The sequence below is a fragment of the Impatiens glandulifera genome, chromosome 1 (genome assembly GCF_907164915.1).
Source record: "Impatiens glandulifera chromosome 1, dImpGla2.1, whole genome shotgun sequence".
NCBI classification, from domain to species: Eukaryota; Viridiplantae; Streptophyta; class Magnoliopsida; order Ericales; family Balsaminaceae; genus Impatiens; species Impatiens glandulifera.
Genome location: NC_061862.1, coordinates 154785090 through 154857178, shown reverse-complemented (window position 1 = coordinate 154857178; position 72089 = coordinate 154785090). Strand labels below are relative to the sequence as shown.

The 72089-nt window shown below is 28.9% G+C and overlaps 5 protein-coding genes across 5 annotated transcripts; 1 reads left to right on the top strand and 4 right to left on the bottom strand.

Annotated features, from left to right (window-relative positions):
• Nucleotides 1-29810: 29810 nt before the first annotated feature.
• Nucleotides 29811-30635, bottom strand: LOC124912068. The gene has a single exon (XM_047452628.1). It carries the CDS (start codon nt 30633-30635, stop codon nt 29811-29813), a length of 825 nt encoding a protein of 274 aa, XP_047308584.1.
• A 22167-nt stretch (nt 30636-52802) lies between these two features.
• Nucleotides 52803-56003, top strand: LOC124920284 (hydroxymethylglutaryl-CoA lyase, mitochondrial-like). Its single transcript, XM_047460738.1, has 9 exons — nt 52803-52966; nt 53249-53441; nt 53560-53713; nt 53819-53998; nt 54342-54422; nt 54510-54673; nt 54776-54912; nt 55064-55179; nt 55521-56003. Exons 2-9 carry the CDS (start codon nt 53275-53277, stop codon nt 55761-55763), a joined length of 1242 nt encoding a protein of 413 aa, XP_047316694.1. The 5' UTR covers nt 52803-52966; nt 53249-53274; the 3' UTR covers nt 55764-56003.
• LOC124920286 lies at nt 55965-58004 on the bottom strand. The gene is made up of 6 exons (XM_047460739.1): nt 57792-58004; nt 57473-57523; nt 57310-57385; nt 56684-56724; nt 56295-56354; nt 55965-56183 (listed from the first exon to the last, which is right to left on the bottom strand). The coding sequence occupies exons 1-6, from the start codon at nt 57855-57857 to the stop codon at nt 56115-56117; spliced, it is 363 nt and encodes a 120-aa protein (XP_047316695.1). The 5' UTR covers nt 57858-58004; the 3' UTR covers nt 55965-56114.
• On the bottom strand, nt 57865-64303 carry LOC124912047. Its single transcript, XM_047452606.1, has 11 exons — nt 64217-64303; nt 61999-63894; nt 61733-61913; nt 61552-61640; nt 61128-61354; nt 60879-60965; nt 60676-60775; nt 60158-60371; nt 60027-60068; nt 59727-59909; nt 57865-57998 (listed from the first exon to the last, which is right to left on the bottom strand). The coding sequence occupies exons 1-11, from the start codon at nt 64301-64303 to the stop codon at nt 57865-57867; spliced, it is 3240 nt and encodes a 1079-aa protein (XP_047308562.1).
• A 2490-nt stretch (nt 64304-66793) lies between these two features.
• Nucleotides 66794-70426, bottom strand: LOC124912036 (blue copper protein-like). The gene is made up of 3 exons (XM_047452595.1): nt 70204-70426; nt 69721-70058; nt 66794-67042 (listed from the first exon to the last, which is right to left on the bottom strand). The coding sequence occupies exons 1-3, from the start codon at nt 70424-70426 to the stop codon at nt 66794-66796; spliced, it is 810 nt and encodes a 269-aa protein (XP_047308551.1).
• Nucleotides 70427-72089: the final 1663 nt, after the last annotated feature.

Here is a 72089-nt window from a genome sequence, read left to right as displayed (position 1 = left end):
TCGAGTTACATCATTCAAATTCTAAAATTAATTGTTTTGACTATTTACTTTTTAAATGCAACAAAGAACACCAATGAAATTTTTGTAATATTTTTCAACAATATAGAATTTCATAGAACGATCATCTTATATTTTATATAACTTATTTTGTGTATATTCATTTTCAACTCAGTTTTATAGTTTATCTTTTTTAATAAATTTCAAACTTATTGTCATTCAAAATTAATATATAGATTCATTGGGCAATTATTGTGTAGCAATTGAGATTCTAATAATAATGATTGATTTATTATACTTAAAGTATATAAGATTTTTTAAATTAAAATTATATTGAATATTAAAAATATATGATTAATGTGTTTATTCCTTTAGTTTTTAATTAGTTTAGAAATTAGATTAGTTAATTAATTACATTCTTTAAAATAAAGTTATAATGATAGGGTATAAGACTTGGTCTTCTCTTTTTTAATTATTAAAATTGCTTAGTTAGGGATTTTTATAAAGTTAGTTTATTTGTTAGTTAGTTGTTATTTAGGAGTTAGTTGTTTGATTTTATAATTGATTTTTAGTCAAAAGTTTTGCATTTTTGTAGGGTTTTTGAAAAAAAAAATGAAAAGTTTAACGATGTACTTGAACAAAGTTCCAACCGAGAAATCAATAAAATTCTATTTAAGTGCAGCTTTGAATTCAATTCAAATTCAATTCAAGGTCAAGTCAAAGTTAATTAATGAATACAACATGATTGGACCTAACTTGTGACCCAGTGGATCTAACCCTAAGATGAAATGGAGCCTCCTCCTAAAAGCATTCAAATTGTGAGATATGAGAAGGAGGGAAAAACTAGCATTTTGAATTCAAAATATCAAATTAGCTAATTCGTAATGTGTAAACAAGGAAATCCGAATTATTTTAATGTAAATAATCTTTCATTTTATAATAAAATAATATTAATTAATTTAAAGATAAAATAATATTGAAACATATTCATTATATTATGTAAGTTTGAATTTTTAAGCCGATCTTGTTGAAACATATTACTTTCATGACTATATCCTCAAGTCAAGGAGAGAGATTTAGGAACTAATTTTTAGAGAGATTTAGGAACTAGTTTTTTTTGTGATTAAATAATGTTATAAGAAAATAATTGTTTATTTTATAATAATCGTTATTATTATTTAAATTGAGTTTAACATAAAGATTTTCAAATATTTTATTTGTTTTACTTAATGATCATAATTCAAACAAAATATAAATAAATAATAATTATATAAATATATTCTATTACTAAAACAAAATCTAAATCGATCATTTTTATTAAAATTCTAATTTTTTTAAATTTAAAAAAAAAAGTAAGAAAATAATCAATAAATTATATTAACTATTTAAAAATTAGTAATTTCACCTTTGTTTTCTTATTTTTATATTTTTGACATTTATCTCTATATCTATTTTCTACTTTATTATATATATATATATGTATATATATTGAGTTTAAAAGAAAATATTTTAAATTTGATGTGTTTTTTTTTTTAAATATTATAAACTAAGTACCTATATTTATTAATATTTATCCATTATTCTCTCAAAATATTTGAAAGTTATGGGATGTAAATAAAAGAAATATAATAATAATTAAACTATTTATCCATTTTTTTCTCATAATTAGTTAAAATTGGGTTATATAAATTAAAATACAATTAGTTTTTTTATTACACATTGAGAGGAGAGCAAGCTTGATGAAAGAATTTCGATTCTTGAGCTTTTATGTTATCGAGGCATGAACATAAAAACTATGTAATATGTTTTGATAATGTAAAATCTCAAGGAAGGGTGTTTTTTGATCAAGCTTAAGCTTATTATTAGTTTCTTGAAGAAATAGTCTGCCATGCCAAGTAAATTATTAATTTTGCTTCAATAACTTTCCGGTCATCCATCCACCTTATCTATTCCTTTCCTTACTGAGAGTATATATTTTCGAAATCCCATTCGAAGGAGGACCGGGGACTGACCGGTACTAGCTTCTGTTTCCAGATCCAAAGATCGCGAGGCTTGACTGGATTCCTCGGTGGGACGCGCGCGCAGCAGCTGAAGCGGAGAGAGCGTCGGAAGCCTTGAAGAAGTGTTGGAATGCAGAAGAACAAGCACCGCTACAGCTGTTCTTTGTTCTCACGGTTAGGGGTGAGCATAATATGGGTTTACCCAAACCCAACCCTAACCCAAACCCAAAATATTAATTTGGGTTGGTTAATATGGGTTGGGTTGAGTATGGGTTGGGTTGAGTATGGGTTGAGTTTAATTTGGGTTGGGTTAGGGTTACCCAAATTACCCAAATTATATAAATTTAGTTTAATTCTCTATTATTAATTCAATATAAACTAATCATATTCCAACTTTAAGTGGAACACGTTTTTGACATGTTTAACATATTTTTCATACGTTTAACACGTTTTGCACACATCTAACACGTTTTTCATACTTTTAACACGTTTCACTTATAATATATTTTTCACACGTTTAACACGTTTTTCACACGTTTAACACGTTTTTCACACGTTTAACACATTTTTCACACGTTTGATACGTTTTTCACACGTTTAACACGTTTTTCACACGTTTAACACGTTTTTCACACGTTTAACACGTTTTTCACACGTTTTCACATTTTGACACGTTTTTACGTTTTTGACAGGTTTAACACGTTTTCACGTTTTTGACACGTTTAACACGTTTTTGACATGCTTAACACATTTTCACACTAATAACACGTTTTTCACGTTTTTGTCACGTTGAACACGTTTTTGAAATGTTTAATACGTTTAACGTGTTTTTGACAAGTTTAACATGTTTTTTTACGTTTTTGGCACGTTTAATACGTTTTTAACATATATAACACGTTAATACGTTTTTGATAAGTTTAACACGATTTTCACGTTTTTGGCACGTTTAACACGTTTTAAACATATTTAACATGTTTTTTATAAGTTTAACACGATTTTCACGTTTTTGGCACGTTTAACACGTTTTTGATATGTTTAACACGTTTTCACACGTTTAACACGTTTTTAATATTTTTATCACGTTTTCACACTTAAAACATGTTTTTCACACGTTTAACACATTTTTACGTTTTTGGCACGTTTAACAAGTTTTTGGCACGTTTAACAAGTTTTTGACATGTTTAACACGTTTTCATACTAAAAACACGTTTTTGTCACGTTTAACACGTTTTTAACATGTTTAATACGTTTAACGTATTTTTGACAAATACAACACGTTTTTTTACGTTTTTGGCACGTTTAACACGTTTTTAACATAACTAACACGTTAACATGTTTTTGATAAGTTTAACACGGTTTTCATGTTTTTGGCACGTTTAACACGTTTTTAACATTTTAACACGTTTTCACACGTTTAACACGTGTTTCACACATTTAATATGTTTTTCACGTTTTTGGTATGTTAAACACGTTTTTGACTTATTTGACACGTTTTTTCACACATTAACACGTTTTTCACATTTTGGTCTATTTAATACGTTTTTGACATGTTTAACATGTTTTTCACGTTTTTCACATTCTTAACACGTTTAACATGTTTGTAACATGTTTAACACGTTTGTAACATGTTTAACACGTATTTCATGATTTTGGCACGTTTAACACGTTTTTTACATTTTAACACGTTTTACATATTTAACATATTTTTGACACGTTTAACATATTTTTTTGCACGTTAACACGTTTTTGTCACGTTTAACATGTTTTTGACATTTTTGACACGTTTAATATTTTTTCACACGTTTGACATTAAACGTGTGAAAACGTATTAAACGTGTCAAAAATGTGAAAAACATGTTAAATGTGTCAAAAACGTGTTAAACGTATCAAAATGTGCCAAAAACGAGGAAAACGTGTTAAACGTGCCAAAAACGTGGAAAATGTGTCAAACGTGTTAAAAACGTGTTAAACATGTCAAAACGTGAAAATAGTGTCCAACGTGTCAAATGTGTTAAACGTGTCGAAAATGTATTAAACGTGTCGAAAACGTGAAAAACGTGTTAAACGTCTCAAAACGTGGAAAACGTGTTAAACGTGTCAAAACGTGTTTAACGAGCCAAAAATGTGAAAAACGTGTGAAACGTGTCAATAATGTGAAAAACGTATTAAACGTGTTGAAAATGTGTTAAACGTGTCAAAACGTACCAAAAACGTGAAAACGTGTGAAACATGTCAAAAATGTGAAATTTATGTTAAACGTGTCAAAACGTGTTAAAACGTATTAAACGTGCCAAAAATGTGTCAAAATGTGTTAAACGTGTCGAAAACGTGAAAAAACGCGTCAACGTGTCAAACGTGTTAAAACGTGTCAAAAATGTGAAAAATATGTTAAATGTGTCAAAACGTGTTAAATGTTTTAAAACGTGTTAAACGTGCCAAAATGTGTCAAAATGTGTTAAACGTGTCGAAAACGTGAAAAAACGCGTCAACAACGTGTCAAACGTGTTAAAACGTGTCAAAAATGTGAAAAATATGTTAAACGTGTCAAAACGTGTTAAATGTTTTAAAACGTGTTAAACGTGCCAAAATGTGTCAAAATGTGTTAAACGTGTCGAAAACGTGAAAAAACGTGTCAAAAACGTGTCAAACGTGTCAAAAACGTGTTAAACGTGTTAAAAACGTGTTAAACATGCCAAAAACATGCCAAAAACATGAAAAACGTGTTCACCGTGTCAAAAATGTGTTAAACGTGCCAAAAACGTGTTAAATGTGTCAAAAACGTGTTAAACGTGTGAAAAACGTATTAAAAACGTAAAAAACGTGTTAAACGAATAAAAATGTGTTAAATGAGTCAAATACATGTTAAATAAAAAAATATAAATAAAATAATTTGGGTTACCCAACCCATACTCAACCCAACCCATACCCAACTCATATTAATAAATAATATGGGTTGAATTATGGGTTGGGTAAATTTAATTTGGGTTGAATATGGGTTGGGTAATACGGGTTGGGTTTACCCGTTTGCTCACCTCTACTCACGGTCGAGGGTCTACAGCTGGATTCCTCGGTGGGAGGACGCGCGCAGCAGCTGAAGGGAGAGAGCTGTTTTCAAATTTGAAATTCAATTATACATATTCATCCTTTTTTTCTTAAACAGTTATATGTTAAGTTCTATAAATTAAAAGTTTGAGCAATACGATTATAAGTTATGATTAAATCTAAAAAAAAAATATCATCACTTCTTAGATCATTAATGGATCTTGACATTTTTTAAGATTCGTTATGAAATCATGAAATCATTTCTTGACGTATTTTTGATTTCACATTATCCCAACTAAATAGAAACAAACTTTTATTAATTAAAATAAAATCCTAACCAACACCTAATTATGCTAACAAACTAACTAACTCTCTATATTGAACTAATGAACTAACTAACTTTTCTATATAAAATCTAACTAATTCTCTAATTTAGCAAATGATGAAAGACCTTATCTCTTTACCTTATCCTATTTTTTCTAACCAATTTAATCTAATTTAACAAAGCAAATTAAAATTAAACAAAAGTTAATTAAAAAATATTATATATAACATTTTTCATATATATATATATATATATATATATATTATCTAAGGTGATTTAAATAATTAAAATACTTAAATATTCTAAGTAAAATAAAAAAAATATTAAGTGTACTAACTTAGCCAAATTATCACAATTTAACTTATTAAAATCTGAAATTAATTATTTCATAAAAATTCAATTATTTCATAATAGTTTTTCATTTTCAAAATATAAATTATAAAAATTAGGAGTGTAAATTAGTGTCTATAAGTGATTAATCCCTTTCAAATTAATCAAATTATGTCACTATAAGGATAAAATAGTCTTAATAACATTTCTATATGAGTTTCACGTCTTATATCAAAACAATTAATATCAATAATTTCAAATATATATTTTTTCATTTGGTTTATTAGTCATTTAATTTTCAAAACCCTTATTCTATTATAGACAAATAATTAATAAGTAATTAATTTTGTTTGTCATCTCCAATAAACTTTAAGTAAAATTATATTAATATTTTAAGAAGTTAACCGAAAATCTTAAGAAAAAACTTTAAACAAAACCCACAATAGTTGGTATTTTTTATTGCAAAAAAGAAGCTAACCGAAATCTTAAACAAAAACTTTAGACACAACCTTATCATGGCTGGTATTTTTCTTATTACTCATTTAAAAAACATATAAATAAATAAATAAAAAGAAATAATTAGTCAAAATAAAAAATATTTATAAGTTTTATATTTAATTCTATATATCTTTAATTTAATATAGTTCTAAATTTTATTAATTTTTTTATTCTTTTCTTATTATTACTCATTTAAAAATAAATAAATCAATTAATTCACTTCATATTATTATAATATATCAATAGTAGTGTATTTACTTTGGTAGCAAATAAATTACAAATTTGCTTCATATCCATACTCTTTAATTTAAATTTATTGTTTATATAATATATTTTATTTTAGTTTAATATATATATATATATATATATATTTAAATATTTTATACAAAATACATAAATTCTCGATTTTATAGGCTAATCTCGATTTTATAGGCTAACTGTTTTTTTAACTGAAATTCAATTATACATATTCATCCTTTTTTTTCTTAATCAGTTATAAGTTAAATTCTATAAATTAAAAGTTGTAGCAATGATTAATATCAATATCAAACTCCTAAGCAATGAGATTTTCAATAAGTTTGATGAAAGAGTTTCGTTTCTTGGAGCACTATCTTGTTTAAACATATTGTATTGTTTGAATAATATAGTGTTCCATGGAACGGTTCTCTATGATCAAGCTTATTATTTTATTGTGGACGATAAATTGATCGATTATACAACTTCCTCGTTGGGTTTCTAGAAAACAAGAGTGAAAACCTTATTCCATTTTTGTAAGTCTTCTTTTTTGCTCGTATTAATTCGGCCTTGAATTTGTTTCCAAGAGGATCTTCTATAGTTCTATCTAACCTGTTTTTTCAGCCTTTAATTTAGAGTTGAAGTCTGTTTTTTTATTTAGAGTTCGAGCTCTTGTCACATTCACAATTTTCTTTCTTCTAGGCCCTAATTTTAATCCTAACCTAACCCGTGTAATTGAAAATTTATCCTTCTATTTCTCTATTGATCTCTACTGGATCAATCAGTATAGCAGACATAAAAAAAAAGATGAATGACATGTGTTTATGAAATTAATAAAGATTTGCTTGCTTGAAGTTTTGTAAGTAAACAAATCATGCATGGATAAATTGCAAAACCTAACTACCATTGACCTTTAATTTGATTTGGACTTTTAATTTTTTTTTTATTAATGAAGAAATATTCTAGTCAGTCCATATTGGGATGTTTGGTCAATTGAATTTAGTTTTAATAAATAGAGGGAAAGCTTTCCATAGGTTTAATTTACATTTGAATTTATTGAAATCCGTTTTTCCAGCCATACTTCATGCTACGAATTATTCAAGGCTTCATGCTACGAATTATTCCAGGAAAGAATAAAGGCCAATTAAATTATTTAACTGTTTTTAATAAATTATATTAAAAAGTATTATTAAGTTTTAAATCTATTTTATTAATAATTAAATTTTATTATTATTATTATAAATTATTATCAATTTAATAATTTAATTTTAAAATAATAATTGTGTATTATATTTAATACACTTTTTGTCTTTATCAGATATGTCTAAATCTACTTTCTATTCTATTATATATTTTGTAGGTTCTAAATATAACATTTCTTTTTAAATTTTATTTTAGCAAATTTTCTTATAAATTTATTTGAAAATATTTTAAACTGAAAACCTAGGTTCTATTCACTTTTTAATTTATCAATGGTTATAAATTGAGTTACATCATTCAAATTCTAAAATTAATTGTTTTGACTATTTACTTTTTAAATGCAACAAAGAATACCAATGAAATTTTTGTAATATTTTTCAACAATATGGAATTTCATAGAACGATCATCTTATATTTTATATAACTTATTTTGTGTATATTCATTTTCAACTCAATTTTATAGTTTATCTTTTTTAATAAATTTCAAACTTATTGTCATTCAAAATTAATATATAGATTCATTGGTGGGCGGAGCAATTGAGATTCTAATAATTAATAATGATTGATTTATTATACTTAAAGTATATAAGATTTTTAAAATTAAAATTATATTGAATATTAAAAAATATATGATTAATGTTTTTATTCCTTTAGTTTTTTAATTAGTTTAGAAATTAGATTAGTTAATTAATTACATTCTTTAAAATAAAGTTATAATGAAAGGGTATAAGACTTGGTCTTATCTTTTTTTAATTATTAAAAGAGCTTAGTTAGGTATTTTTATAAAGTTAGTTTAATGTAGAGATTAATTAATTAGTTTTTGTATAAGAATAGATTTGTTAGTTAATTGTTAGATTTTATTTAGGAGTTAGTTGTTTGATTTTATAATTGATTTTTAGTCAAAAGTTTTGCATTTTTGTAGGGTTTTTGAAAAAAAATGAAAAGTCTTTTACCGAAGTATTGAACAAGGGTCCACCCAAGAAATCAAGAAAATTCCATTTAAGTGCAGCTTTGAATTCAATTCAAAAGTCAAGGTCAATTAAATGTCAAGTCAAAGTTAATTCATGAATCCAACCGATGGACCTAACTAGTGACCATACCGAAGGCCCGATCAGATCCGAGTATCAGATCCGAGTGAGGATCTTACCGAAAGATGAAATGGAGCCTCTTAAAAGCATTCAAATTGTGAGATGATAAAGTATTAAATAAATAAGAGAAATTATTTATTTATCTCCTATTAATTAGGCTAAATATAATAACCAAATCCTATATTTTATCTCCTATTAATTAGGCTAAATATAATAACCAAATCCTATATTTTCTCAATTTAGTTATTTCTCTATTACTATTATAAATATATTATAAATAGATAAACTATTGTAAAGATTATTCATTTAATCAATAATATTATTTCAATCTTCCTCTTCAAGAACTCAATCAAATAGTTCTTGTTTATTTTATCAATTCAAGAAATTTAACTTGGTATCAGAGCGTATAAGGGAAAACTCCCGAAAACGATTTCAATGGAAGAACAATATCACTCCTCAGTTCTACCAATAATATCTGGAAGCGTAAAGCTTGATAAATATAATTATATCTATTGGAAATCACAAGTTACTCCAATCATGATAGGTTATGATTTTATGGATATAGTAGAAGGAAATCTTGAAACTCCTCCCAAATTTCTTCAAGAAACAGATGGTCAAAATAATGCAATTCAAATCAAGAATCCAAAGTTTAAACAATGGCGTATCCAAGATCAAAGGGTACTTGCATGGCTCTTTTCAACATTGACCGACGAGATTCGTCAACAAGTCTCAAAATCATCTTCGGCACAAGAACTTTGGAAAACCTTAGAGAAAATCTATGTTTCTCAATCAAAGAGCCGACTATTTGAGTTACGGAGTCAACTCCTAAACGCACACAAAGGTAGTGATTCTCTTCTTAACTTCATTCAACACATCAAAAACCTATCAGATGCACTTATTGCTGCCGGACAATATGTTTCTGATCAAGATCTGCAACTAACTCTACTCAACGGGCTTGGAGACGAGTTCGAGCCGATGATATGTGCTCTAACTTCCGGACAAGATCTATTGTTTAATGAGATGACAGATATACTTCTAAATTATGAACAACGACTCATATTCAAGAAAAGAAAATTCCATTATGAAAATATTTCGCGCTCAAACGTTTCGGCGAATGTTGCTTATATTTATAGGCATGGAGGCGGAAAGAATCAAAGACAGAACCGAGACAATAATCGTCCGCAATGTAATTTTTGTCATAAAATTGGTCATCGCTCCGAAAGTTGTTTTTATAATCCATCTTGTCAAATATGTAATGTACAAGGACATAGTGCTCTTGAGTGCCCTCGTTTTAATCCTTCTACAAATCCTACGACAATGTTAGTTACATCGTCTACTATTGTAGATCCCACTTGGTGTCCAGATTCAGGTGCTACCGACCATATTACTTCCGATCTTAATAATCTACATGTACATGCTCCTTATACAGGTACTCAAACTATCAAAGTCGGAAACGGTATGCCTCTGAATATTTATAATATTGGTACGACTAAAATTTTAAATCAACAAAAATCTCTCTACTTACGTAATATCTTACACGTTCCGAATATTACTAAAAATTTGATGAGTGTCGCGAGATTTTCATCAGATAATAACGTATTTTTTGAATTCCACCCAAATATTTGCCTTATTAAAGACCGAGATACGAAGATAGTGCTTCTTAAGGGATTACTCAAGGACGGACTTTATTGCGTTGAACCTACTGAAAGTTCGTTTTCAACATGTTCTAATAAACAAGCATTTATTGGTATTAGATCTCCGGCTCAAATTTGGCATTCACGACTTGGACATCCTTCTAGCGCTACTACATCTTTAGTTATATCACACTTTAAATTACCAGTTTCAGGTAGTAATACTATTTCTTTTTGTGGATCATGTCAATATGGGAAAGCACATAAACTACCTTTTTCAGCTTCAAAATCTACATCTATGGCTCCTTTAGACCTAATTCATTCAGATGTTTGGGGACCTGCTCCTGAATTTTCATCTAATGGTTGTCGTTATTTCGTACATTTTGTGGATGATTTTAGCAAATTCACGTGGATATATCCGCTAAAGAAAAAGTCGGATGTTTTGAATACGTTTATCAACTTTCTTCGACTTGTTGAAAATTTATTTAGTCGTAAAATAAAAATATTGCAAACTGATTGGGGAGGAGAATATAGAAATTTCAAATCATTAACAGATAATCATGGTATTTTACATCGTTTATCTTGCCCACATACTAGTGAGCAAAATGGCATTGCTGAACGAAAAATTCGTCATATTACGGAAACTGGTCTCACTTTATTGGCTCATGCATCTATGCCACTACATTATTGGAGTGAAGCTTTTGAAACAGCCACATATCTTATCAATCGTCTTCCTACTCCGACATTACATCAACGTTCACCATTCGAGACTATATTTCACTCTTCTCCTGATTATGGTTTTTTGAAGACATTTGGGTGTTCTTGTTATCCACTCACACGGCCGTACAATCAACACAAACTCGATTTTCATACTACTGAATGCAGTTTCCTTGGTTACAGCTCATCTCATAAAGGTTATAAGTGTCTTCACATTCCGTCTGGACGAATATTTATCTTTCGACATGTCACTTTTGACGAACTCACTTTTCCTTTCAAAAATAAGGACCTTGTGCGCTTGTCTAAACCACAAGAAGATAACGAGACATCTCTTCCAACAACTATACTTAATTTACCAATACCACCTCTATTATCTCATATCACTTCGCCGTCTTCATCATCACCCTCTTCGACCTCAACAACATCACCAAACACTATAACATCTTCTTCTACTACTATTACTGTTCCTTCAACACAACCAGTTATCACAACAGTTAATGCACCTACATCTTCTACTCATCATATGATCACACGCAATAAAGCACGGTCTATGTCCTCATCAGCTCTCATTGCTACTTCTTCCGCTACTACACCTACATGTTTTACCAAAGCTAATAAGGATCCGCAATGGCGTCTTGCCATGACAAATGAATATAATGCTCTTATTCAGAATAAAACATGGTCTCTTATTCCTCGTACACAATCTCATAATATTGTTGGATGTAAATGGGTTTTCAAACTCAAGCATAAAGTTGACGGGTCTATTGATCGACATAAAGCACGTCTCGTGGCTAAAGGATTCCATCAACAACAAGGTATTGATTATGAAGAGACATTCAGTCCTGTGGCAAAACCCACTACTATTCGTGTTATTCTTTCTTTGGCAATATCTTATCAATGGTTCATTCATCAACTTGATATTAGCAATGCATTTCTTCATGGGTCTCTACAAGAAGAAGTTTACATGGCACAACCACCCGGTTTTGTCCATCCAGATTTTCCTAATCATATATGCAAACTTCATAAAGCAATATACGGTCTTAAACAGTCTCCTCGTGCCTGGTATGCTACTCTCCGGACTGCTCTACTATCTTTTGATTTCATAGAATCAAAATCTGACACGGCTCTCTTCACGTATCATGCACCTCAAATAACAGCATACTTTTTAGTATATGTGGACGATATTATTCTCACAGGCAACTCTAAATCGTTTCTAACAAAAATTATATTTCAATTAAATAAATTATTCCCTGTTAAAGATTTAGGTCAATTACATTACTTTCTTGGAATGGAAGCCACTCGTACCAAAGATGGCTTATTTCTTTCTCAATCCAAGTATATTGACGATATTCTCACTCGGGCTGATATGATTCAAGCAAAGCCATTACACACTCCCGTCTCTGCTGGCTCATCCCTTTCTAAACATGATGGTGATCCTTTATCTGATCCGTTTCTCTATCGTAGTATAGTAGGGGCTCTACAATATCTTACACTAACTCGTCCTGAGTTAGCCTTTGCTGTCAATCGAGCTTGTCAATTCATGCAAACTCCCACATCTTCTCATTGGGGAGCGGTTAAACGTATTCTTCGATATCTTCGTCATACTCCTCGTCATGGGATCTTTCTTCGTCCAAATTCACAATTCACTCTTGCTGCCTACTCTGATGCTGACTGGGCAGGATGTCCCGATGATCGTCGTTCAACAACTGGATTTTGTATTTTTTTAGGTGACAACCTCGTTTCTTGGAATTCTAAGAAACAACAAGTAGTTGCTCGCTCTAGTACTGAATCTGAATACCGTGCTCTTGCATATACAACTGCTGATCTTTGTTGGATTCAATCTCTACTTAGTGAACTTCGAGTTTCACTTTCTTCTTCTCCGGTTCTATGGTGTGATAATATTGGTGCCGCATTCTTATCAGCAAACCCGGTATTTCATGCTCGCACAAAACATATTGAAATCGATTTTCACTTTGTTCGGGAAAAAGTTGCTCGTAAACAACTACTCATCCAATATATTCCTACTGAAGATCAAGTGGCTGATATCTTCACCAAAGGTCTTTCTTCTCATCGATTTGCTCTTTTACGTAGCAAGCTCACGGTTTGTGCCTCACCTTTTCGCTTGAAGGGGATGATAAAGTATTAAATAAATAAGAGAAATTATTTATTTATCTCCTATTAATTAGGCTAAATATAATAACCAAATCCTATATTTTATCTTCTATTAATTAGGCTAAATATAATAACCAAATCCTATATTTTCTCAATTTAGTTATTTCTCTATTACTATTATAAATAGATAAACTATTGTAAAGATTATTCATTTAATCAATAATATTATTTCAATCTTTCTCTTCAAGAACTCAATCAAATAGTTCTTGTTTATTTTATCAATTCAAGAAATTTAACTTGAGACATGAGAAGGAGATAAAAACTAGCATTTTGATTTCAAAATATCAAATTAGCTAATTCTTAAACCTGAGATCATATAAGACTTTGAGAATTAGATATGATGCAATTAAAAAATAGCAGCTAATACTTTCATTAACATAGAAAATAAATATAGACCTTAAACTATTTTAATGTAAATAATCTTTCATTTTATAATAAAATAATATTAATTAATTTAAAGATAAAATAATATTGAAACATATTCATTATGAAATAAGTTTGATTTTTCTTATAATATTGATTAAATAATGTTATAAGAAAATAATTATTTGTGATTAAATAATGTTATAAGAAAATAATTATTTATTTTATAATAATCGTTATTATTATTTAAATTGAGTTTAACATAAAAATTTTCAAATATTTTATTTGTTTTTGCACTTAATGATCACAATTCAAACAAAATCAAGATAATAATAATTAATTAATTATATTCTATTACTAAAACAAAAATATAAATAGATAATTTTTATTAAAATTCTTATTTTTTAAAATTTAAAAAAAAGTAAGAAAATAATCAATAAATTATATTAACTATTTAAAAATTAGTAATTTCATCTTTTATTTTCTTATTTTTATCTTTTTGACATTTATCTCTATAATGTATTTTCTACTTTATTATATATAGAGAGAGAGTTTGAAAGAAAATATTTTTCTTTTAAATTTGATATATATTTTTTAAAAAATATTATAAACTAAATATCTATATTTATATATTTATTGATATTTATCCATTATTCTCTCAATATATTTGAAAGTTGTGGGATGTAAATAAAAGAAATATGATAATAATTAAACTATCTATCCATCTTTTTCTCATAATTAGTTAAAATTGAGTTATATAAATTAAAATACAATTAGTTTTTTTTTTCAAACACAAATTCATTGAGAGGAGAAAAAACTTGATGAAAGAATTTCGATTCTTGAGGTTTTATGTTATCGAGGCATGAACATAAAATCTATGTAATATGTTTCGATAATGTAAAATCTCAAGAAATAGTGTTTTTTGATCAAGCTTGAGCTTATTATTAGTTTCTTGAAGAAATAGTCCGTCATGCCAAGTAAATTGTTAATTTTGCTTCAATAACTTTCCGGTCATCCATCCACCTTATCTATTCATTTCCTTCCTTTCCTTCCTGAGAGTATTTCTTTTCCAAATCCCATTCAAAGAAGAAGGAGGACCGCGGACTGACCGGTACTAGCTTCTGTTTCCAGATCCAAAGATCGCGAGGCTTGACTGGATTCCTCGGTGGGAAGCAAGCGCAGCAGCTGAAGCGGAAAGAGTGTCGGAAGCCTTGAAGAAGCGTTGGAATGCTGAAGAACAATGACCGCTACAGCTGTTCTTTGTTTTCACGGTCGAGGGTGTTTGCAGCTACAATGATATGGAAAGAAATCCTATATTTGACCGAACTTTTATCAAAATCAAAATGAAACAAGGCACAAAGTTTTTTTATTTTAAGGTTCTTTTGGATAATTCTCGTTCAATTTTTTTTATTTGTTATTAAATCTAACAAAATATTTATTAAACACTTTGAGCCTAGAAAGATTCAAATTAAAACTAGAATTTGAAGCTCTTGATCGATTTTAATTTAAAATTGGTTTTGATTTGAATATTTTCATTTTAGTTTAGTGTTTCTGATTTTGTTTTTGTTTTTTTTTCATTTATGTTATTTATAAACTCATACATATGTTACATACTTTACCTGGTTAAGACTTAAAATTAAACAAAAACAATGAAACAACTAATGCAAGACAATAATGAAATACGCAAAGGTAAATAACGCATAACTTTTGAATTATAGGCAAAGAAAACAAATTAAAGAGGTCAAGAAGCCTTACACATATTTGACGTTTTTTATTGTAAAAAGAAGAACCAAAAATCTTAAGAAAAAACTTTAGAAAAAACCCACAATAGTTGGTATTTTTTATTGCAAAAAAGAAGCTAACCGAAAATCTTAAACAAAAACTTTAGATACAAGTGTTTTTCTTGGGTTTTGTAGATGGAAGCAAATATGAGCAGCCTAGGGACACAAAGAGTGAAAATATTTTTGGATCCTTAAGTGGTGTAGCATGAGAATTTAGGTTTTTATTTATATAGGAGAGTTAGGAAGGAAACCCTAAGCCCAAAGCTCATTAATAACAAACTTTATGTCATTACTTTAATCAATTGCTTTACACTTCTTGAATTTCGAAATTCAAGCTTCCCATCATTTTTCTTCATGACATGCTTATAAGAATTTAGGAGGGTACATATGTTTCTTCATGGTTGGAACTTGGGTCGGTTGTTGAGTTGGGTCACTGAATGAGTCCCGGACTCATGCCTTGACTTGACTTTGACTTGATTTTGATCTTAACCTGGACTTGGACTTTCATTATTTCGAAATTAAGCATTTCATTTGGTGGATCTTTGGTCTTCTTCATCACTTATTGGATCGTTAATGAATCTTGGCATTCTTGAATATTTTTTATGAAATCACTTTTGACGTTAATGAATCTTGGCATTATTGAATATTTGTTATGAAATCACTTTTGACGTGTTTTTTATTTAACATTATCCCTACAAAATAGAAACAAACTCTTATTAATTAAAATAAAATCCTAACTATCACCTAATTATGGTAACAAACAAATTAAATCTCTAATTTGAATTAGTGAATTAACTAAGTTTTCTATATAAAATCTAACTAATTCTCTAATTTAGAAAATGATAAAAGATAAAAAAAAAACAAAACAATTCTTATATATCTTTATATTATCCTATTTACAAACTAATTTAATATAATTTAACAAAGTAAATTAAAATTAAACAAAATCTAATTAAAAACTATTATATATAACATTTTTCATATATATATTTATATAGGTGTATACTAATTTTTGTTTATCATAAATTTAATCTTTTATATAACTTATTAGGTATATATTAATTTTTCAATTCAATTTCATAGTTTATATTTTTAATAAATTTCGAACTTATTGTCATTCAAAATTAAAATACTAGTTCAATGGGAAATTATTTTTAGAGAAATTGAGATTTCAATAATGATTGATTTATTATATTTAAATTATTTAAGATTTTTTTAAAATTAAAATTATCTTGAATATTAATAAAAATATGATTAACGTTTTTATTCCTCTAGCTTTTTTAATTAGTTTAGAAATTAGATTAGTTAATTAATTGCATTCTTTGAAAATAAAGTTATATCCAAAGGGTGTATAAGATTGGTCTTCTTTTTTTAAATTTTAAAAAGTTCTTAGTTAGGTTTTTTAGAAAGTTAGTTTAGTGTAGAGATTAATTAATTAATTTTGTAAATGAATAGATTTGTTAGTTAGTTTGTTAGGTGCTATTTAGGTGTTAGTTGTTTGATTTTACAATTGATTTTTATTTAACAATTTTGCATTTTTGTAGGGTTCTTGAAAAAAAACCAAAAGGTGAAGAGTGACCGGAGGACCGAATAAGGATCCAACCAGAGAAATCAAAAAAATGTCATTCAAGTGCAGCTTTAAAATCAATTCAAAGTCAATTCAAGGTCAAGTCAAAGTTAATGCATGGATCCAACCTAACTATTGTCCCGACCGAAGGCACAACCGGATCCAACCGAATGATGAAATGGAGCCTCCTAAAATCATTCAAACCGTGGGACATGTGCAAGGAGGAAAAACTAGCATTTTGAATTCAAAAGGTCAAATTGGCTAATTCATAAGGTTTAAACTAAGGAAATCCGAACTTTTATCGGCCAACAAGAAAATATAAAATGTAAAGGGTAAACTATGTTTTAAAATGTCGAAATTGACTTTGTAGAGACCCAAGGGTCGTTGTGAGACATAGTTGTTTTTGCAATTTCCCACAAGTAATCAAGTGTAGAACTCGAAGTAATCTCTAATTGTGGTGTGTATACGTCTAAATTATTTTCTTAATTTTATAAAAAAAAAATGGTGGTGACTCTGTAGTGGTAAGGTTGAAAATAATCAAAATAGACATATGGCGACTTCCCATTAAACACCACAATCTCTCCCAAATTCGTCGGGGTGGTAAGTTATTAAGTCATCTATAAAGTCTCGGTTTTAAATTTAAATTTTCGATCAACTAAAAAATTACACATGGTTAAACTTCCGAAAACGATTTAAATGGAAGAACAATATCACTCCTCAGTTCTACCAATAATATCTGGAAGCGTAAAGTTTGATAAATATAATTATATCTATTGGAAATCACAAGTTACTCCAATCATGATAGGTTATGATTTTATGGATATAGTAGAAGGAAATCTTGAAACTCCTCCCAAATTTCTTCAAGAAACAGATGGTCAAAATAATACAATTCAAATCAAGAATCCAAAGTTTAAACAATGGCGTATCCAAGATCAAAGGGTACTTGCATGGCTCTTTTCAACATTGACCGACGAGATTTGTCAACAAGTCTCAAAATCATCTTCGGCACAAGAATTTTGGAAAACCTTAGAGAAAATCTATGTTTCACAATCAAAGAGCCGACGATTTGAGTTACGGAGTCAACTCCTAAACGCACACAAAGGTAGTGGTTCTCTTCTTAACTTCATTCAACACATCAAAAACCTATCAGATGCACTTATCGCTGCCGGACAATATATTTCTGATCAAGATCTGCAACTAACTCTACTCAACGGGCTTGGAGACGAGTTCGAGCCGATGATATGTGCTCTAACTTCCGGACAAGATCTATTGTTTAATGAGATGACAGACATCCTTCTAAATTATGAACAACGACTCATATTCAAGAAAAGAAAATTTCATTATGAAAATATTTCGCGCTCAAATGTTTCGGAGAATGTTGCTTATATTTATAGGCATGGAGGCGGAAGGAACCAAAGATAGAACCGAGACAATAATCGTTCGCAATGTAATTTTTGTCATAAAATTGGTCATCGCTCCGAAAGTTGTTTTATAATCCATCTTGTCAAATATGTAATGTACAAGGACATAGTGCTCTCGAGTGCCCTCGTTTTAATCCTTCTCCAAATCCTACAACAATGTTAGTTATATCGTCTACTATTGTAGATCCCACTTAGTGTCCAGATTCAGGTGCTATCGACCATATTACTTCCGATCTTAATAATCTACATGTACATGCTCCTTATACAGGTACTCAAACTATCAAAGTCGGGAACGGTATGCCTCTGTATATTTATAATATTGGTACGACTAAAATTTTAAATAAAAAAAAAATTCTCTCTACTTACGTAATATCTTACACGTTACGAATATTACTAAAAATCTGATGAGTGTCGCGAGATTTTCATCAGATAATAACGTATTTTTTGAATTCCACCCAAATATTTGTTTTATGAAAGACCGAGATACGAAGATAGTGCTTCTTAAGGGATTACTCAATGACGGACTTTATTGCGTTGAACCTACTGAAAGTTCGTTTTCAACATGTTCTAATAAACAAGCATTTATTGGTATTAGATCTTCGGCTCAAATTTGGCATTCACGACTTGGACATCCTTCTAGCGCTACTACATCTTTAGTTATATTACACTTTAAATGACCTGTTTCAGGTAGTAATACTATTTCTTTTTGTGGATCATGTCAATATGGGAAAGCACATAAACTACCTTTTTTAGCTTCAAAATCTACATATATGGCTCCTTTAGACCTAATTCATTCAGATGTTTGGGGACCTGCTCCTGAATTTTCATCTAATGGTTGTCGTTATTTCGTACATTTTGTGGATGATTTTAGCAAATTCACGTGGATATATCCGCTAAAGAAAAATTCGGATGTCTTGAATACGTTTATCAACTTTCTTCGACTTGTTGAAAATTTATTTAGGCGTAAAATCAAAATATTGCAAACTTATTGAGGAGGAGAATATAGAAATTTCAAATCATTAACAGATAATCATGGTATTTTACATCGTTTATCTTTCCCACATACTAGTGAGCAAAATGGCATTGCTGAACGAAAAATTTGTCATATTACGGAAACTGGTCTCACTTTATTGGCTCATGCATCTATGCCACTACAATATTGGAGTGAAGCTTTTGTAACAGGCACATATCTTATCAATTGTCTTCCTACTCCGACATTACATCAACGTTTACCATTCGAGACTATATTTAACTCTTCTCCTTATTATGGTTTTTTGAAGACATTTGGGTGTTCTTGTTATCCACTCACACGGCCGTACAATCAACACAAACTCGATTTTCATACTACTGAATTCAGTTTCCTTGGTTACAGCTCATCTCATAAAGGTTATAAGTGTCTTCACATTCCGTCTGGACGAATATTTATCTCTCGGCATGTCACTTTTGACGAACTCACTTTTCCTTTCAAAAGTAAGGACCTTGTGCGCTTGTCTAAACCACAAGAAGATAATGAGACATCTCTTCCAACAACTATACTTAATTTATCAATACCACCTCTATTATCTCATATCACTTCACCGTCTTCATCATCACCCTCTTCGACCTCAACAACATCACCAAACACTATAACACCTTCTTCTACTACTATTATTGTTCCTTCAACACAACCAGTTATCACAACAATCAATGCACCTACATCTTCTACTCATCAGATGATGACACGCAATAAAGCACGGTCTATGTCCTCATCAGCTCTCATTGCTGATTCTTCAGCTATTACACCTACATGTTTTACCAAAGCTAATAAGGATCCGCAATGGCGTCTTGCCATGACAAATGAATATAATGCTCTTATTCAGAATAAAACATGGTCTCTTATTCCTCGTACACAATCTCATAATATTGTTGGATGTAAATGGGTTTTCAAACTCAAACATAAAGTTGATGGATTTATTGATCGACATAAAGCACGTCTCGTGGCTAAAGGATTACATCAACAACAAGGTATTGATTATGAAGAGACATTCAGTCCTGTGGAAAAACCCACTACTATTCGTGTTATTCTTTCTTTGGCAATATCTTATCAATGGTTCATTCATCAACTTAATATTAACAATGCATTTCTTCATGGGTCTCTACAAGAAGAAGTTTACATGGCACAACCACCCGGTTTTGTCCATCCAGATTTTCCTAATCATAAATGCAAACTTCATAAAGCAATATACGATCTTAAACAGTCTCCTCGTGCCTGGTATGCTACTCTCCGGACTGCTCTACTATCTTTTGATTTCATAGAATCAAAATCTGACACGTCTCTCTTCACGTATCATGCACCTCAAATAACAACATACTTTTTAGTATATGTGGACGATATAATTCTCACAGGCAACTCTAAATCGTTTCTAACAAAAAATATATTTCAATTAAATAAATTATTCCCTGTTAAAGATTTAGGTCAGTTACATTACTTTCTTGGAATGGAAGCCACTCGTACCAAAGATGGCTTGTTTCTTTCTCAATTTAAGTATATTGACGATATTCTCACTCGGGCTGATATGATTCAAACAAAGCCATTACACACTCCCGTCTCTGCCGGCTCATCCCTTTCTAAACATGATGGTGATCCTTTATCTGATCCGTTTCTCTCTCGTAGTATAGTAGGGGCTCTACAATATCTTACACTAACTCGTCCTGAGTTAGCCTTTGCTGTCAATCGAGCTTGTCAATTCATGTAAACTCCCACATCTTCTCATTGGGGAGCGGTTAAACGTATTCTTCGATATCTTCGTCATACTCCTCGTCATGGGATCTTTCTTCCTCCAAATTCACAATTCACTCTTGCTGCCTACTCTGATGCTGATTGGGCAGGATGTCCAGATGATCGTCGTTCAACAAATGGATTTTTTATTTTTTTTAGGTGACAACCTCGTTTCTTGGAATTCTAAGAAACAACAAGTAGTTGCTCGCTCTAGTACTGAATCTAAATACCGTGCTCTTGCATATACAACTGCTGATCTTTGTTGGATTCAATCTCTACTTAATGAACTTCGATTTTCACTTTCTTCTTCCCCGGTTTTATGGTGTGATAATATTGGTGCCGCATTCTTATCAGCAAACCCGGTATTTCATGCTCGCACAAAACATATTGAAATCGATTTTCACTTTGTTCGGGAAAAAGTTGCTCGTAAACAACTACTCATTCAGTATATTCCTACTGAAGATCAAGTACTGATATCTTCACCAAAGGACTTTCTTCTCATCGATTTGCTCTTTTACGTAGCAAGCTCACGGTTTGTGCCTCACCTTTTCTCTTGAAGGGAATGGATAAAGTATTAAATAAATAAGAGAAATTATTTATTTATCTCATATTAATTAGGCTAAATATAATAACCAATTCCTATATTTTCTCAATTTATTTATTTCTCTATTACTATTATATAATATTATATAATAGATAAACTATGAATCAATAATATTATTTCTTGTTTATTTTATAATTAAAAAAATCTAACTTCTTATTACTCATTTAAAAAACATATAAATAAATAAAAAGAAATAATTAGTCAAAATATAAATATTAATAAGTTTTATATTTAATTCTATATATCTTTAATTTAATATACTTCTAAATTTTATTAATTTTTTTTATTCTTTTCCTATTATTACTCATTTAAAAAATATATAAATAAATCAATTAATTCATTTTTAATTGTGGACGATAAATTGATCGATTATACAACTTACTCGTTGGGTTTCTAGAAAGCAAGAGTGAAAACCTTATTCCATTTTTGTAAGTCTTCTTTTTTGCTCGTATTAATTCGCCTTGAATTTGTTTCCAAGAGGATCTTCTATAGTTCTATCTAATCCATTTTTTCAGCCTTTAATTTAGAGTTCGAGCTCCTTTCACATTCACAATTTTCTTTCTTCTAGGCCCTAATTCTAACCCTAACCCGTGTAATTGAAAATTGATCCTTCTATTTCTCTATTGATCTCTACTGGATCAATCATTATAGAAGACATAAAAAAGATGAATGACATGCGTTTATGAAATTAACAAAGATTTGCTTGCTTCTTGAAGTTTTGTAAGTAAACAAATCATGCATGGATAAATTGCAAAACCTAATTACCATTGACCTTTAATTTGAATTGTACTTTTAATTTTTTTTATTCATGAAGAATTATCTAGTCAGTCAATGTTTTAATGAATAGAGAGAAAGCTTTCCACAAGTTTAATTTACATTTGAATTTACTGAAATCCGTTTTTCCGGTCATATTTCATGCTACAAATTATTCAAGTAAAGAATAAGGCCAATTATATTATTTAACTGTTTTTAATAAATTATATTAAAAAATATTATTAAGTTTTAAATCTATTTTATTAATAATTAAATTTTATTATTATTATTATTATAAAATATTATAAAATTAATAATTTAATTTTAAAATAATAATTGTGTATTATATTTCAAGTACACTTTTTAATCTATCAATAGTTATAAATCGAGTTACATCATTCAAATTCTAAAATTAATTGTTTTGACTATTTACTTTTTAAATGCAACAAAGAACACCAATGAAATTTTTGTAATATTTTTCAACAATATAGAATTTCATAGAACGATCATCTTATATTTTATATAACTTATTTTGTGTATATTCATTTTCAACTCAGTTTTATAGTTTATCTTTTTTAATAAATTTCAAACTTATTGTCATTCAAAATTAATATATAGATTCATTGGGCAATTATTGTGTAGCAATTGAGATTCTAATAATAATGATTGATTTATTATACTTAAAGTATATAAGATTTTTTAAATTAAAATTATATTGAATATTAAAAATATATGATTAATGTGTTTATTCCTTTAGTTTTTTAATTAGTTTAGAAATTAGATTAGTTAATTAATTACATTCTTTAAAATAAAGTTATAATGATAGGGTATAAGACTTGGTCTTCTCTTTTTTAATTATTAAAATTGCTTAGTTAGGGATTTTTATAAAGTTAGTTTATTTGTTAGTTAGTTGTTATTTAGGAGTTAGTTGTTTGATTTTATAATTGATTTTTAGTCAAAAGTTTTGCATTTTTGTAGGGTTTTTGAAAAAAAAAAATGAAAAGTTTAACGATGTACTTGAACAAAGTTCCAACCGAGAAATCAATAAAATTCTATTTAAGTGCAGCTTTGAATTCAATTCAAATTCAATTCAAGGTCAAGTCAAAGTTAATTAATGAATACAACATGATTGGACCTAACTTGTGACCCAGTGGATCTAACCCTAAGATGAAATGGAGCCTCCTCCTAAAAGCATTCAAATTGTGAGATATGAGAAGGAGGGAAAAAACTAGCATTTTGAATTCAAAATATCAAATTAGCTAATTCGTAATGTGTAAACAAGGAAATCCGAATTATTTTAATGTAAATAATCTTTCATTTTATAATAAAATAATATTAATTAATTTAAAGATAAAATAATATTGAAACATATTCATTATATTATGTAAGTTTGAATTTTTAAGCCGATCTTGTTGAAACATATTACTTTCATGACTATATCCTCAAGTCAAGGAGAGAGATTTAGGAACTAATTTTTAGAGAGATTTAGGAACTAATTTTTTTGTGATTAAATAATGTTATAAGAAAATAATTGTTTATTTTATAATAATCGTTATTATTATTTAAATTGAGTTTAACATAAAGATTTTCAAATATTTTATTTGTTTTACTTAATGATCATAATTCAAACAAAATATAAATAAATAATAATTATATAAATATATTCTATTACTAAAACAAAATCTAAATCGATCATTTTTATTAAAATTCTAATTTTTTTAAATTTAAAAAAAAAAAAAGTAAGAAAATAATCAATAAATTATATTAACTATTTAAAAATTAGTAATTTCACCTTTGTTTTCTTATTTTTATATTTTTGACATTTATCTCTATATCTATTTTCTACTTTATTATATATATATATGTATATATATTGAGTTTAAAAGAAAATATTTTAAAATTGATGTGTTTTTTTTTAAAATATTATAAACTAAGTACCTATATTTATTAATATTTATCCATTATTCTCTCAAAATATTTGAAAGTTATGGGATGTAAATAAAAGAAATATAATAATAATTAAACTATTTATCCATTTTTTTCACATAATTAGTTAAAATTGGGTTATATAAATTAAAATACAATTAGTTTTTTTATTAAACATTGAGAGATTGAGAAGAGAGCAAGCTTGATGAAAGAATTTCGATTCTTAAGGTTTTATGTTATCGAGGCATAAACATAAAATCTATGTAATATGTTTCGATAATGTAAAAACTCAAGGAAGGGTGTTTTTTGATCGGCTTAAGCTTATTATTAGTTTCATGAAGAAATAGTCCGCCATGCCAAGTAGATTATTAATTTTGCTTCAATAACTTTCCGGTCATCCATCCGCCTCATCTATTCCTTTCCTTCCTGAGAGTATTTCTTTTTCAAATCCCATTCGAAGAAGGAGGACCGGGGACTGACCGGTACTAGCTTCTGTTTCCAGTGTTGATTTTTGATTAGGTATATGTGCGGAAATTTTAGATCTAATCTAAAATACCTAATCATTGATATAAAAGCATAACTGATAGAATAAACATACAGCTTGAAATGGTATACCTTTGATGCGTGAATTTGACAGATCTGGTTGATTGGATCAGGATCAGAGCCCCACTTGTTGCTCCTCTATTTGGTCCACACGAGTTCCAATAGATCCGGTTACCGTCGATTGCTAGATCGTAGGATAACCAAAGGAAACAATCTGATTGCTTGCTTTCAGAATCAAGAGCACCCTTTGTTCTAAAGAACTTCTCTCCAGCTATAGAAAAAGGGGGATGGGGAAGTTTTTGTGTGTTTCTTTGATTATCGAATAATCATCCTTTTAAATGTCCTTCTCACCTAGGAAAATTTATTTCCCTTTTAATTGTCATGTAAGAAACCTTCCACCTTCCTTTTTGATAAACCGTAACATATTTATGACAATAAAATATGTTATAATTTTATCTTTCATAAATATATCCTCAATATATATATTTATTTCTTTCTTGCTTAAACGTCTTTAACAATATCTAATATATTGTTTATCCACAAAGTTACTCTTTTATTTCAAAATAAAAGGAATAATATATATTACTAATATCTAATATATTAGTAATATAATCATTCTCATTTCATCTATTGGTAAACCCTATATGTGTGACCTCGTAGGACCCAATTATAATAGCTGTAGGTATTACCCTATTAATCATAGTTGGCTTCTAGCAAAGCACTACGACTCCTAAAATAATTGGATTAAATTAATTTTCTTAATTGTCCTATTCACATTTAGTCATTGCACATTGAATTAAAGGACATAATTCCTTCAATCTCCCACTTGTCCTTAAACAAGTGTGCAAGATAAGATACCTTGTCTCTTAGTGTCTTATTCGATGATATGATGACATCCATATCCTTTATCAAATATGTTTCTTGAACTCTGAGTTCGAACTGTAAATAAAACGGATGATTCAAATAATCCATCCGAGCATGGCCATGCATTTTCAGTTCTCACTCTTCAAGTGGCCGAGACACCATTCCCTTTTCAATGTATCGGAGTATACACGAAATAGGAGGACTATTCCAGTCTTGTATGACTATGGCTCCCACTCAACTTTTAGCAATCCTAACAATTGCCTTTATAACTCCCTTTTACGGAAAGCGTTTAACAATGTCAAAGAAATACTAATTATCCAGTGAGACCATAACATACTCATGTCTGAGGAATCTACTAAATATGGTTTAATTTTAAAACTCTATAATATTGAAGAGTATTAAAGCAGGTCAGTCTTATATGTATCATCTATACACATATATGTATATGACTAGACATCTCTATGTCCCTATAGCTCATGAAACCTGACGCTATCAGTCAGCATACAATATAGTAACATATAAAATCATCTATGTCCATTTGATGATTTCGAACTATAGACTTTTAATAATTCAAAACTTCATTTCACTTAATGGGGTTTCATTCACCAGAACACTTAAGGTGATCCCATTTGTTAATAATGAATTATTTGGACATATTATTTAATATTTGTTAAGAACAATGTATAAATAAATATGAAATATCATATATCTTAAAATCATCAAGTCAAACTTAAACAAGTGTTTAATACTCATAAACAAAAAAAATTTAAAGCCATTCTCCAATATGTTTGAGGCCCTTAGCCCTAGTGTGACTCTCATGCTTGGGCCGAGGCATAGGTTTGGTCAATGGATCAGCAATGTTGTCATTTGTATGCACTTTACACATCCTAATATCACCCATATTAATGATGTGTCGAATAAGGTGATACTTCCTCATAACATGTCTGGATTTTGAGCTCGAACTTGGTTCCTTAGCCTGGGCTATGGCACCATTGTTGTCACAATAGATATCAATAGGCATTGAAATGCTAGGAACAACACCGAGTTCATCCAAAAATTTCCTTATCCAAACAGCTTCTTTTGCTGCTTCACTAGCAGCAATATACTCAGCTTCTGTTGTAGAATCTGCTACTGTATCCTGTTTGGAGCTTCTCCAGCTCACAGCTCCTCCATTAAGGATGAAGACATAACCCGATTGTGACTCAAAGCCATCTCGGTCAGTCTGAAAACTTGCATCAGTATAGCCATATACGATTAATTTTTCATCTCCCCCATATATTAAGAAATCATCCTTGGTCCTTCTCAAGTACTTCAGGATATTCTTAGCTGCACTCCAATGTGCTTCTCCAGGACTTGATTGGTATCTGCTACACATGCTCAATGCATATGCAACATCTGGACGTGTACATACCATGGCATACATGATAGATCCTATGGCAGAGGCATAAGGGATCTTGCTCATTTTCTCAAGTTCATCAGATGTTTTAGGACACTGCGTCTTGCTGAGATATACACCATGTTGAACGGGTAAAAATCCCTTTTTAGAATCTTGCATCTTGAATCTTTTAAGAATCTTATCAATATAAATTCCTTGACTCAGTCCAAGTAGCCTTTTAGATCTATCTCTATAGATCTTGATTCCAAGAATGTACTCAGCATTTCCTAAGTCTTTCATTGAGAAGCATTTCATCAGCCATTCTTTGACGGACTCTAGCATCGGAATGTCATTCCCAATAAGTAGTATGTCATCCACATATAATACTAGGAAATTTATCTTACTCCCACTAAACCTTTTGTAAACACAAGGATCCTCTTCGCATCTAATGAATTCAAACTCTTTGATCTTTTCATCAAATCGAAAGTTCCAACTCCTGGATGCTTGCTTAAGTCCATAAATTGACTTCTTGAGCTTACATACTTTCCCAGCATAATTCGGATCTACAAAACCTTCAGGTTGTCTCATGTACACATCCTCTTCCAAAAAACCATTTAGAAAGGCTGTTTTGACATCCATTTGCCATATCTCATAGTCATAATATGCAGCAATAGCTAGGATTATCCTAATGGATCTAATCATAACAACTGGTGAAAATGTCTCATCATAGTCTATACCATGAATTTGTCTATAACCTTTGGCAACTAATCTTGCCTTGTGAATAGATTTATTTCCATCTTTGTCATTTTTGAGTTTGAAGATCCATTTGCACCCTATGGGTTTGACCCCATTTGGCAAATCTATCAAGTCCCATACTTGATTTTCAAACATCGAATCCATTTCGGACCTCATGGCTTCAAGCCATTTATTGGAGTCTGGACCCATCATTGCTTGATTATAGGTGGAAGGCTCATTATGTTCTAACATAAGAACATCAAGGCTTGCATTTAAGATGAAATTATTATAACGTCTTGGCATAACCCTTGGCCTTTCCGATCTACGAGTGGGTTCAACTTGTTCAACGACTGAATCCGGAATATGATCCACAACAGTTTGTAGATCCTCTTGTTCAGGTTCTTGGATGATCTGAGTCCTTATCCCTTCATAAGTATTTATCTCATCATTGACATCATCCATGACATCATCCATGTCATCTTGTTGTTGAGTTTGTTGCTCATCATCATTTTGACATGATTCAAGATGAATATTTCTCCCACTTGACTTGTTGGAAAGAAACTCTCTTTCCAAAAAGACACTATCCCTTGCAACGAATATCTTTTGCTGTGTTGGATTGTAGAAATAATATCCAAAACTTCCTTTTGGATACCCTATAAAGAAACATTTATCTGACTTGGGGGCAAGTTTATATGTCTGTAAACGTTTTACATAAGCTTCACATCCCCATATTTTCAGAAAAGACAACTTTGGAACTTTTCCAGTCCATATCTCATATGGAGTTTTGTCTATAGTTTTTGACGGAGTCCTATTTAGTGTTAGTACAGCGGTAGTAAGGGCATATCCCCAGAAGGAAATCGGAAGATTGACAAAACTCATCATTGATCGGACCATGTCTAACAAGGTCCTGTTTCTCCTTTCAGATACACCATTTAGCTGTGGTGTTCCTGGGGTTGACAATTGTGTTACTATACCACAATTTTTCAAATGATGATCAAAATCATGGCTCATGTATTCACCACCACGATCAGATCGAAGTGCTTTGATTTTCTTGCCACATTGAGTCTCTACTTCATATTGAAATTCTTTGAACTTTTCAAAGGATTCTGATTTATGTGACATAAGGTAAACATACCCATATCTACTCATGTCATCAGTAAATGTGATGAAGTACTTATAACCACCTTTAGCTTCTGTACTCATTGGCCCACATACATCAGTATGTATTATATTCAATAGTTCAGTAGCCCTTTCAAAATTTCTTTTGAAAGGTGACCTTGTCATTTTACCCATCAGACACGATTCACATGTTATAATGGATTCATAATCCATATCTTTTAAAATTCCATCTCTATGGAGCTTCTTCATGCGATTCATACTAATGTGACCTAATCGACAATGCCATAGATAAGTTTCACTCAAATTATTTGGTTTTTGTCTTTTGTTATTTATGTTATATAATTCTAATTTAAGATCTATTTCAAAAATCCCATTATTCATATGAGCAGTTGCATAGAAAATATTATTCTTAGAAACAGAAATACACCCATTCTTAAGGCTAAAATCAAAACCATCATAATGCAATGCACCAACCGAAACAAGGTTCTTGGTAATACACGGAACATGATAACAATTATTAAGTTCAAATGTTAAACCGGAAGGTAGAGACAGACAAAAAACTCCTACAGTAAGTGCAGCAACACTTGCTCCATTTGCAACGCGCAAGTCTATCTCCCCTTTCTTCACCCGCCTTCTATTTCTTAGTCCCTGCACATTTGAAATAATGTGAACACCACATGCTGTATCAAATACCCAAGTGGGACCATTATCTAATGTATGGACATTGGTTGTCATTATATCAATAACATAAATACCTGAAGTGGAACTCACAGTTCCGTTCTTCTTATCTTCAAGATATTTGGGACAGTTTCTCTTCCAGTGACCCTTGGCCTTACAATAAAACAATCATGTTCAGAAGCTACTCTTGGCTTCTCATCACCCTTGGGTTTTGCAACTTGTTTACCTTTTCTTTGGTAATTGTTTTTATTCTTAGCCATTTTCTTAAAACCCTTCCCACTATTGACATTCAGAACTTCCTTCCTCTTGTCATCAGTGATATTGCCTTCTGCATTTTTAAGCAGGTTGTGGAGTTCATTTAGATCATGCTTTAGTCCATTCATATGGTATTGCATTCTAAAAGGTGCAAAACCATCGTGTAAGGATCTAAGAACGATATCCGTGGCCAACTCTTGGTCATAAGGGGTCCCCAAATCTTCCATCCTCTTGAACAGCCCAGTTAGACTAATCACATGAGGACTTACGGGTTTCCCTTTCACAAGTCTGCTATCAAGTATAGCCTTGTGAGTTTCATATCGTTCAATCCTTGCCTGATCCTGAAACAGAGTTTTCAGCTCAGTTGTGATGGTATAAGCATCGGAACTCAAAAACCTCTTCTGCAAATCAGGTTCCATTGCAGCAAGCATTAAGCAAGTGACAGGTAAAGCCTCAGTTTTCAATTGGGTTGCTGTTGCCTTCTCCTCGTCAGACGAGGTATCAGTCACTTTTGGAATAGGGGTAGTAAGAACGTCCTCACGTCCCTCGGACCTCAGAATTATCCTCAGATTCCTTTCCCAATCTAGGAAATTAGTCCCATTTAACTTGTTTCTCTCAATAATGGAGCGCATGGAGAATTTCAAACTATCGTTTGCCATTATCTACAATATGTTATTTAAATACAACTTAATTAGTTTATGTATTGACAATGCAAACACTTGTGATAAACAATTTAACAGGAGTGAATGCGCATTTTATTCAAATTATTATAGTTCCTTTCTGAACAAAATGATTCCAAGATCCCATTTGATAAAAGTCTAACGTACTTTTGCACTGCCTTAGACCTTGTACATTCAGGGTAAGTAAACAATATTTACTAATCATAACTTCTTTATAATTCTTGGTTGATAATCTAAATCCAATTTAGAGTCATCCCTATACCTCAAGATCCAAGACTTGGTATTGGTCTCTTGTTGGGTACAACCATATCAATGTTTATGAATCCCTTATATAGATTCACCCTCAAGAGTATACAGTAGAGGAAAGACACAATCGCTTTTGCGAAACCCATCTAACCAAAATAATACCGTAAACTGCTTGGGTTATGATGTGGAAAGGTATTTTCCCAATTTCTTTAGGAACTAAAATCTTTCATTGGTTTTATTTTAAAAGTGAAAAAAAATAGTTATAAATAAAACCAAAACAATGTATATTAAAACATGTAATCTTTTCTACGGATCACTATCCTTCAAGGTTCAACATGTAGTAACTTTCAAGAGTATTAATCTTGAACTTGCATTTTCTTTTCTTAACTTTTGAGAAAAAGTAAATAATATAAATCATATTTATATATTTTAATTCTAAACAAAACTTATTATATTTCATAACAAGATCAATTAACTGTATATTACGAATAATATCATCATATTATAATTAATCATTAACTTGTTAGATTATTATTCAGATTGCATCAAATAGTTCTATCAGTTTATGCAACCTGGCTCTGATACCATTGTTGATTTTTGATTAGGTATATGTGCGGAAATTTTAGATCTAATCTAAAATACCTAATCATTGATATAAAAGCATAACTGATAGAATAAACATACAGCTTGAAATGGTATACCTTTGATGCGTGAATTTGACAGATCTGGTTGATTGGATCAGGATCAGAGCCCCACTTGTTGCTCCTCTATTTGGTCCACACGAGTTCCAATAGATCCGGTTACCGTCGATTGCTAGATCGTAGGATAACCAAAGGAAACAATCTGATTGCTTGCTTTCAGAATCAAGAGCACCCTTTGTTCTAAAGAACTTCTCTCCAGCTATAGAAAAAGGGGGATGGGGAAGTTTTTGTGTGTTTCTTTGATTATCGAATAATCATCCTTTTAAATGCCCTTCTCACCTAGGAAAATTTATTTCCCTTTTAATTGTCATGTAAGAAACCTTCCACCTTCCTTTTTGATAAACCGTAACATATTTATGACAATAAAATATGTTATAATTTTATCTTTCATAAATATATCCTCAATATATATATTTATTTCTTTCTTGCTTAAACGTCTTTAACAATATCTAATATATTGTTTATCCACAAAGTTACTCTTTTATTTCAAAATAAAAGGAATAATATATATTACTAATATCTAATATATTAGTAATATAATCATTCTCATTTCATCTATTGGTAAACCCTATATGTGTGACCTCGTAGGACCCAATTATAATAGCTGTAGGTATTACCCTATTAATCATAGTTGGCTTCTAGCAAAGCACTACGACTCCTAAAATAATTGGATTAAATTAATTTTCTTAATTGTCCTATTCACATTTAGTCATTGCACATTGAATTAAAGGACATAATTCCTTCATCCAGATCCAAAGATCGCGAGGCTTGACTGGATTCCTCGGTGGGACGCGCGCGCAGCAGCTGAAGCGGAGAGAGCGTCGGAAGCCTTGAAGAAGCGTTGGAATGCAGAAGAACAAGCACCGCTACAGCTGTTCTTTGTTCTCACGGTCGAGGGTCTACAGCTGGATTCCTCGGTGGGAGGACTCGCGCAGCAGCTGAAGCGGAGAGAGCTGTTTTCAAATTTGAAATTAAATTATACATATTCATCTTTTTTTTCTTAAACAGTTATATGTTAAGTTCTATAAATTAAAAGTTTGAGCAATACGATTATAAGTTATGATTAAATCTAAAAAAAAAATATCATCACTTCTTAAATCATTAATAGATCTTGACATTTTTTAAGATTCGTTATGAAATCATGAAATCATTTCTTGACGTATTTTTGATTTCACATTATCCCTACTAAATAGAAACAAACTTTTATTAATTAAAATAAAATCCTAACCAACACCTAATTATGCTAACAAACTAACTAACTCTCTATATTGAATTAATGAACTAACTAACTTTTCTATATAAAATCTAACTAATTCTCTAATTTAGCAAATGATGAAAGACCTTATCTCTTTACCTTATCCTATTTTTTCTAACCAATTTAATCTAATTTAACAAAGCAAATTAAAGTTAAACAAAAGTTAATTAAAAAATATTATATATAACATTTTTCATATATATATATATATATATATATATATATATATATATATATATATATATATATATTATCTAAGGTGATTTAAATAATTAAAATACTTAAATATTCTAAGTAAAATTAAAAAAATATTAAGTGTACTAACTTAGCCAAATTATCACAATTTAACTTATTAAAATCTGAAATTAATTATTTCTTAAAAATTCAATTATTTCATAATAGTTTTTCATTTTCAAAATATAAATTATAAAAATTAGGAGTGTAAATTAGTGTCTATAAGTGATTAATCCCTTTCAAATTAATCAAATTATGTCACTATAAGGATAAAATAGTCTTAATAACATTTCTATATGAGTTTCACTTATCAAAACAATTAATATCAATAATTTCAAATATATATTTTTTCATTTGGTTTATTAGTCATTTAATTTTCAAAACCCTTATTCTATTATAGACAAATTAATAAGTAATTAATTTTGTTTGTCATCTCCAATCAACTTTAAGTAAAATTATATTAATATTTTAAGAAGTTAACCGAAAATCTTAAGAAAAAACTTTAAACAAAACCCACAATAGTTGGTATTTTTTATTGCAAAAAATAAGCTAACCGAAATCTTAAACAAAAACTTTAGACACAACCTTATCATGGTTGGTATTTTTCTTATTACTCATTTAAAAAACATATAAATAAATAAAAATAATTAGTCAAAATAAAAAATATTTATAAGTTTTATATTTAATTCTATATATCTTTAATTTAATATAGTTCTAAATTTTATTAATTTTTTTTATTCTTTTCTTATTATTACTCATTTAAAAATAAATAAATCAATTAATTCACTTCATATTATTATAATATATCAATAGTAATGTATGGTAGCAAATAAATTACAAATTTGCTTCATATCCATACTCTTTAATTTAAATTTATTGTTTATATAATATATTTTATTTTAGTTTAATATATATATATATATATATATATATATTTAAATATTTTATACAAAATACCTAAATTCTCGATTTTATAGGCTAACTGTTTTTTTAATTGAAATTCAATTATACATATTCATCCTTTTTTTTCTTAATCAGTTATAAGTTAAATTCTATAAATTAAAAGTTGTAGCAATAATTAATATCAATATCAAACTCCTAAGCAATGAGATTTTCAATAAGTTTGATGAAAGAGTTTCGTTTCTTGGAGCACTATCTTGTTTAAACATATTGTATTGTTTGAATAATATAGTGTTCCATGGAACGGTTCTCTATGATCAAGCTTATTATTTTATTGTAGACGATAAATTGATCGATTATACAACTTACTCGTTGGGTTTCTAGAAAACAAGATTGAAAACCTTATTCCATTTTTGTAAGTCTTCTTTTTTGCTCGTATTAACTCGGCCTTGAATTTGTCTCCAAGAGGATCTTCTATAGTTCTATCTAATCCATTTTTTTAGCCTTTAATTTAGAGTTGAAATATGTTTTTTTTAATTTAGTGTTCGAGCTCATGTCACATTCACAATTTTCTTTTTTTAGGCCCTAGTCCTAGCCCTAGTAATTGCAGATTGATCATTCTATTTCTCTATTGATCTCTACTGGGTCAATCATTATAGCAGACATAAAAAAGATGAATGACATGTTTTATGAAATTAACAAAGATTTGCTTGCTTGAAGTTTTGTAAGTAAACAAATCATGCATGGATAAATTGCAAAACCTAACTACCATTGACCTTTAATTTGATTTGGACTTTTAATTTTTTTTTTATTAATGAAGAAATATTCTAGTCAGTCCATATTGGGATGTTTGGTCAATTGAATTTAGTTTTAATAAATAGAGGGAAAGCTTTCCATAGGTTTAATTTACATTTGAATTTATTGAAATCCGTTTTTCCAGCCATACTTCATGCTACGAATTATTCAAGGCTTCATGCTACGAATTATTCCAGGAAAGAATAAAGGCCAATTAAATTATTTAACTGTTTTTAATAAATTATATTAAAAAGTATTATTAAGTTTTAAATCTATTTTATTAATAATTAAATTTTATTATTATTATTATAAATTATTATCAATTTAATAATTTAATTTTAAAATAATAATTGTGTATTATATTTAATACACTTTTTGTCTTTATCAGATATGTCTAAATCTACTTTCTATTCTATTATATATTTTGTAGGTTCTAAATATAACATTTCTTTTTTAATTTTATTTTAGCAAATTTTTTTATAAATTTATTTGAAAATATTTTAAACTGAAAACCTAGGTTCTATTCACTTTTTAATTTATCAATGGTTATAAATTGAGTTACATCATTCAAATTCTAAAATTAATTGTTTTGACTATTTACTTTTTAAATGCAACAAAGAATACCAATGAAATTTTTGTAATATTTTTCAACAATATGGAATTTCATAGAACGATCATCTTATATTTTATATAACTTATTTTGTGTATATTCATTTTCAACTCAATTTTATAGTTTATCTTTTTTAATAAATTTCAAACTTATTGTCATTCAAAATTAATATATAGATTCATTGGTGGGCGGAGCAATTGAGATTCTAATAATTAATAATGATTGATTTATTATACTTAAAGTATATAAGATTTTTAAAATTAAAATTATATTGAATATTAAAAAATATATGATTAATGTTTTTATTCCTTTAGTTTTTTAATTAGTTTAGAAATTAGATTAGTTAATTAATTACATTCTTTAAAATAAAGTTATAATGAAAGGGTATAAGACTTGGTCTTATCTTTTTTTAATTATTAAAAGAGCTTAGTTAGGTATTTTTATAAAGTTAGTTTAATGTAGAGATTAATTAATTAGTTTTTGTATAAGAATGGATTTGTTAGTTAATTGTTAGATTTTATTTAGGAGTTAGTTGTTTGATTTTATAATTGATTTTTAGTCAAAAGTTTTGCATTTTTGTAGGGTTTTTGAAAAAAAATGAAAAGTCTTTTACCGAAGTATTGAACAAGGGTCCACCCAAGAAATCAAGAAAATTCCATTTAAGTGCAGTTTTGAATTCAATTCAAAAGTCAAGGTCAATTAAATATCAAGTCAAAGTTAATTCATGAATCCAACCGATGGACCTAACTAGTGACCCAACCGAAGGCCCGATCAGATCCGAGTATCAGATCTGAGTGAGGATCTTACCGATGAAACGGAGCCTCTTAAAAGCATTCAAATTGTGAGACATGAGAAGGAGATAAAAACTAGCATTTTGATTTCAAAATATCAAATTAGCTAATTCTTAAACCTGAGATCATATAAGCCTGAGATGAGCAAATTAGGAATTTGAGAATTAGATATGATGCAATTAAAAAATAGCAGCTAATACTTTCATTAACATAGAAAATAAATATAGACCTTAAACTATTTTAATGTAAATAATCTTTCATTTTATAATAAAATAATATTAATTAATTTAAAGATAAAATAATATTGAAACATATTCATTATGAAATAAGTTTGATTTTTCTTATAATATTGATTAAATAATGTTATAAGAAAATAATTATTTGTGATTAAATAATGTTATAAGAAAATAATTATTTATTTTATAATAATCGTTATTATTATTTAAATTGAGTTTAACATAAAGATTTTCAAATATTTTATTTGTTTTTGCACTTAATGATCACAATTCAAACAAAATCAAGATAATAATAATTAATTAATTATATTCTATTACTAAAACAAAAATATAAATAGATAATTTTTATTAAAATTCTTATTTTTTAAAATTTAAAAAAAGTAAGAAAATAATCAATAAATTATATTAACTATTTAAAAATTAGTAATTTCATCTTTTATTTTCTTATTTTTATCTTTTTGACATTTATCTCTATAATGTATTTTCTACTTTATTATATATATATATATATATATATATATATATATATATATATATATATATATATATATATATATATATATATATATATATATATATATATATAGAGTTTGAAAGAAAATATTTTTCTTTTAAATTTGATATATATTTTTTAAAAAATATTATAAACTAAATATCTATATTTATATATTTATTGATATTTATCCATTATTCTCTCAATATATTTGAAAGTTGTGGGATGTAAATAAAAGAAATATAATAATAATTAAACTATCTATCCATCTTTTTCTCATAATTAGTTAAAATTGAGTTATATAAATTAAAATACAATTAGTTTTTTTTTCAAACACAAATTCATTAAGAGGAGAAAAAGCTTGATGAAAGAATTTCGATTCTTGAGGTTTTATGTTATCGAGGCATGAACATAAAATCTATGTAATATGTTTCGATAATGTAAAATCTCAAGAAATGGTGTTTTTTGATCAAGCTTGAGCTTATTATTAGTTTATTGAAGAAATAGTCCCTCATGCCAAGTAAATTGTTAATTTTGCTTCAATAACTTTCCGGTCATCCATCCACCTTATCTATTCATTTCCTTCCTGAGAGTATTTCTTTTCCAAATCCCATTCGAAGAAGAAGGAGGACCGCGGACTGACCGGTACTAGCTTCTGTTTCCAGATCCAAAGATCGCGAGGCTTGACTGGATTCCTCGGTGGGAAGCGCGCGCAGCAGCTGAAGCGGAAAGAGTGTCGGAAGCCTTGAAGAAGCGTTGGAATGCTGAAGAACAATGACCGCTACAGCTGTTCTTTGTTTTCACGGTCGAGGGTGTTTGCAGCTACAATGATATGGAAAGAAATCCTATATTTGACCGAACTTTTATCAAAATCAAAATGAAACAAGGCACAAAGTTTTTTTTATTTTAAGGTTCTTTTGGATAATTCTCGTTCAATTTTTTTTATTTGTTATTAAATCTAACAAAATATTTATTAAACACTTTGAGCCTAGAAAGATTCAAATTAAAACTAGAATTTGAAGCTTTTGGTCGATTTTAATTTAAAATTGGTTTTGATTTGAATATTTTCATTTTAGTTTAGTGTTTCTGATTTTGTTTTTGTTTTTTTTTCATTTATGTTATTTACAAACTCATACATATGTTACATACTTTACATGGTTAAGACTTAAAATTAAACAAAAACAATGAAACAACTAATGCAAGACAATAATGAAATACGCAAAGGTAAATAACGCATAACTTTTGAATTATAGGAAAAGAAAACAAATTAAAGAGGTCAAGAAGCCTTACACATATTTGACGTTTTTTATTGTAAAAAGAAGAACCAAAAATCTTAAGAAAAAACTTTAGACAAAACCCACAATAGTTGGTATTTTTTATTGCAAAAAAGAAGCTAACCGAAAATCTTAAACAAAAACTTTAGATACAAGTGTTTTTCTTGGGTTTTGTAGATGGAAGCAAATATGAGCAGCCTAGGGACACAAAGAGTGAAAATATTTTTGGATCCTTAAGTGGTGTAGCATGAGAATTTAGGTTTTTATTTATATAGGAGAGTTAGGAAGGAAACCCTAAGCCCAAAGCTCATTAATAACAAACTTTATGTCATGACTTTAATCAATTGCTTTACACTTCTTGAATTTCGAAATTCAAGCTTCCCATCATTTTTCTTCATGACATGCTTATAAGAATTTAGGAGGGTACATATGTTTCTTCATGGTTGGAACTTGGGTCGGTTGTTGAGTTGGGTCACGGACTGAGTCCCGGACTCATGCCTTGACTTGACTTTGACTTAATTTGGTGGATCTTTGGTCTTCTTCATCACTTATTGGATCGTTAATGAATCTTGGCATTCTTGAATATTTTTTATGAAATCACTTTTGACGTTAATGAATCTTGGCATTCTTGAATATTTGTTATGAAATCACTTTTGACGTGTTTTTTATTTAACATTATCCCTACAAAATAGAAACAAACTCTTATTAATTAAAATAAAATCCTAACTATCACCTAATTATGGTAACAAACAAATTAAATCTTTAATTTGAATTAGTGAATTAACTAAGTTTTCTATATAAAATCTAACTAATTCTCTAATTTAGAAAATGATAAAAGATAAAAAAAAAAAAAAAAAACCAATTCTTATATATCTTTATATTATCCTATTTACAAACTAATTTAATATAATTTAACAAAGTAAATTAAAATTAAACAAAATCTAATTAAAAACTATTATATATAACATTTTTCATATATATATTTATATAGGTGTATACTAATTTTTGTTTATCATAAATTTAATCTTTTATATAACTTATTAGGTATATATTAATTTTTCAATTCAATTTCATAGTTTATATTTTTAATAAATTTCGAACTTATTGTCATTCAAAATTAAAATACGAGTTCAATGGGAAATTATTTTTAGAGAAATTGAGATTCCAATAATGATTGATTTATTATATTTAAATTATTTAAGATTTTTTTTAAAATTAAAATTATCTTGAATATTAATAAAAATATGATTAACGTTTTTATTCCTCTAGCTTTTTTAATTAGTTTAGAAATTAGATTAGTTAATTAATTGCATTCTTTGAAAATAAAGTTATATCCAAAGGGTGTATAAGATTGGTCTTCTTTTTTTAAATTTTAAAAAGTTCTTAGTTAGGTTTTTTAGAAAGTTAGTGTAGTGTAGAGATTAATTAATTAATTTTGTAAATGAATAGATTTGTTAGTTAGTTTGTTAGGTGCTATTTAGGTGTTAGTTGTTTGATTTTACAATTGATTTTTATTTAACAATTTTGCATTTTTTTGTAGGGTTCTTGAAAAAAAACCAAAAGGTGAAGAGTGACCGGAGGACCGAATAAGGATCCAACCAGAGAAATCAAAAAAATGTCATTCAAGTGCAGCTTTAAAATCAATTCAAAGTCAATTCAAGGTCAAGTCAAAGTTAATGCGGATCCAACCTAACTATTGTCCCGACCAAAGGCCCAACCGAATGATGAAATGGAGCCTCCTAAAAACATTCAAACCGTGGGACATGTGCAAGGAGGAAAAACTAGCATTTTGAATTCAAAAGGTCAAATTGGCTAATTCATAAGGTTTAAACTAAGGAAATCCGAACTTTTATCGGCCAACAAGAAAATATAAAATGTAAAGGGTAAACTATGTTTTAAAATGTCGAAATTGACTTTGTAGAGACCCAAGGGTCGTTGTGAGACATAGTTGTTTTTGCAATTTCCCACAAGTAATCAAGTGTAGAACTCGAAGTAATCTCTAATTGTGGTGTGTATACGTCTAAATTATTTTCTTAATTTTATAAAAAAAAATGGTGGTGACTCTGTAGTGGTAAGGTTGAAAAAAATCAAAATAGACATATGGCGACTTCCCATTAAACACCACAATCTCTCCCAAATTCGTCGGGGTGGTAAGTTATTAAGTCATCTATAAAGTCTCGGTTTTAAATTTAAATTTTCGATCAAGTAAAAAATTACACATGGTTAAACTTCCGAAAACGATTTAAATGGAAGAACAATATCACTCCTCAGTTCTACCAATAATATCTGGAAGCGTAAAGTTTGATAAATATAATTATATCTATTGGAAATCACAAGTTACTCCAATCATGATAGGTTATGATTTTATGGATATAGTAGAAGGAAATCTTGAAACTCCTCCCAAATTTTTTCAAGAAACAGATGGTCAAAATAATACAATTCAAATCAAGAATCCAAAGTTTAAACAATGGCGTATCCAAGATCAAAGGGTACTTGCATGGCTCTTTTCAACATTGACCGACGAGATTTGTCAACAAGTCTCAAAATCATCTTCGGCACAAGAATTTTGGAAAACCTTAGAGAAAATCTATGTTTCTCAATCAAAGAGCCGACGATTTGAGTTACGGAGTCAACTCCTAAACGCACACAAAGGTAGTGGTTCTCTTCTTAACTTCATTCAACACATCAAAAACCTATCAGATGCACTTATCGCTGTCGGACAATATATTTCTGATCAAGATCTGCAACTAACTCTACTCAACGGGCTTGGAGACGAGTTCGAGCCGATGATATGTGCTCTAACTTCCGGACAAGATCTATTGTTTAATGAGATGACAGACATCCTTCTAAATTATGAACAACGACTCATATTCAAGAAAAGAAAATTTCATTATGAAAATATTTCGCGCTCAAATGTTTCGGAGAATGTTGCTTATATTTATAGGCATGGAGGCGGAAGGAACCAAAGATAGAACCGAGACAATAATCGTTCGCAATGTAATTTTTGTCATAAAATTGGTCATCGCTCCGAAAGTTGTTTTATAATCCATCTTGTCAAATATGTAATGTACAAGGACATAGTGCTCTCGAGTGCCCTCGTTTTAATCCCTCTCCAAATCCTACAACAATGTTAGTTATATCGTCTACTATTGTAGATCCCACTTAGTGTCCAGATTCAGGTGCTATCGACCATATTACTTCCGATCTTAATAATCTATATGTACATGCTCCTTATACAGGTACTCAAACTATCAAAGTCGGGAACGGTATGCCTCTGTATATTTATAATATTGGTACGACTAAAATTTTAAATAAAAAAAAAATCTCTCTACTTACGTAATATCTTACACGTTACGAATATTACTAAAAATCTGATGAGTGTCGCGAGATTTTCATCAGATAATAACATATTTTTTGAATTCCACCCAAATATTTGTTTTATGAAAGACCGAGATACGAAGATAGTGCTTCTTAAGGGATTACTCAAGGACGGACTTTATTGCGTTGAACCTACTGAAAGTTCGTTTTCAACATGTTCTAATAAACAAGCATTTATTGGTATTAGATCTCCGGCTCAAATTTGGCATTCACGACTTGGACATCCTTCTAGCGCTACTACATCTTTAGTTATATCACACTTTAAATTACCTGTTTCAGGTAGTAATACTATTTCTTTTTGTGGATCATGTCAATATGGGAAAGCACATAAACTACCTTTTTTAGCTTCAAAATCTACATATATGGCTCCTTTAGACCTAATTCATTCAGATGTTTGGGGACCTGCTCCTGAATTTTCATCTAATGGTTGTCGTTATTTCGTACATTTTGTGGATGATTTTAGCAAATTCACGTGGATATATCCGTTAAAGAAAAAGTCGGATGTCTTGAATACGTTTATCAACTTTCTTCGACTTGTTGAAAATTTATTTAGGCGTAAAATCAAAATATTGCAAACTTATTGAGGAGGAGAATATAGAAATTTCAAATCATTAACAGATAATCATGGTATTTTACATCGTTTATCTTTCCCACATACTAGTGAGCAAAATGGCATTGCTGAACGAAAAATTTGTCATATTACGGAAACTAGTCTCACTTTATTGGCTCATGCATCTATGCCACTACAATATTGGAGTGAAGCTTTTGTAACAGGCACATATCTTATCAATTGTCTTCCTACTCCGACATTACATCAACGTTTACCATTCGAGACTATATTTAACTCTTCTCCTTATTATGGTTTTTTGAAGACATTTGAGTGTTCTTGTTATCCACTCACACGGCCGTACAATCAGCACAAACTCGATTTTCATACTACTGAATTCAGTTTTCTTGGTTACAGCTCATCTCATAAAGGTTATAAGTGTCTTCACATTCCGTCTGGACGAATATTTATCTCTCGGCATGTCACTTTTGACGAACTCACTTTTCCTTTCAAAAGTAAGGACCTTGTGCGCTTGTCTAAACCACAAGAAGATAATGAGACATCTCTTCCAACAACTATACTTAATTTATCAATACCACCTCTATTATCTCATATCACTTCACCGTCTTCATCATCACCCTCTTCGACCTCAACAACATCACCAAACACTATAACACCTTCTTCTACTACTATTATTGTTCCTTCAACACAACCAGTTATCACAACAATCAATGCACCTACATCTTCTACTCATCAGAAGATGACACGCAATAAAGCACGGTCTATGTCCTCATCAGCTCTCATTGCTGATTCTTCAGCTATTACACCTACATGTTTTACCAAAGCTAATAAGGATCCGCAATGGCGTCTTGCCATGACAAATGAATATAATGCTCTTATTCAGAATAAAACATGGTCTCTTATTCCTCGTACACAATCTCATAATATTGTTGGATGTAAATGGGTTTTCAAACTCAAACATAAAGTTGATGGATTTATTGATCGACATAAAGCACGTCTCGTGGCTAAAGGATTACATCAACAACAAGGTATTGATTATGAAGAGACATTCAGTCCTGTGGAAAAACCCACTACTATTCGTGTTATTCCTTCTTTGGCAATATCTTATCAATGGTTCATTCATCAACTTGATATTAGCAATGCATTTCTTCATGGGTCTCTACAAGAAGAAGTTTACATGGCACAACCACCCGGTTTTGTCCATCCAGATTTTCCTAATCATAAATGCAAACTTCATAAAGCAATATACGATCTTAAACAGTCTCCTCGTGCCTGGTACGCTACTCTCTGGACTGCTCTACTATCTTTTGATTTCATAGAATCAAAATCTGACACGTCTCTCTTCACGTATCATGCACCTCAAATAACAACATACTTTTTAGTATATGTGGACGATATAATTCTCACAGGTAACTCTAAATCGTTTCTAACAAAAAATATATTTCAATTAAATAAATTATTCCCTGTTAAAGATTTAGGTCAATTACATTACTTTCTTGGAATGGAATCCACTCGTACCAAAGATGGCTTGTTTCTTTCTCAATTTAAGTATATTGACGATATTCTCACTCGGGCTGATATGATTCAAACAAAGCCATTACACACTCCCGTCTCTGTTGGCTCATCCCTTTCTAAACATGATGGTGATCCTTTATCTGATCCGTTTCTCTCTCGTAGTATAGTAGGGGCTCTACAATATCTTACACTAACTCGTCCTAAGTTAGCCTTTGCTGTCAATCGAGCTTGTCAATTCATGTAAACTCTCACATCTTCTTATTGGGGAGCGGTTAAACGTATTCTTCGATATCTTCGTCATACTCCTCGTCATGGGATCTTTCTTCCTCTAAATTCACAATTCACTCTTGCTGCCTACTCTGATGCTGATTGGGCAGGATGTCCAGATGATCGTCGTTCAACAAATAGATTTTTTATTTTTTTTAGGTGACAACCTCGTTTCTTGGAATTCTAAGAAACAACAAGTAGTTGCTCGCTCTAGTACTGAATCTAAATACCGTGCTCTTGCATATACAACTGCTGATCTTTGTTGGATTCAATCTCTACTTAATGAACTTCGATTTTCACTTTCTTCTTCCCCGGTTTTATGGTGTGATAATATTGGTGCCGCATTCTTATCAGCAAACCCGGTATTTCATGCTCGCACAAAACATATTGAAATCGATTTTCACTTTGTTCGGGAAAAAGTTGCTCGTAAACAACTACTCATTCAGTATATTCCTACTGAAGATCAAGTATTGATATCTTCACCAAAGGACTTTCTTCTCATCGATTTGCTCTTTTACGTAGCAAGCTCACGGTTTGTGCCTCACCTTTTCTCTTGAAGGGAATGGATAAAGTATTAAATAAATAAGAGAAATTATTTATTTATCTCATATTAATTAGGCTAAATATAATAACCAATTCCTATATTTTCTCAATTTATTTATTTCTATATTACTATTATATAATATTATATAATAAATAAACTATGAATAATAATATTATTTCTTGTTTATTTTATAATTAAAAAAATCTAACTTCTTATTACTCATTTAAAAAACATATAAATAAATAAAAAGAAATAATTAGTCAAAATATAAATATTAATAAGTTTTATATTTAATTCTATATATCTTTAATTTAATATACTTCTAAATTTTATTAATTTTTTTTTTATTCTTTTCCTATTATTACTCATTTAAAAAATATATAAATAAATCAATTAATTCACTTCATATTATAATAGTGTATTTACTTTAGTTACAAATTACAAATTTGTTGTCCTATCCATACTCTTTCATTTAAATTTATTGTTTATATAATATTTTTTATTTTAGTTTAATATATATATTTTAAATATTTTATACAAAATACCTAAATTCTCGATTTTTTAGGCTAGTTTTTTTAATTGAAATTATACATATTCATCCTTTTTTTTCTTAATCAGTTATAAGTTAGATTCTATAAATTAAAAGTTGTAGCAATGATTAATATCAATATCAAACTTCTAAGCAATAAGATTTTCAATAAGTTTGATGAAAGAGTTTCGTTTCTTGGAGCACTATCTTGTTTAAACATATTGTATTGTTTGAATAATATAGTGTTCCATGGAACGGTTCTCTATGATCAAGCTTATTATTTTATTGTGGACGATAAATTGATCGATTATACCTTACTCGTTGGGTTTCTAGAAAGCAAGAGTGAAAACCTTATTCCATTTTTGTAAGTCTTCTTTTTTGCTCGTATTAATTCGCCTTGAATTTGTTTCCAAGAGGATCTTCTATAGTTCTATCTAATCCATTTTTTCAGCCTTTAATTTAGAGTTCGAGCTCCTGTCACATTCACAATTTTCTTTCTTCTAGGCCCTAATCCTAACCCTAACCCGTGTAATTGAAAATTGATCCTTCTATTTCTCTATTGATCTCTACTGGATCAATCATTATAGAAGACATAAAAAAAATGAATGACATGCGTTTATGAAATTAACAAAGATTTGCTTGCTTCTTGAAGTTTTGTAAGTAAACAAATCATGCATGGATAAATTGCAAAACCTAATTACCATTGACCTTTAATTTGAATTGTACTTTTAATTTTTTTTATTCATGAAGAAATATCTAGTCAGTCAATGTTTTAATGAATAGAGAGAAAGCTTTCCACAAGTTTAATTTACATTTGAATTTACTGAAATCCGTTTTTCGGTCATATTTCATGCTACAAATTATTCAAGTAAAGAATAAAGGCCAATTATATTATTTAACTGTTTTTAATAAATTATATTAAAAAATATTATTAAGTTTTAAATCTATTTTATTAATAATTAAATTTTTTTATTATTATTATTATAAAATATTATAAAATTAATAATTTAATTTTAAAATAATAATTGTGTATTATATTTCATGTACACTTTTTAATCTATCAATGGTTATAAATCGAGTTACATCATTCAAATTCTAAAATTAATTGTTTTGACTATTTACTTTTTAAATGCAACAAAGAACACCAATGAAATTTTTGTAATATTTTTCAACAATATAGAATTTCATAGAACGATCATCTTATATTTTATATAACTTATTTTGTGTATATTCATTTTCAACTCAGTTTTATAGTTTATCTTTTTTAATAAATTCCAAACTTATTGTCATTCAAAATTAATATATAGATTCATTGGCCAATTATTGTGTAGCAATTGAGATTCTAATAATAATGATTGATTTATTATACTTAAAGTATATAAGATTTTTTAAATTAAAATTATATTGAATATTAAAAATATATGATTAATGTGTTTATTCCTTTAGTTTTTTAATTAGTTTAGAAATTAGATTAGTTAATTAATTACATTCTTTAAAATAAAGTTATAATGATAGGGTATAAGACTTGGTCTTCTCTTTTTTAATTATTAAAATTGCTTAGTTAGGGATTTTTATAAAGTTAGTTTATTTGTTAGTTAGTTGTTTGATTTTATAATTGATTTTTAGTCAAAAGTTTTGCATTTTTGTAGGGTTTTTGAAAAAAAAAATGAAAAGTTTAACGATGTACTTGAACAAAGTTCCAACCGAGAAATCAATAAAATTCTATTTAAGTGCAGCTTTGAATTCAATTCAAATTCAATTCAAGGTCAAGTCAAAGTTAATTAATGAATACAACATGATTGGACCTAACTTGTGACCCAGTGGATCTAACCTAAGATGAAATGGAGCCTCCTCCTAAAAGCATTCAAATTGTGAGATATAAGAAGGAGGGAAAAACTAGCATTTTGAATTCAAAATATCAAATTAGCTAATTCGTAATGTGTAAACAAGGAAATCCCAATTATTTTAATGTAAATAATCTTTCATTTTATAATAAAATAATATTAATTAATTTAAAGATAAAATAATATTGAAACATATTCATTATATTATGTAAGTTTGAATTTTTAAGCCGATCTTGTTGAAACATATTACTTTCTCAAGTCAAGGAGAGAGATTTAGGAACTAATTTTTAGAGAGATTTAGGAACTAATTTTTTTTTGATTAAATAATGTTATAAGAAAATAATTGTTTATTTTATAATAATCGTTATTATTATTTAAATTGAGTTTAACATAAAGATTTTCAAATATTTTATTTGTTTTACTTAATGATCATAATTCAAACAAAATATAAATAAATAATAATTATATAAATATATTCTATTACTAAGACAAAATCTAAATCGATCATTTTTATTAAAATTCTAATTTTTTTAAATTTAAAAAAAAAGTAAGAAAATAATCAATAAATTATATTAACTATTTAAAAATTAGTAATTTCACCTTTGTTTTCTTATTTTTATATTTTTGACATTTATCTCTATATCTATTTTCTACTTTATTATATATATATATATATATATTGAGTTTAAAAGAAAATATTTTAAATTTGATGTGTTTTTTTTAAAATATTATAAACTAAATACCTATATTTATTAATATTTATCCATTATTCTCTCAATATATTTGAAAGTTATGGGATGTAAATAAAAGAAATATAATAATAATTAAACTATCTATCCATTTTTTTCTCATAATTAGTTAAAATTGAGTTATATAAATTAAAATACAATTAGTTTTTTTTATTCAAACACAACACATTGAGAGGAGAGCAAGCTTGATGAAAGAATTTCGATTCTTGAGGTTTTATGTTATGGAGGCATGAACATAAAATCTATGTAATATGTTTCGATAATGTAAAATCTCAAGGAAGGGTGTTTTTTGATCAAGCTTAAGCTTAAGCTTATTATTAGTTTCTTGAAGAAATAGTCCGCCATGCCAAGTAAATTATTAATTTTGCTTCAATAACTTTCCGGTCATCCATCCACCTCATCTATTCCGTTCCTTCCTGAGAGTATTTCTTTTTCAAATCCCATTCGAAGAAGGAGGACCGGGGACTGACCGGTACTAGCTTCTGTTTCCAGATCGAAAGATCGCGAGGCTTGACTGGATTCCTCGGTGGGACGCGCGCGCAGCAGCTGAAGCGGAGAGAGCGTCGGAAGCCTTGAAGAAGCGTTGGAATGCAGAAGAACAAGCACCGCTACAGCTGTTCTTTGTTCTCACGGTCGAGGGTCTACAGCTGGATTCCTCGGTGGGAGGACGCGCGCAGCAGCTGAAGCGGAGAGAGCTGTTTTCAAAATTGAAATTCAATTATACATATTCATCCTTTTTTTTCTTAAACAGTTATATTTAAGTTCTATAAATTAAAAGTTTGAGCAATACGATTATAAGTTATGATTAAATCTAAAAAAAAATATCATCACTTCTTAGACCATTAATGGATCTTGACATTTTTGAAGATTCATTATGAAATCATTTCTTGACGTATTTTTGATTTCACATTATCCCTACTAAATAGAAACAAACTTTTATTAATTAAAATAAAATCCTAACCAGCACCTAATTATGCTAACAAACTAACTAACTCTCTATATTGAATTAATGAACTAACTAACTTTTCTATATAAAATCTAGGAAAAAAGCTCACCTAGATGTATGTACTTGTACAACTAGCTCACTTAGACGTATGTACTAATAAAATGTCATTTAAACATATGTACTATCAAAAATTGGCTCATTTAGCCTCTTTTAATAACCATGGTTAACTTTTATTTTTAAATTTATATATTTATTAATTAAATATTAATATATTTTCTCTCTCCTTCTTTTTCATTAATTAAACTAATAATTTATTTTATTTTTAAAATTTTTATTATTTTAATATTAATTTTTCTTTTATATTTCATTTTTTTTATTAGTTTTTATTTATTATATTTTTTAAATTCTTATTTTTTTAAAAAGTTTAACAATTTATTTATGAATTTTATGTTTTATCTTAATATTTTTTTAAGGGTTTTTTCTTATTTAATTTAATATAATAAAAATGAAAAAGAATTTTTTCTTATTTAGTTTAATATAAATAAAAATGAATTAATAATTTTTTATTTAATTTTTATTCACGACTTATATTAGTAGTAAAAGAATTGTTTTGTCTTGATTATTACTTTTTTGGTGTTTGATGAATGAGTTTTTATTATTATCCAATTCTTAATTATTAATTAATTTATTTTTGTGTTGAAAGATTTTTATTATTGAAAGAATTTTTATTGTTATATTCAATTATTGGGATCAAACAATTTTAAAATAATTAATAATTAATGTGAATATAAAAAAATATATAAAAAAGAGGAAGAAATATAAAGTTAAAATAATTAATGATGAATGCTCGTGTGTAAATTAAAATTAAAATAATCAATAATAAATACTTGTATAGAAATAATAAAAAATTATAAAAAAGATAAAAAATATAGGGATCATTTATTAGTGATAAATGAAATAATAAATGATAAGGAAAGAGAGAGAGAAAATATATTAATATTTAATTAATAAATATATAAATTTAAAAATAAAAGTTAACCATAGTTACTAAAAGAGGCTAAATGAGTCAATTTTTGATAGTACATATGTTTAAATGACCTTTTATTAGTACATACGTTTAAGCGAGCTAGTTGTACAAGTACATACGTCTAAGTGAGCTTTTTTCCTAAAATCTAACTAATTCTCTAATTTAGAAAATTATAAAAGACCTTATATCTCTTTACCTTATCCTATTTTTTCTAACCAATTTAATCTAATTTAACAAAGCAAATTAAAATTAAACAAAAGTTAATTAAAAAATATTATATATAACATTTTTCATATATATATATATATATATATATATATATATATATATATATATAATATATATATATATTATCTAAGGTGATTTAAATAATTAAAATACTTAAATATTCTAAGTAAAATAAAAAATTATTAAGTGTACTAACTTAGCCAAATTATTACAATTTAACTTATTAAAATCTGAAATTAATTATTTCTTAAAAATTCAATTATTTCATAATAGTTTTTCATTTTCAAAATATAAAAATTAGGAGTGTAAATTAGTGTCTATAAGTGATTAATCCCTTTAAAATTAATCAAATTATGTCACTATAAGGATAAAATAGTCTTAATAACATTTCTATATGAGTTTCACATCTTATCAAAAAAATTAATATCAATAATTTCAAATATATATTTTTTCATTTGGTTTATTAGTCATTTAATTTTCAAAACCCTTATTCTATTATAGACAAATTAATAAGTAATTAATTTTGTTTGTCATCTCCAATAAACTTTAAGTAAAATTATATTAATATTTTAATAGATTAAAATGAATAGTTTAATTATTAAAGTAATATTGAATAATAAAAATTAATAAAAAATATTTATATGATGCTAAAATAGAAAGAAATGTTCTTAAATAAAAAGTAAAATCTTTCAAATAGTATACTAGATTAGTTATCTATTATTAATATATTTTCTTTTGTTTACGAAAATATTATATTCATATTAGTTATCTATTATTAATAAATTTATTTTATTATATACTATTAGTTACACTAATTAACTTTTATTATTATTACTATTATAATTATAAATTTATTATAAGTAATATTAATTTAATAGTTATATCAGTTTAATTTTTAATTTCATAAACTTAATCAAATAATTCTTATTTATTTTTTATATTATTAATTATAAAAACTAAATCAATACTAAAATAAAAGATATTTAAAAAATATAATTTTTAAATAAATAATTATTTTTTATTTAAACTACATAAACAAAAGAAACAATATATTTCGGGTTCAACGGACGATTTGTTCAATGATTTATCTTCTACTATAATGTATCTATTGTATTAATAAACCTAGTAAAATAGTGTTAAAAACAAAATTACCAAAATAAAGTAGTATAAAATAATACAACAAAGCATAAACCTTTAACAGAACAGTAACACAACAATACTAAATTTATCACCAATCTACATAAAATAATAATAACGATATATTTTGAGTTCAACGGACAATTTGTTCAATACTTCATCTTTTTGTGACGTTGTCGTTGTCTCTGATGTATTCATAAACATTAAACTTGAATAAGTTTGTTATGTAAAAAAAAAAAAAAAAAAATTAGTTTAACAAAAATAAATATAATTTCAACGGAAAAAAATGGTAGTATTTGAGATCACGTATAGAATTTGGGTTTTTGTCGTTGGATAACGAGCAAAAATAAGAAATGAATTTAGACATAAATTTTTTTTTTAATTTCTATCTCTTGTACATGTGCTAGGTCACTTCGTAGTATATTTAATTTTTTTACAAATTTGCTGTCCTATCATACTCTTTAATTTATTGTTTATATAATATTTTTTATTTGATTTTAGTTTAATTATATATATATATTTAAAATACCTAAATTCTAGATTTTGTAGTTAACTTTTTTTTTTTCAAAATTGAAATTCAATTATATCTATTTATCCCTTTTTTTTAATTAATAAGTTATAAGTTAAGTTCTATAAATTAAAAGTTGGGAGCAATATGTTTAAAAGTTAGGACTAAATTATTTTTTCCTCAAAAAAAAATATCAAACTCCAATGAAACAATATTTTCAATAAATTTAATGAAAGAGTTTCGTTATAAAGCACTATCTTATTCAAACATATTATTCAAACATATTGTAATATTTGAATATTATAGTGTTTCCTGAAAGGACTCTTTTAATCAAATTTAGTAGTTTATTTTGAACAATAAATTATTATTTTGAACAATAAATTAATTTATTGTACAACTTACTCGTTGGGTTTCTAAAAAACAAAAGTAGAAACTTTATTCTGTTTTTGATAAAAAAAAAATTTGCGCATATTAACTCAGTCTTAAATTTGTCTCCAAGTGAATCTTGTAGAGTTCTATCTAATATGTTTTTTCAGTCTTAAATTTAAAATTTATAGGACCTTTCTACAGTTCAAATCTGTTTTTTTTTTTTTAATGAATCTAGGATGAAAGAGCTTTATAAGGAGATGAAAGAAATTATATAATATGTTTCAATAATTTGGTGTTTCATGTAACTACCCTCTTTAATCAGCTTATTAGTTTATTTTGTACGATAAATCCTATTATACAATTTACTAACTCTAAATGGGTTTTGAGAAACAATAGTGAAAAAAAGAAAAGTGATTCTTTTGTCATTATACAACTTATGTATTATCGGAAATTTGATGAGAAGAATTTAATAAAAACTTTTAATAGGGAGATGACCAACACCTAATAAAACTTGTAAAAATGACTACTTTTTCCTGAGTTATGACGAAAATACCCCGTCGCGACGTTGCGTCACGTGACGCGGCGAAACCCTAGTTCGTCGCGATTGCGGTTGCCTCACGTGATGTCCTGGACGCGTCTCGATGAATTAGGGTTCTTTCACGTGACGCGACACAGTGTGACGAGACGCTGGTATTTCCTTCCGAAAATTGGAGGGGGCCATTTACGCAATTTTTATTAGGAGCCGATAATTCCCCGTTAAGGCATTCATGAGGGTCATTTTTATCTCAGCCTTAAATTTATGTTTCCAAGAGGATCTTGATCTAGAGTTCTAATCCATTTTTTCAACCTTGAATTTATGGCCCAAGAAAATCTTTTAGAGTTCAAATTCGTTTTTTCATGAATCTAGAATGAAAGAGACTGATTTGTGGTGTAAATATGTATATATAATTATTGTGATCGAGAATTCAACAACAAACAAGAAGAAATCTAATGGTTGATTCTCCGTCAAGCTTACTTCACATTCACAATATAACGGTCCTACCCCGCGTATATTTCAAAGAACCAAAACTTGATTTAAAACTAAACATAGGAAATATCGAAGTTTTAGGGTTTCTTCTTGTCAATCTTCCCTCTTCTTCATTCAGAATTCTCTGCTAAATTTCCAGGTTTGTTTCCTCATCTCCCTTGATCGTTATTCAAAGATCATCTCGCTTTCGGTTTCCTTTAATGATGATTGAGCTGGAACAGAGTTCTCGGTTTCTAACTGTAATTGCGGATTGATCCTTCTATTTCTCCATTGATCTTTACTGGGTCAATCATTATAGTTGACAAAAAAGATGAATGCCCTGTGTTTATGAAATTAACAAAGATTTGTTTGTTTGAAGTTTTGTTGAGTAAACAAAGAATGAATGGATATTAAACACTTCCCACTTGTATTTATATTCCAGCTTGAATCCATCATCCACCTTCTACAATGTCAAGCATAGAAGAGCCACTTGGTCTGGACAAATTGCAAAACCTAACTACCATTGATCGATTTCGGAGGTTCTCATCCAGTGCTTGTGGGCATAGAGGAGAGGATATGGGAATGGGAAATTATTGGATTGAAGGGAGAAATTGCAGCTCTTCCAACAACTGTGAGTAAGTATCCTCACCTCATCTACATAATTAGAAACATGTATGTTAATTTGTTCATGGAGAATCAAATGTTATTACATATTTCAATCATTTTGTGTGATTGAACACTTTCTTTGTGCAGAGAAGAGTTTGAAAAATATGATGGAGGGAGATTATCATGGAAAAGAAAAACAATTAGTCCGGTTTATGGAATTTTGCGTGATTCCTGGCATTCGCATGATCAGCCATATACCTCTTATCGCAAAGGCAAAGCTGCAACAGACACGAATAGCAGTGTAAATAACAATGAATTCCTCGACACTCTGATTGATTAGTTACCTATTTCTTAGTCCATTTTGTTGATTATTGTTTACTGAAATTTACATGTTTGGACATGTCAGTTCTTCAGAGGAATTCCAAAATATGTGAAAATAGTTGAAGTTGGTCCCAGGGATGGATTACAAAATGAGAAGAATATTGTACCTGCAGAAGTGAAGGTAGAATTGATTCATAGGCTTGTTGCTTCTGGATTGTCTGTTGTCGAGGCCACCAGTTTTGTCTCGCCAAAGTGGGTTCCTCAGGTAATCTAAATAATTAAATACTTATATGAATTAAGTTCACTTGATAACCGTTATTTAAAATCACTTAATTATCTAAATTTAGCTCGTGAGCTTCATTTTTAACCAAGTAAGATAGTGAGACCGTCCAAAAGAACATAACGGGGTAAAATAGTCTTTAATGACTTTCCTGATATGAGTTTCACATTTTATCAAAACAACTTAATATCAAGAACTTCAAATTTGGAAATTTTCATTTGGTTTATTCGTCATTTATATTTCAAAACCCTTATTCTATTTTGGTAAAATAAGTAGCCCATTTTGTTTCTCATCTCTAATATCTCTTATGCGCTGAGCTACTTTTCAGCTTGCAGATGGGAAGGACGTGATGAAAGGTGTAAGGCATTTAGAGAATGTTAGGCTGCCTGTATTGGTACCTAATATAAAAGTAGGTAACAAGTGTTTTTGAACTATTTATTTTAATTGTTGTCATAATTATGTGAAGTAACTTCCTTTATTGTTATCCATCTAGTAGGGCTTTGAAGCAGCAATTGCCTCTGGGGTGAAAGAACTAGCTGTTTTTGCATCTGCCACTGAATCGTTCTCAATGTCAAATATTAACTGTACTATTGAAGACAGTCTTAACCGTTACCGTGCTGTTACTGAGGCTGCCAAAAAACACTCAATACCAGTTCGTGGGTATTTATGTTTCTCCTTGCACATAACCTGCATAAATGTCTATTTGTACTTGAAATAGTGTTTTATTTCTTCAATAACATTGAAATGGTTCTCAATTGATAGGTATGTGTCCTGTGTGGTTGGCTGTCCAGTGGAGGGAGCAACTGCTCCTTCAAAAGTGGCATATGTAGCAAAGGAACTTTATGATATGGGCTGCTTTGAAATCTCCCTTGGTGATACAATAGGAGTTGGAACACCTGGTAATGTTTCGAAACAATACTAAACACTTAAACCACACAAAAAAAAAGATTCCAAGTATCAGTTCTTAATGCTGTAATACGTGTTTGGATTTTTTTTTATAAATCGCTTGCACTTGTTTTTGAATCTCTTCATTTTGTCTTTTGGGTGAAGGCACTGTTATTCCGATGCTAGAAGCTGTAATGGCTGTCATTCCTGTCGACAAACTTGCTGTCCATTTTCATGACACTTATGGGCAGTCACTTTCCAATATCTTGGTGTCACTACAAGTAAGTAGTTAGTAACCCTTTTCCTTTTGGTTTAAGCTTTAGGTCTTGTTTGATTAATAAAAAACAGGAAAAAATCAAGTTAAAGATCCCAGATTCCAAATGAACAAATTAATACTGTAAAAGGATCCTTCTGATTCATTAAAATGTTTATACCTTAATGTCTTTTTACCCAAATAATCTAATTTTCCATTACCAGCTTTTACAAGTTGAAGTGTGAATTTGGCATCCCAATTCAACACAAAAAGAAGAAAGAGTTATCTAGTCAACAGTTGATATAATACTAAATCTTGGACTTGCTTTTCTCAAATATATACATATAGATTAATGTTTATATTCAACAGATGGGGATTGGTGTAGTGGATTCATCGATTAGTGGTCTAGGCGGCTGTCCATATGCAAAGGGAGCTTCTGGTAATGTAGCCACAGAAGATGTTGTATACATGCTCCATGGGCTCGGTTTGAAGACTAACGTTGACTTAGGAAAGCTCTTATCAGCTGGGGAATTCATCAATAACTACTTGGGCCGCCCATCTGGTTCCAAGACAGCCATTGCCTTGAGCCGGTTGAATGCTTCAAAGATATGAAGAGGGAACAAACAACATAATAAGCATCCAAACGAAGCCGAATTCATTCTTCTTAGGCAGTTATTTACCAAGTTATTGTACTATATATAAGACAACTCCTCTACTAAGAACATAAGCTGGTTATCCAAGTTACTGTACTATAGAAGAAACTATAATCTTTTCAAGCCTGAGCCAAACAAAATTTACTGTAGAATCTGATCCCCAGAGAAAATTTGGATAATAAGGGAAAAGATTAATATATATGCCATTATAACATAAGAGAAACATAATCTGTCATATATCCATATATTTCACTCCTAAAGTTATTGATTGCAATAAAAAAAAGATGAGTAGAAAGAAATTGTTCTTAAGCTATTCGTCGGGACTGTAAGATGAGCTGGCGAATCGCCTGGCAGCATCTAAACTCAGTTCTTTATACACCTGAAATGTTTTGAAATGTCATTTTGAAATTGTAAGTGAAAAGACAAGACTTGATGATTTAATTCATGAAGAAACAGTTTGTTTCTTTTAACACTACTTCCATTATCTTACCAGTTGGTTGTGAATTCTCTTGAACGCCTTGCAAAATTTTTCTGCCTCGACTTTTCCCACCTGCAAATTCGCAATAAAGTCAGTAGTTTCATTACACAGATTTATAGTAATCAGATTAATGAATTTAGGGTTTAGTGTTTAATATGGACTTATTTTTTCAACATATGTAACAAATTCCTTGGCCCTTAATTGTTCCACTTAAACCTTAACTGCAACTAACATTAAATAAAAATGAGCTATCAATCTAAAAAACAAACTCCCAATAGAGATTTGCACCACAATCAGAATTGATCATGTTCTAATGACATGTTCAACCATAAGCTAAATAGACATTAATGCAAATGAACTAACCATTATGAACTGAAAATAAATAACAAAATCAACTGTACCTTCTTTTCAGTAGTCAGTCTTAATTTTTCCCAAAAAACACCTGTGTATGAAGGGTGTAGAGAAAGAAACATTAGTTTTAATACATTAAGCATTAAAGTAAATGTAAACAATGTTTGAAACTTTTGTGAACTGGGTAAAGGTCTTTGGTTGAAAAAAGAAAGTTAAAGAAGATGATATTAACAAATGAAACACAAGGGACAAGAAACGAGGATGAGAAGTATTGGTTTCAAGTTTCAACTTTAAAGGTTTTGATCACTACTCAAAAATCATCAATGACATATTCCATGCTTGTTGCTGATCTATCTTGTTCTCAAATATAAGTACCTAATTTCAGTTAACTTATTCATGAACAAGGAATCCATCAACACAAATTCTCTTTTCTATTTGCTCAATTTAGTAGATGTCAATTACAAATGGCTGCTTAAATCATGGGACTTCTGAATGAAATCTTGTTTATCAGACCATTTTTTTCATTTCATAATGGTCAGAGTTGAACACTTGATCTTCTCCACGTAAATCATTCAAGATGGTACACAATTAGAGTAGTTCAAGTGGTAACAGTCTTGAACTTGAGGTCTCGGATTCGAAAAAAACTCAGTCTAAACAAAACAAAAGAGTATCTTACCACCATATCCTCCCGTTTCTTGGATCTCAATTCCCCTTCCACCAGCCCCATAGAAGGAATCCTGCCACTCCCTCAACTTCCAAAACAACATTGCACATATAAGTATTTGGAAGCTGCTACTAGCCAAGATAATAATAAAACAAAAGAATAACATCTGCAATACCTCGTTCCTCCCAATGAGTCCAGTTGATTGCCTTCCCAAATCTGATTCAATCTGAAATGGTCAAAACCGAGTCATTCCCACAATGGGGAAAGAAAATGACCTCATTTTACATCAATAATAAGAACAGATCCAGGCTCTAAACCTCAATCCAAACACTTAAAAGCTTATGCATCAGAATCATAAACACATGGGCTGAATGAATAATAATAGAACGCAGGCTCTGGCTATCGATTAAGGTTTCTATAATTGCTCACAATACTGCTTAACAAAGAGGAAAGACTAATACAAGATAATAGAAACAGAAATAAAAAGGATTTACATGATAATCGCGGGAACGAACGACTGGGAATAAGTGCAGAATGCGTCGAAATTCAGCTTCTTCCATTGGTAGGTTAAGCGGATGATCGTCTCTTTCTCTCAACGGATACGATGATAGGAGATCGACAGGGTAGAACTGTAGAAGGCCGGTTCCAATGTCCCTGCGCAAGACTAGGGATGGTTTGAGGATCAACTTGTTTTTGAAAAACTAGAATATGTTTCAAATCTTCATTATTCAAATTATTAAATCCTTACTTTTAAAGACTAATTTCTAAGGAAAAAAATAAAATTAAAAATGTAAATTAAATGGGATGAATGGTGTCGGGAATAACATGATAAAATGGATTTGAAAAATAGATATTTTCTTTCTTATTAGATTTAAGTCCAATTATGTGTTATGCTATCATTTTCGACATATTCATGACACCAAATTTCCGTTTTCCGACATGTTCGTGACACCAAATTTTCGTTGTCATTAAAAAGTACCTAATACTTAATTTATGTTTTAAATAACAAACATTTATGTAAAATAAAAATATGTAATACTTAATTTGAATTTATTGTTAGTATAATCTTTTTATAAAATATAAATATTTATACAATTTTTAATTTAATTGTTTATCACATTTTTTATTTTGTTTAATATATTTGTTCAAACTTAGGTTATCACAATGTGAAAATATGAATTCTGGCTAGTTATGTCATATAATATCTCAATAAATTTGATATTTTTATATGAGAATCTAATATGAAATTATATCAGTTATTTTGTGAAAGAAAATGTTTTCATTTATTGCATGTTTAATTTTTTTTATCTCCTCTTTTAACCTTAGGGTTCGGGATATTTCAGCCTCTTTTAGATATTGAGTTTGAGCACGTTAGACGTTAATTTTGCGTTTTGTTAAATAGTTAAGTGTGTTTGTAGATTATGTGTTTAAGTTCTCATTTTTTTATCTCTTTTTTTAGTCCAGGGACAATAATTTGTGGATATTCTTAGCCTCCCTGTGGACCTGGGTTCGAGCTAATCGGGCGATAAATTTTTTGCTTAGTTAAATATTTATGTGTTTTTTTATGAATTATGTACTTAATTTTGCTATCCCATTTTTTTTAATATAAGTTTAGCTTGAGAATATTATTTCAATACCTTATGAATATTTTGATTATTTTAATGAATTTTCTACCTTTTATATATATATATATATATATATATATATATATATATATATATATATATATATATATATATATATATATATATATATATATATATATATATATTTGATATTTTTTAGATTATAATGTAGTTTGTGTTTTTTATTTAATGTAAAAGTTGTTTTTTTATTACAATTTAAACTATAATGTACATTTTTTAAATTTATTTGATAAATATATTTTTTTTCTTTCAATTTTGATCCAATTGTTATAATATATATATATATATATATATATATATATATATATATATATATATATATATAAATATATATATAAAGAGGGAGAAATAGTTCTTATTGTTGTTTTAGTACACAAAATATTTAATGACATGAAATGTTTTCTTAGCTGCCATAAAAACAAAATTGAAATAGTATTAGTGCAAGTGAAAGACATTCATTTAATATACTAATTAAGAACATGACAACAAGGATCTATTTTGATTATGCAAATAAAGAGCATCATCAATCACAAGTACTTCACCCATTTTAAGGTGTTACTCTATATAAAAGAAACCATGATCCATATGAAAATTTACCTAAAGATAATCAAAGAAATTGTCAACCAAATCTCCCAAACATGCACAATTTAAGTTGTCATACTCTCATCAAGTAGCTTTTCACTAAATACAATTATATACATACAAAAATACAACAAATTTATGTTCTATTGTTTTTGTGTAAGAAAAATGATTACTAAATCAATTGAGTCGTGTCTATCATACCTCGTGTGGCCTTCGGATCACCAAACTTACATCTTCGTTTGTAAAACTTGACGAAACCATCAAATTGATACTTGTGCACCCCCAATTCTGCATTTGCAACAACTGAGACATCCTTACTAAATACATCTTGGTGAGAAACGCCTTTACTGCCATCCATTTTAGAAACATTAATCAATTCATTCTCTTTCAAATTCATAACAAAAAAGGAAATGAAAGCATAAAGACATTCTTACTATGAAGAAAATTCATGTTCCATAATTCTACTCTCTTCAACTTGGTTATTTGACTTCAAATTCATACCATTGCTTTCAGAGATTACTTTGTAAGCTTCTATCTCGTTTTCTGATTAATATAAGTATATTATAGAACAATTATTAATAAAATCTTTAATGTCAAAGGTGTAGAATTGAACATGGTAAATCAGGAAGAACCTGATGTGGGGAACAATTGTATTTGGAGCAAGGACTCATTTCGCAACATCTTTTGACACATGATAGTGCCTTGGAAATCTAGAAAGGTGTGATTCAAGAACATTAACTTTTCCCATTTTGTCATTTCAGAAAATCCAAATGCGTTTTTCCAGGTGTTGACTACACTTGAAACTGCGGGTAATACAATTCTTTGTATACCTAATTTTATTAACATCTGAAAAATCAAGAGTGAAAAGATTAGAACAGATGATAAAAAGATTATTTATACAAATTAGGAGTAAACAAAGAAAAGGCTTGTTTATTTATTTCATCAAATTATTCAATCCAATAATTAACAAATAAACTTACTTTTTGGAACCATTTTGATGGTCTCCCAACTCAAATAAAACATGTTTAAATCAAATAAGGTTTATAATGAATTTGCTTAGGGTTAAATAATAATAGGGGTTATATATATATATTTCAACCTAAACGACCATTAATTCTATATATATATATTTTTTTTAATATTCCTTTACCTTTTCAAGTTCATTAATTAAGATGCGACACATTCCTGATCTGCGATACTGAAATCTTGTGGCTACAAGGGGCATTTCTGCAACTTTCTCTCCATGAATCCTACGAGAAAAGAATATTATTTTAAAATTAGTCGTCATGCAAAAAAAAGAATGAAGTTGTTAGAAAAATAAGAGTACATTGGTCAAATGAAAGGTTGAGATACCTAATGTTAGCAACTGAAACTAATTCATCGTCTTTTTCCAAAATCACTGTAAAGAATCCTTCGAAGTTCAATCGATTCAACTCAGATCTACAAGTTCATTTTACATCATATTTCAAACAATGAGATCGAAAAGGGAATAAACATCAAAGTAAAGCTCAAAATTTTCAAAATAACACCTCTAAAATATACAATATTAATAGCTTATCTATTTATAATGGGAATTTGAAGTTTAAGAGAAAAATGTTTAACCTTCGACAGAAAATGACATCTTCAACAATATCTCTTCTAGTTCCAGAGTCTTTGACGGGCTCAAAACACTCATGCATCACATTAAGTGCAACATTCAACTTGCTGTAACTCTCAACTTCCTTATCATCAGGACCATCATTAGAACAAACACCTTTCCATAATGTCCATGTTAAATTTTCACCGACTGGAATACATTTTCCCAAACGTGATTCAAGTTCCGAAAATATCTACAGTTGCAAAATGAAAACTTCATTTGAGTTTTTGAGTGACACATTCAATACATAAATGGACAAGTTTGTCAAATTTGATATATTCAACATTTCAAGCATAAATTACTCCATGATATTTATGAAAATTCAGAAAATGTTATCTCTGCATATTATTTTTGATAAAATGAAACATAATACATAAACCAAACACAAACCTCTTCACATCTTTTACTGCAAAAACAACTTTTCATTGGGACATTTCCAGGATTTACACCAACCATTTCCTTCAAGCACTCCATATGATCTAAAAACACAAATAATTAGCTTATCAGTCAGTTATAAAAATATATAAATGACAAATAATTCACATGATCAATTGCAATTCTTGATATATTTACATTGATAAATACAATATAAATAGTCTCTTGTTAAGGTTAGATATCATACACTTATGTTGGCATTGATCACAAGAGAGAAAACTATCATTTTTCACTTCATTAGCATCTTCTAAAAACTTGATTTTCCCGCAAAATCCACAACAACATGATGGACAAAACCAGTCGCCATCAGGAACATCCTAAATAAAGAAAGGGTTTAGAAATCATAAAATTACGCAAATAACTAAATAAGGATAAACAATAACAAGACTTATTGAAACTCACCTTAAGACCAAGGCAACTGATATGATACGAGGATGGACATTTATCGCACAAAATTAACTCACCACCAATGTGACATTTAGAGCATATATAATCATTTATATTATCACTTGAAATATCATCCCTTGTCTCTTCAGATTTTGTCATCAAACTCTTTATTTTATTGCGTTTTCTCAATTGTGATTGACACTTTAAAATAGATCTTCCATCGTCTAGAAATATATTGGCAGCAGGCCTATGACTAGTGCTGCCAGCGTGAGCCTCAAATTTAGTTAGCGTAAAAACTTGTGCACAACAAACACAATTTATTCCCTCTCGTGTAATCCTTCCTTCAGCTAACTGACTTTGATCCTTTCTCGAAATATAATACACTTTAGTCATAGGCAACACCACATTATTGTCTATTAACCAAGACAATATAGTTTGAGGATTCGAACATGAAGAAGTGGTGGGATTTTCGTGTCTAACCCTTTTACTAATCAAATGTCTAGAATCATTTTCTTCTAATGACTTTATCGATTGTGAAGATTGTGTAGTTTCCTCATTTATACACAACATGTTAGAAGGACTAACCTTAGAAAAGCTTCTTCCTTCATTCATACATTCCTTGCATATTGCTATAAGGGAAATATATATCCTCCCTTTGGGTGAGCAATATCGCAATTCTCTTTTGCCTCCTTTAATAAAATACGAGAATTTCCATCCAAGAAAAGATAAATGCTTTCGAACTTTCAATTGAATATCTTTAACATTAGATTTTCTATACCAAGAATGATCACCTTTCTTATGTTGAGCTCCAATAGAAACATACTCCAACAATGCTTCATGATTATATTCAGGTTCATAAATGACTTCTTCATTAATCACACCTTTTTTTGATACGGGTCGAAGCAGAGTCTTACAAACAAGAACAAGTGACATGAAAACTTCCCCTTCGGGGGAAGTATAACGCATTTTATTCACGCTTTTTCCTCCATCTCTTAGAAACTCGATCTTCCATCCAAGTGAAGCTAAATGTTGTCTAACTCTAACTTTTAAATCGCCCGAGTGGTTTCCTCTACCTTTACTAGATAATTGACAGTATTTATACACTGCATCCAAGTCATACCGATGAAATGGAACAATGTCAGCTCCTGCAATAGACCATATGTTATCTTTTCTTTCTATAGAATGATTTGAACCGTCACAACTTACTAATGCAAGTGCTTTAGACTTCGATTGAATTTCTAATGGGAGATCATTATCGAGTATCTGGAGGACATGTTTCAAAGCAAGGGATTGATAATCATGAATAACTTCCAACATTACTTCTTTCCAAGTATCCCTCATAGTCGATGTCCATTCCTTAAGATTCATAAATCTCTTTTTCGCTCGAACTCCATACCATATTTCCTTCAATGAAACATGTAAAGGCCATTCTTTACTGAATTCCTTAACTAACTCAAGAAATAACCATTTTTCGCGTGGTTTCCAATCCCCACTAGTCTCATCCCAATCCTGAGATATTCGTATATTGGAAATTCTCATCAACATTTCATCACCGATATCTGGAAATATTATTAATCGCTCTTCTAAACCATCATTGTGATCGAATATCACACCTTCCCAATATGCATCCATGTAATAAACATCAACACATTGTCCATATTGTAACTTCCACAAATCAAAATCAAAATGAGGAGGCAATGGCCTTATCAAACCTCTATAGTTGTTTGAAGATCGTAGAGCAAAACAACTTCCTTCGATAGCTGGAGTAACTTTCACACGCTCAATCAATTTCTTTGTGGAATCATCGTCACACATAATATGGTCATATTCTATTCTTCTTGCTTGAAATTCATAAGAAATTACTCTTCCACTATTCCAAGAGCCTAAAAATCCATCTTCAACATTCCTTACCTACACAAAATTTCATAAATTATATGAACCAACAAAATTAATCTATATGTATGTCAAAATGTAAAATCATTTAAATGTTTTTCAACAATATTAATGAACAAAAACAACAATTACAATAGTTAAAGACAATAAAACATACCCCTAAAAAAACTCGCAATAACACACAAGATCTTGTTACAAGGGTCTTATCTAATCAATCAAATACCTCTTGTTCGATTCTCATTAAGAACTCTCTTATTTAAATGGGGATCGTGTTAGTCAACACCTAACACGAGAATAAACTCAAATAAAAAAAATCTCAAAGAGTATTCGTATTACGTACCTCAACTTCTTCACCAATAAGCAGCTTTCGAAGATTAATAGACTTTTTGCGCTTGCTTTTTCTTGTATGTTCATTACCTTCTTCCATCTTAGCCACTACTAAACAAGGGGTCAAAACTTTTTTCCTTGAATGGGAGAGAAATGTCATATCTAAGATAATCCTTCTTGATATAGTAACTGAAAATCCTATAAAAATATATATATACATGTAAAATAAATAAATAAAACTTACAATAAAAGAGAAGAACCAACTCCTTTTTATGTATTATATAGTGTTAATTGTATGATTTTTTTTTTTTTATCTTTGTTAATTAAATATGTTATTTCTAAAATTATGAACGTTATAGAGAAGTAATTAATTATATGTATTTATTTTATTTGTAATTATGGATAGGGACAGATGCGTAATTAAAGGGCAATTTAGTTTTGAAGAATTAATTAAAATGGAATGTGAGAGAGATCCTTATAGTATACTTTTAATACTATATTTATGTTAATTAAGAAAAAAGTTAAAACTAATTATATAAAGTTTAGATTAGTTCAAAAAATTTGTCTTTAAAATAATAAAATTTAATTACTTAATATACCAATAAATATTTTTTTGACTATATATATTTATTTTGTTTTCATTCATTTTTAATTGTGAATATGGAGAGAGATATAATTGCTAGTGTTTTTAAGAATTAATTAAGAGGCATTTACTCTTTTTAATACTTATGACGGTCCTGTTATTAAAAATGTATATGTACTCTATATTTTTGTATATATATTATGTTAATTTAATAAAATGAAATATATATATATATATATATATAATAATTTTAAAACTAATTCAAATATAGACTGGTTCGAAATTATTTTCTTACACAAAAATTAAAATATAACCACGTACTTAATAACATATATATGTAAGGATAATAAAAATATATTTTACATTAAATACATTAATTCCTTAAAATATTAATCTATAATTGTAAATTTTGAAATAGAAACAAATATACAAAAATATATTATCATCAATTTTTAAGTTCTAACTACTAATATTATTTGGTTATTAATTGGTTTTAAAGTAAATCAAATTTTGATAAATCTGTTTTTTTGGAAATCCAAATAAAATAAGTTCTATCACTAATAATATATATGTTTTTACTTATAAACAAAGAACATGAAACAGATCTATGCAGGGATTTGATTGGATTAAAAATACCGCCCAAAACTTTTTATAAATTTTTATGTGTTAAATGATAATAATAATAATAATAATAATAATAATATATAATTTTGTATTAATTAATAAGATAAATTGATTATACATTGTCTTCATCTCCCTTTTGTCGTCCAAACAAACTATAACAAAAATAAAAAATCACAAAATTTACAAATACTCAAAATATATAAAAGTAAAAGAATTAAACACAAATTTTAAAAGAGCCCTTGGAATTACCTCAATTCAAACCGATAAGTAACATAAGATGATTTTGTTGATGTTTTTTTTTTGTTTGTTGAATAGGTTCTTCAATCTAGACCGTGGAAGAAGGGGCAAATTGATGTTTTTTTTGGTTTGTTTAATGAGAGAGAAATGAGGTATTGACATAGAAAAGATTCATTTATATTTCAATCTCTCAAATATATTTTCTTTCAATTTAATAAATTTGTTACCAAATATAAATTATTTAAATATTTACTATATTTTTTTCTAAATATATATTTTGAATTACTACATACTCAACTTTAGTCTAAAAGATTAATTTGATTTAAAAATTTTAATTCAGTAAGGTAATTCAATTGATTCTTACAAAATTAAAAGTAAGATACATATTCAATCTAATAATAATATTTAATTCAATATTGTTTTATAAAATGCAGAAATTTGTCCTTTATTTTGATTTTGTAAGGTTATAATATATGTTTAATTCAACTTATAGCATTTTGAAAGAAAATTAAACTGTTTAATTTTTTATTTTTTTTGTTAATATATATATATATATATATATATATATGAAGTAATAAAAATCTACCCACCCAATTTATAAAATTAAAATAATTATTTTGATTTATTTTTAAATAAATAAAATCAAAATAATTAATCTCAAGACAAAAATCCAATTAAAATAATTAATTAAATTAATTATTATGATAATTAAAGCCTAAATAATTAAGAAAAATAGCCAAAAAAATTATTTAAAATAAATGTTGTACTCATTTTATCTTAAAATAATTTTAAGATTAAAATAAATAATTTAAGATGAAATGAGGTACACATTTCATCCCATAAAATTATTTATTTAACCTTAAAATATACTAAAATAAAATAAATTGACAAAATATTTAACATATTTATTTTAATATTTTCTATATTTAAAAATATCAAAATTAAATCCAAAAGGATGAAAGAAAAATCAATTTCAAACAAACTTTTAAGGTTTTAAAATAAAAATAAAATCGTAATCGGATGTAGCCGAAATCCGGAATGAAATTTACGGTCGGAACCGCGTCCATCAGATAGGCGCTAGAATTTCATACAACACCCAGAAAGTGCTTATGTAGCCCACTGTAGCCGAGGAAGCACGCACCTGCATCACACCGGATCAACTAACCGAGCGTTAGCTCCGTCAACTAGAACACAACGGAACGACTGAAATGCGGACGGATCGCAACGACGCTTGACGGAACTCCCCGCGATCGTTAAATGTGCACGAAACAACTTCGTTTTGACCGATATTGTCGTCTTCATCGCGACGCCGGAGGGATAAGGATGATGGCTCATCCTTTGATTTCCCAAAGTTGGAATACTACCGATAGTCAACCAAATCGGATAATTCAAAAGCTGAAATGATCACCCTATTTCGATGGTCATTTTTATTACATCAATACTCAATAGGGATGATTCATCCCTATTTCAACAAGTTGGTTCAAGAAGAGTCAAATCGCCATTAATGGCTTTTGGCTGATTTGATACACTTGAAGCCTCCACCGACTTGGGAGGCTATAAATAGCCTTCATCAACACTTTCGAAAAAAAGAGATAACTTCTCAAGCCCTGAATCAATAGAAATTAAAAATCCACTAGTAAAACTAAAAATTTCGGATTTTTCGAATTTTCTATATAAGGCTCTAAAACTTGGATCCATGCATCCTAAAAGATTCCCTAAGGTCTAAGAAGTGTTCTTAAATCCTTGATAAACTTTCAATCATCCTTTAATTTATAATTTCAATAGTATAAACTATTTTTAAATATATAATTATTAATAATATATAATTATTATTATATAACATATAATATATTAAATATTTTTATTTAATTTTAATATTTTATTATATATAATCATTTTTAATATAAATATTTTTAAAATATTTAAATATTTTAATTAAAAAATAATTATTTATTTTTATAACAATAATTTTATTAATTATTATTTTCTATATTTACTTATATTATAAATAATATTTTAATTTTAATTTATTTTATTACCATTATTAATCATATTTAAATTAAATAGACATAATTTATCATTATTATAATTAATTTTTATATTTTAATGAAAATTATGTTAATTATTAAATAATAACGATCTAATAATTTATAATAATAATAATAATAATAATAAACAATATTATTTATAATATAAATAATAATATTAATAATAAAAATAATTTTAAATTAATATTTATGCAAGTTATACTACATTCTTATAATATATACCAAACACAAAATTATAAACCACATACAACTTATACAATTTCTTATAATTCATACCAAACATCAATAACCTATACAACTTATACCACCCTATATTATTTATACCTCGTTACAATTTATACCCCTATACAACTTATACCCTATATAATTTGTACCACTTACCAAACGCTACCTTATATAGAGTATAAAGAAGTTATTGGCTAGCTCCTTACAATTCAAAATAACTTTAAAACCATAAACTCGACTTTTGGCTCAAAACTGTTTTGAACGAATTGATCATCACCTATGTCGATTGATACCTTGTGGTGATGTTATAAATGTTTCTAGGAGCTTTGTGAAGCTACCCAAGCCTCCATCAAAAATTGAAAAACCTGCAATTTTGATATTCTTGAGGACCGAGAGGTCCGACCGAAAATTTTTAACCCATGACCAAGAGGTCCGACCGAGAAATTTTATATCTAGGACTTAGAGGTCCAACCCGCGACCGAGAGGTCGAACCTAGGACCGAGGAATCTCGACCTCGACCGAGAATTCCCAAACCTAGAACCGATGAAGTTATCATATGGCTAACCCATGACCAATAGTTTTTACACCCTGATTGTTAATTCCAGCCAAGGATTGAGAGTCCTTAGCACCTCGATCGAGGTTTCTTAATTAGCCCTGACCGATCAGTTTGACCGAGGGTCCCGGACCCCGACCGATGAAAACGAACTCAAAGCTTAGGACACCGGTCATAAAGCCTATTTGATTCCCATTTTCAAAATCCAAAATTATTTTTGTAATTTTGGAACCTTAAATTATTTTCTAAAATTCCCGAAAAATTAGAAAATGCTTTCAAAATATTTTTGGTATGTTTCTACAAAAGTATGTTTTGACAAAGGCCTATTTGGGATTTATGTTTAAACCATAATACCTTTAAAAACTGACATTTTTCAGGTATTTTCTTTCCTAGTCAACGTCATCCGCGTATCAAAATTTAAATATTGTTGTTACAATATTTTAAATAACGTTAAAACCTATGAATGCCTAGGACCGGAAGAATAATTGGTGAAAATAAAATGTTATACAACTGATTTTCAAAAGTCAAATTCATAAGTAGATATCGTTTTTAAAATGAGTATGGAGAAAGAAGCACGAAAGCCTTTTCCCGAGTATCATCAAATTACGAACTAAAATAATTATGACCAAATTGAGATTAAAATTCTCAAACTCGAGCTTTTCTGCGGAATCGAACAAATTTTTTTCCGAAATTACAAGTTTTTAATGTAGTGAACAAAATCAAACAAAATAAATATATAAGGATTCACTTCAAACAAAATGATGTACTGAAAGATATTTTAAATATTTTTCAATATATGGGGTGCAAAATATTACTTGCCCATCAAAATTATCAATCACTAATTAAAACCAGTTAATATCTAATCTTCCCTTTTTTTTATCTATATATCCCAGCCTTACCAACTCTCTTCTCCACCTAAGAACAAATTAACCCACTAGATTAGATTTCTCTTAAAACCTACTCTTCATTTCTAATGGCATTTTTTACACTAGGAGAACTTATAAGGACGTTCGAGCGCCGTTACTAGCAGTCGTTACAGATGACCTATTTTCTACTAGTGTTAAACGCTACAAGAGGGAAGAGAAAAATAAAACCATAAATAAAAAACATAAATAAAAAACACGTAAAATTTTAAATGTTAATAAAATAACAATAGCAAGACTCTATATATTTAGATTGTAAGTGATTATTGAAGATCTTGATTTTGAGTCATCAATATTGTGGATGCTGGTGTTAAGAGAAAATACAAATGACATATCAGGAGATGATTCTTCACCCTCACCACCAGAATCATCATCAGTATCATCAATTAGGCTTGGGGGAAGACCTTCACCATAAGTAACATAAATATTAAATCGTTGACCATTCATGCATTGATCACCGTCATATGTTCCAGAAAAGAAGTAGTTCATGCCAATTGTGACTAAAGGAACTTCAATAGACACTTTTTCGGGTGACGTAGAAGAGAGATCGCTATTAGCCCATTCCATTGTATCATTATCTTGCGCATTATTATAGTCGCAATTAAGGTAAGTGGTCAAGTTGTATGTTTGAATGACTGAATGGTTGCTATCGGTGTTGAATACTACACAAATATATAGAGACAATGAAAAAGTAATATGATTAAATTCTATCTCCTTATTAATAATAACCGTCGTTATTGAACTTTGACGACAGATTTTCCAACTTTTTGCAATAATCGTCGCTAATAGGTGATTATTGAGACTTACTTAGAAAATCACCGAGACTGAAGTTCTTGCTGGCGACCCATTTCTGGTAGTCGACGGTAGGCTTGAGGAGTTTGTCATACCAACCCAAAGAGTCTCCGACCGTGTAATTCTGGTATGCTTCGGTCGATCCAAACCATGAAATCAACGACAGCAGCAAAAAAACATTAAAATGATGATGAGAGATTTGAAGATTGTTGCCAAATTTTTTACTAGTTTTTCCCATCATTCTCTTTATCTTCTTTATTTGGATCGATCTGAGAATTTCCGACAATGAAAGGTGTAGTATATATATTATATGCGGATTTGTAAACTAATATGTATTTTGTCAAACAATATATATATATATATTATGGCTTTACATTGTTTTCATTTAAAAAAAAAATTAAAGAGTACATGTTTTTATTTTAAGTGTAAAATTATATATTCTTAATTTATTCGTTGAATTACAAAATAAAATTAAAAAATAAATAAAATTAAATTCGAAAGAGTTCATGTCAACTATCACGATGCACATGGCAGAGTCAGAAGGATTGCGTCTGTTTGAATTTCTGGAAGAATAAAAAATGAACATGTGCCTCGCTAGCTATATATGATTATTTGTATGCAACACTAACACTGATAATAATAAAAAAATTGTTAAAATAGCAAAATAATAATTTTTAATAAGTTGACCCTTTCAAAATTATTGGTTCAAAATACCGATAATAGAAAGAATCATTCTAGATAGTTTTAAAATAGTTGATATGGGGAACAAACCCGAGCCTCCGAGCGAATCCACCCTTGCGTGCCATGTAGGTAAAATAATAATTAATTTTTGCTTTCTTTTTCCACATAGGATAATCCCCTCATTTCAAACTCTTCTCATTTTCACTCAATCATTCTCTTTCTTCAAACTATCCCCGCTCAAACTTTTGTCATTTCCGCTAAACAACCTTCTCTTCAACCTTCTCTTCAATCTATCTCCGCTAAAACTCACTCCTATTTCCGCTCAAACCATAACCCTAAGTATCCGCTCAAACTCTAACCTTATATATCCGCTCTAACAAAGACAGAGAAGAACAATAAAACTTTAGGTAAAAGGAAAAGTTCAGATAGAGATGAAAGGTAAGTTATCGTTGTTGCACTATTTTCATTTACTGTGTCCCTTGTTCATTGTGGATCTATTGCAGCGTTAACTTTGTTGGGGTTAGAAATTAAAGATCTGAAGATTTAGATGAATTTGAATATAAACAATGGTTGTTTTTATTCATGAGATTGGGATCTGTGCTTGTTTATTCTTCATTGAATCAGTTCTTTATTTTCTGGTATATGATTGACTGTCGATATCTTTTATGATTTAGGTTAGTGGTAAAAGGAAATGGAAAAGATAACAGAGGTATGAAAAAGTAAAGAAAAACTCACAGCCAATATATTATCAACCTCACTTTGTATTCTCCAGTTTAAACAATCAAGCAGCTGTTATTACCACACTTAAGAGATAGGGACAAGGTATACGCGAACCTAGTATTCGCAGAAAAGACAGATGAAGAGAAGATTTTATACTTCAGCAATATGACTACTCTCAAATGCGGCACCATAAAGACAATTCAGAAAAATAGTTGGTTGAATGCAGGGATAATCGATGCTTGGGCTCATGAAATGAATATTTGCGTCAAACACACTACAAGGTCAGGAGTACCTCGAAGCCGAGTTTTTTTCTCAACCATTCATAGTGTGAGTACTACACATGAACATTAAGTCTTTATATAATACTTATTTATGTCTAACATTAAGTTCTTCAACAGGGTGCAACAAACTTGTCACAAAAGGACTATAATATTGTATTACTAAAGGAATTGACGGAGTTTGGATTAATGCTTGGAGACCTTGAAAGGGCTGAACTTGTA

Bases quoted from the DNA above. Each gene is read 5' to 3' on its own strand.
- LOC124912047 (XM_047452606.1), bottom strand. From the start codon at position 64,303: ATGGAAGAAGGTAATGAACATACAAGAAAAAGCAAGCGCAAAAAGTCT. The intron at 61,355-61,551 runs GTTTGTGTTTGG...TTGCAACTGTAG, and splicing joins GCAGTAAAAGATGTGAAGAG to ATATTTTCGGAACTTGAATC. The intron at 57,999-59,726 runs GTATGATAGACA...AACATATTCTAG, and splicing joins TGATCCGAAGGCCACACGAG to TTTTTCAAAAACAAGTTGAT.
- LOC124920286 (XM_047460739.1), bottom strand. From the start codon at position 57,857: ATGGAAGAAGCTGAATTTCGACGCATTCTGCACTTATTCCCAGTCGTT. The intron at 56,725-57,309 runs GTAAGATACTCT...CTTCATACACAG, and splicing joins AGAAACGGGAGGATATGGTG to GTGTTTTTTGGGAAAAATTA. The intron at 56,184-56,294 runs GTAAGATAATGG...AAAACATTTCAG, and splicing joins AGAGAATTCACAACCAACTG to GTGTATAAAGAACTGAGTTT.
- LOC124912036 (XM_047452595.1), bottom strand. From the start codon at position 70,426: ATGGGAAAAACTAGTAAAAAATTTGGCAACAATCTTCAAATCTCTCAT. The intron at 70,059-70,203 runs GTAAGTCTCAAT...ATATTTGTGTAG, and splicing joins CAGTCTCGGTGATTTTCTAA to TATTCAACACCGATAGCAAC. The intron at 67,043-69,720 runs GTATTTTCTCTT...TGATCATTTCAG, and splicing joins CATCTCCTGATATGTCATTT to CTTTTGAATTATCCGATTTG.
- LOC124912068 (XM_047452628.1), bottom strand. From the start codon at position 30,635: ATGGCAAACGATAGTTTGAAATTCTCCATGCGCTCCATTATTGAGAGA.
- LOC124920284 (XM_047460738.1), top strand. From the start codon at position 53,275: ATGTCAAGCATAGAAGAGCCACTTGGTCTGGACAAATTGCAAAACCTA. The intron at 53,442-53,559 runs GTAAGTATCCTC...TTCTTTGTGCAG, and splicing joins AGCTCTTCCAACAACTGTGA to AGAAGAGTTTGAAAAATATG. The intron at 54,423-54,509 runs GTAGGTAACAAG...TCCATCTAGTAG, and splicing joins TATTGGTACCTAATATAAAA to GGCTTTGAAGCAGCAATTGC.